This window comes from Furipterus horrens, unplaced genomic scaffold, assembly GCF_987537825.1.
Source record: "Furipterus horrens unplaced genomic scaffold, mFurHor1.1.pri manual_scaffold_9, whole genome shotgun sequence".
Taxonomy (NCBI): Eukaryota; Metazoa; Chordata; class Mammalia; order Chiroptera; family Furipteridae; genus Furipterus; species Furipterus horrens.
Genome location: NW_028327179.1, coordinates 32304983 through 32372262, shown reverse-complemented (window position 1 = coordinate 32372262; position 67280 = coordinate 32304983). Strand labels below are relative to the sequence as shown.

The window sequence follows — 67280 nt, the reverse complement described above, 5'->3', positions numbered from 1 at the left end:
TGCTCATTTACACTTGGAACAACTTATTTAACCTTTCTGACCTTCAGTGTCTTTGCCTATTAAATGGGTTTGCTAATCATTCAGAAAGATGTTGTGAAAGTAGTATAAAGAAAGGCAACAAAGAGTTTTACCTTCGCAAGATAGGCAGCTGTAATGGAGGTTGCTGGTCTTTGTCAGAAGACATGAAACTTAACCTGAGGTTGGCGACAAACTATCTGTGTGACCTTGGGCAACACACTCAAGCCCCTGGGCCTTAAGGTCCTTGACAGTAAAAGAGATGATTAGACTGGATGTTTTGTGTAGCTGCTGCAGCTTGAAAATCCTCCAGTCCAGTCCAGCACTCTGTGTCTGGCACCATCATTACACAGCTGTTTTTATAAATCCCCTAAACAAGAGGGAGGCCACAGGGTGGGACTCTGATGTCAGCAACCCTGAAAAGGGTCTGCATTTCCAATGTGAATGATTATTGGGGTCTCTCTAACCCAACCATGTGGATTTTCAAGGCAACAGAAATGAGAACTTCTAGAACAATACTTGGAAAATTTACTAGTGTTTTCATTAGAAATGGGGAGAGAGGAGCCAGATTTTAATTATTTTGGCTGAATTAAAGTAATCAACCCTTATTAATAAAATGTGATAAATTACAATAGTGCACATAGAACCAGGATACTCAAGATTAGAAATTTTGGGTGATCACAGCAATTCTTCAAAGATATGAAGCATCACCTAGGGAGATGTGACATGACTGTAAACCACTGAAAACACCTGTGGGGCCAGCCTTCTGTCAGGCAGTGGGAAGAGGAGGGTCAAAGGCAGTAAGCGGTGAATCAGAGGGGCTCCAGAGATATTCAAAGTCCCCAGAGCTGCTGAGCCACAGGCATCATTAAAATGTATGTAGAGGAACAGACTGATACCACTACATTCCTATTTTTAACCACATTCTTCTGGTTGCTTAGTCCAAAGCCTAGCCATCAAATTTGACTCCTGTCTCTTTTCCAGACCCTATATTCACTCCACCACTAGTGGGGCCACCTTCCTGTTACCTGGTCTACTGCAACAGCCTGTTACCTTATCTCCCTGCTTCTATCCTTGCCCTTCCCCCTCCTCCACACAGCGAAGTGATTTTGTCAAGATTCTCCAAATGTCCCATTTTCTGCAGAGTAAGAGCCAAGTCACTTGCATGGTTTACAAGGCCTTACCTAATCTTGCCCTCCTTGACCACTGATTCTCCTCGTCCCTCTCCTTGCTTCCTCTGCTGCAGCCACACTGGCCTCCTGGCTGTTCCTCAAACAGACTGAGCACGTCCACACCTCTGAGCCTTTGCACTTGCAGTTCCCTCTGCTAAAATGTTTTTTGTCTACACGTCTGCATGGCTCTCTTCCTCACTTCCTCCAGAGCTTGCTCAGAAGTCTTTAGAGGGATGTTCTCTAATCACCCTACATGATGCTTCCACTCTGGTCTCTATTCGTCTTACTTCACTTGTTCTTTCTTAGCAGTTATCACCATCTGACACATTATAGGTTTATTTGTTTAGTGTCAGTTTCCACCCCACCTCCTGAATGTAACTTATAGAAGATCAGGACCTTTGCTTTATATTCTCCTGTATTACTAAAACAATCAGTTGGCATATCTGGGTACTGAATAAGTATTTGCAGAATGAACGAATAGTGAGCTCTCCTCCTATTACCTCCCAGGCTTACCACTAGCCCGTCTTCGGCTGGATGACAGTTTATTGACTAAGAATAACAATCTATAATATATGTATCTTTGTGAAATCCTTTTAAATTTAGGTATCTTACATCCAACCAATATTCTGTCTGGGGACTTCAGCTGAGATTGTTCACAGAGTGTTACTCAAGGATGGACAGGTTTATACACCATAGATAAAGGATCTAAAATGATCAAGACTATAATTCAGTATATTCAATTAATTGAAATTATCTCTTACACTTGAATGTGTGTGTAACAGATGTGAGTTTTATTTTAAATATTTGTCTCTCATCATATAAAGAGTGGGAAGCAATTTGGAAGTCAGAGGTGGCCAGATTCATGTTTTAATCCATTACGTTTCTTTCCTACCATTTTACTTCATCAGATTCTTGTGTGCCTAGTGATAGCCAGTGAGGGGTTGCATAGTGCTTGAGAGTAGGGGCTCTGGAGCCAGGTTATGGTAGTTAAAATCCAGGCCCTGTCACATGTTAGCTTGTGTTCTTGGGTAAGTTACATAACTTTTGTGGACCTCAGTTTCTCTATCTGGGCTGAGACTCTGTGCCTCTAGGATTGTCCTGAAGATTTAATAAGTTAATCCATACAAAGCACAGGATTGGCACATAGAAAGTACATGTTAGCTATGATTATTATTAATATTCCTCCTGATAAAACAGCTGTCACTTCTTAGAGTTTTACTGTCCTTGTTCCTGGGCACCTGGCCCAGGATTTACTACATAATACTGTGTTCAATTGTTATAAACACCACACCCTTGGAGTCCTTTTTACTAGTGTTATATGCTCAGTATCCCCCCCACCAACTTACTTCCTTTTCTCCTTCTCATAAATTCTGCCTTTCTTTACCTTCTACTGTATTTCCTCTCTTATACACTAGACAGTCTGTTCTGCATTAGCTCTCTCTCTGTCTTCTACTGCATTCTTCTGCATTCTTCTGCTGTTTCTTCCTGCTCTAATTCACAGAATAAGATTTCTAGAGGAAAAGGACCTGTCATATCACCAGGAAGAGTCCCCTGAAGCAAATCTTTCAGAGCTCTCACTTCCTGGGTAGAACTTTGTTCATTCAAGCACCCTCTGTTTTAGAGATCAGAGGTGCTTTATCAAAGACTGTTCACTGCTGGAGTTGATCAGAAATGCCATCTCAGCACTTTAATCCCCTGTGTGAGTTATACCAGTAGCATCCAGTGCTCTAGAAAAGCACTTATCAACAGTCATGGGCTAACCAAAAAATTGACCACAACCTTTTGTATTGGCTCATTGTTCCTAGGGGGCATCGATGAAATTATGTGGTTGCTTTGGTGCCTAATAAAGTACAGTTCCAGTAATAATGAAAAGGAGTGAAAGATATGTTCACCAGAAACATTTTTTTCCTTTCTCCTATTAGATTAGGAACTCCTTGAGTGAAGGGACCATTCCTGCAGTATTTATTTTTAGTGTACCCGACTAGTGTCCACCTTAGTCCCTTACAATACGTGATCAGTAAATAAACATTCCCTGAATTTTTGCTTTCCAAGAATTAGATAAATGTGCCCTGGCTGGTTGGAGCATTGTGCCATACACCAGAAAGGTTGCGGGTTCATCCCTGGTCGGGGCACATACCTAGGTTGAGGATTTAATCCCGTCGGGCATGTACAGGAGGCAACTGATCGATGTTTCTCTCACATCAATATTTCTCTGCTTCTCTCTCTCCCTCTTTTTCTCTCTCCCTTCCCAACTCCCTAAAATAATAAACATATCCTCAGGTGATTATTAAACAAAAGAAGAAAGAATTAGATAAATATGGTAAAAAAACTGAGAAGACAAAGACTAAAAATATAAATCCATGAACAAGGACAGTGCTTTATGTGATTGTCATTCAGGTAGCTTTGTAAAACATAAAATTCTGAGCACTAAATTATCACACTGCTAAAAAAAAAAAAAAACTACCACAAATCTCTATAGTCCTATGAATTTTATAGCATCTCTTCTGTGGCAATTATTAGTATAAATTATAGTGATATGGAAATATATCTTAATTATCTCTGTTACTTGTAAAACTCCTTGGGGAACTAGTTCTTAACTGTTGTACCATACACATCATATACATTCAATACCAATTTGCAGAATAAATGAAGGAATAATTATTAAATGGGTAACATTATATTTTCATTCACACAAAATGTTTGAAAATATTTTACACAATTGAATGGCCTTAGTAAGTAACATTAGAATATAAAATTAATTAAATCAAAATTAAATTAATGTTATTTTTATGATTCTGGTCAAGATGGTGGAGTGGCTTTATTGAGTTGTTATTGACAAAAAAATTGCATATTTTATGGTAAAACAAAACAAAATAAAAGGCACTTCAAGATCTTTAATTTACAAAATTAGGAGAAACCAACTGGTCCCCTAAAAATATATCTTCATCTATTGTTTTTTTTCTACCAGTACTTTACCATGCCTTTAAAATAAATATTCTTTTTCAAGTTGTCCAGTTGTATGAATTCTGAATAAAAGGCAATTTTATATTTTGGTTGGAACATTTAAAAAGTACCTCAAAAAGACTATATAATACTGAACCAAAGTGATTAAAATTATTATATTTTAATATTTCTTTAATACTTTTGTATCTTGACATATAACATTTCTAGACCAAACTGGTTTCTACATCTCTGTTGTTTGAGCAGGAGGAAATCATTATAATGAAAAGAGTTATTGAAAATGGTCCATGTTGTGTAATTCCCAGGATAAATGGGCTGAGTAGCAAATATTTCTGTTCTGAACTGTTTTATACCAAAATGTGCATTATTAAACCCATTTGTTGAACACATTGAAAGATCGAATATCTTCCTAACCCGACACTGGAAAATGTTTATTTGCCATTCCTCTCTTCCCTTTGCTCAGATCCTGTTAGATATTGTTTCTAGGTTTTCTGGAATCCATCCCCATTAGAGGGGAAAAAATCATAGATGAAGAAAACAGAAAAACAGAATTTATAATTTATAAACACATTTTAAACAAGGTTGTAAGAAATTTAAAATAATGTGCATAATAGAAACAGCATGTGGAAAGCATATAGAATGACATGGCGGGCAACTTTTTTACACTATCATGAAGATCCTACTCATTTGAAGAACACGAAAAAGCACAGTAGTCATTATGCTATGAGAACTTGAGTGTAGTGAAAAGAATGGTCATGATCAGGATGGTTTAAGGGTGATGTTATATCCCTTTGATTTCATAAGCATGTTACTTTATGTATATTGTGTATTATTATACATTTAACTATTGTCCTTTAAAACACTGTGTGTGCAATCAAGCTGTTTTATTTCACTTGGAGCAATTATATGTGAATGCAATTACCCATGTTCCAATTACCACCAAAAATAAATAAATAGTTAAAGCCTTTGCTGAAACATCAGTGAAACACCCAAACACTAGAGTTGAAGGTAGTATCAACATTGGAGTGGAAGGAACAGAAAGCAGTCCCCCTCTTTGAGGATCCTTTCCTTTCTTCTCCAGCAATATTATTTATCTAGAATTGAATTGAAAGTAGGACCTCCAGGTGTCAATTATTCTTTCACTCATTCATTCAATAAATACCTATTGAATGCCTACCAGCTTGGCACTAAGCATGAGAGCATAAGAAGTTCTCAATGTGGTATTGCAACTTCTGTAGAGATCTAAAAATTAAAAATATAGAATTCGAAGTCATAAGTAAAGGTAAAAGTGCCTATGAAGCAGAAATTGAGGGAAGTGGAGAGACAGGTGTCATGTTGAGATATGGAGGGATTATGAGACCAGTTATATTCAACTGCTTCAGGAAGTCTTGCCATGAATGATACAGGAAACGTTCAAGAGGTTTGAGGTATAAGGTGAGAATTATGTGTGTAGAGCTGTTGGGGAGAATATTCCCATCAATGAATGTTGTTGGCATTCCCAACACAGTGCAGGCTGGCATAAGTGTGTTAGAGTAGCCAGAGTGCTCTCAGGTTTTCTCCAGAAAAACTGGGCAGTGTGTATGTTGTGGGTTTGCCCACTGACATGGTGGATCACAAGAACGTGAAGGGAGCCTTGGTCTTGGAGAGGGCAATGATGGCTGAGAATAGTTCATAAACAGATTAGACTATGAAAGATTTAGTGTTTATTGAACTTGGTTAGCAAAAAGAAGTGAAGGGGATGAAGGGGAGGGTGGGTAGATGTTGGTGTTGTGTAATAATAAACAAACATTCCAAGTGCCTATAATGGTTAAATTCAGGGAGAGATCTTGCTGGTGCATGGCTGAAGTAGGGCGGAGTTGGAGGATTGTAGTTAACAAGATCATGGGACTCTACTGTTGAGGTAACTGATGGGTCCCTAGCACAAGTTTTGAAATTGTCAGAAGTGATGATGAGGAATGAGGTTGTGGAAGAAAATTATAAGCCAGGTGTTATATTCATCTAGAAAGGTGGAAGTGGGTCTCATAGTAGTTTAGTAAACAACACCTGCAGTATCTTTATAATAGTGGAACAGAGAACTGGTGTCTGTTGCAGGAACACAGATCTCTGGGTAGGGGCATTTCATGCTCCTATGTCCAGGTGTTCTGTGACTCGGGAGATGAGCTGATCTTGTCTCCGCCTGCGGCTTCAGGCTGTTCAGGCCACTGGGTCATGGAATCCTGAGAACAAAGAGGTCTGTTGAGTACTCTATCTGCCTCCTTGTTAATAAAGTCTTAAGTTGGAGCTGGCCTTGAGGATTAGTGAGTCTGCTTTGTATCTCTGATAGGTGCTATCTAAACCATAAGTTACCCTGGCTGTATTTTACACATTAACGATACATTGTAAGAATTCTTTCACTTGTGAAAATTCTTTTATTGTTGGCTGTAAAGCTCACACCGCCTGTTCTATTTTTAATAACTTTGGAAATGCTAATAAAAGGACGGTGAGGCTTCTTGCTCTTTGCTGACTGCCAGAGCGTGCTACGGCCCCGTGATCGTTCTTTCCATTCTGCTTGCTGGAATTATCTCCGCGTCTCTGATCATAATCAACACTTCAGGTGTCAGTTTTAAATGAGGAGGAAAAAGAAGTGGACAGTTGAAGAGTCCACAAGTTTAAAGTCTGGACTAAAGTAAGACCATGTTATTTTTCAGAGTAATTCACTGTATTTTAAAGGAAGACAATATATTATTTCTATTTTTCTCATTAATGCCATAATTTATTTAATCTTACTTATATAATCATAGTCTTGGATAGTTTTTGAAACCACCCTTATATCACATGTATAAAATAAAACTGATAGAATTATTGAAATGTGTGCTTTTGCATTAGAATAGAGAAAACAAATTTTTATGAGTTTTCTGGCATATGAAAAATGGTCTGTAGAATATACAGTAGAATATTTGTAGATACTCTGATTATTACAAAGTCAGTTTCTTGCATGAATAGCTACCTAATTTATTTAAAAAGCACAGTAATTCCTGGCTGGTGTGGCTCGGTGGATTGAGCACCAGCCTGCAAACGAAAGGGTCACTGGTTCGATTCTCAGTCAGGGCACATGCCTGGGTTGCAGGCAGGTCGAGGCAACCACACATTGATGTGTCTCTCCCTTTCTCCCTTCCTTCCCCTCTCTCTAAAAACAAATAAATAAAATCTTTAAAAAACAATTTAAAAAACACAGTAAATTCTATTTAAATCACAATATAATAAATCTCTTCCAAGAAAATTTATTCATTAGTAGGGGCAGTATATTGTTGTAGTAAAGGTTGACATTGATAAACGTCTGTCCTTTACAGTTACATGCTAAAAGGTAGGTATTCTTACATTTATGATGCTTACATTTATTATCACTACTATAATACTTGCCTGATAATTTGAAAGATTTCATAGTGATAGTACTATTTGTGCTTTATCACTAAGACCAAACAGACTCCATGCATTGGGATGAATTTATTATTCTTCAATCCTTATTTAAGTATACCAAGTTCATGGAATTCCAAAGTAAAACATTACCACTTTCCTACTTTCCTTCCTGTAGTATTAATTCTCCTATGGAAGACAGTCATGTTGTCTGCTGAATCCTTCTCTTAGTGTGACTGTTTGATAGGAGATCAAAGGACTTTCATTTTCTGTATCAATTAGGCTGTCTTGTCTCAATGAGATTAAGTAGCTTCTGGAGACCCTTCAGAGGGTCCATGAGCTGATGGTTAGCATGCCACATGGCTGTATTAATTCCTTCTAAGTGATAGTTTGTCTAATCTGATATCTTTCTTTTATGATTGTGTTCCTGGTTTATGTGTTTGAAGCGACCATACAGCACACCCCAGACCTGATAATCAGTGGTCAGAGTTTCTGAAAAGGCTGAAGAGCACATGGATTCTCTCCTAGGGTTAACATGTTTCCCACACTAAGGAAAGCTCCAGCTTTTTTGTTGTTGTTTCTTTGACTTTATTTTTATTTTTATTTATTTATTTTTTGGTAGAATATGAAGTGCCAGGATATTTTACTTCAAATAAGGTCTAAATTCTATACCCAGAATTTACCCCAAAGTGGCTTAAAGGAAGAGTTATCAAAAGCATTTGTTGAGCCCCAAGCAAAGCTATGTAAGCTTGGTATTAGTCCTGCTATAATGTAGCCTCAAGCCCTGGCTGGTTTAGCTCAGTGGATTGAGCGTCGGCCTGCGAGCTAAGTGTCGCTGGTTCGATCTTCCAGTCAGGGTGCATCAGAGAAGGAAAACTCTGACTCCAAAAAACCTCCGCTGCCTTGCGGCATACCTCTTCAGGGGAAAGGCTAAGGGAGTAAACCCCGACAGAAAATCCGGAGCCGGAGTCCCTAAGGCGGTTCGACGTTGTAGTCAACACCGGCAACTCCTGCGGCGCACCTGAACCCAAGCTGTATTGACTCCGTCTTTCCCTTGGATCCTTCAGCTGCGAAGAGAGGGGGGGTCTGCTGCATGGGCAACAGCTGGCCCTCCATATCACCCTGCCCAGGCTCTGTAGCTTCAGCGTCATCGCAAGATGTCGATTCAACATAGGAGGAGACAGATACCATGTCACTCCCGAGTCGGACTGCACAGCCATTCTCGGCCGTGCAGATAGACTCTTAAGAAGCTACACCACCGTCTCTCGAGACGGACGGCTGCCGACGACGACAACGACGAATGTAGCCTCTTCTGTATCTACAAGTTTATAGCCTGAATTTTCCACTGTCATATTTAACCATGTTTCTTGAGATAAGACTTCAATGATCTCACCAGAGAAGGTGAAGCAAGGTTTTTAAAAGAGCAAACAAGATACTGGTATTTATTAACAACATTCTCTCTCAGCATATTCAGCCTCACTTCACTTTCAGAGGTTTTCTAGCCATACGCTTCATCAAGAAAAAAGAGGTTGTCAGGCATGAACTGAGTTTGCTTTCCTTACTATCTTCAGACTTCGCTAGGCTTCAACCTATTCTTTCCTTCTTCCCTTTCATCCCAGAAGAAAAATTTCTACCCTTTTCTAAGACTCAGGCTTCAATCTGTGCCCCAAAGATCTGGCTTCCTCAGTGTCTCCCCTGAGATATCTCTGTTTTTCACCCATCTTTTCTCTTCTGGGCACACATGTGGTCAAGACTCCACCAGATGTTAAAGAAATAAAACACAGCGATGCAAACAACCATTCCTTCCTTAGCTCAACTTCCTTTTTTTTCTGGGCTAATGCCTTACATTTCACCTTTTCTTCATCATTAACTTCTTAAGAAAGAAGATGACATGGGTTATTCTGTCCATTAGCTCCTATTCTCTTTTCAATCTAATGCCACCTCATTTCTGTCCCCTCCTCACTGCTCTCACCAAGGCAGATAAGAACACTCAGTCCCCAGTTAACGGACACTGCTCAGTTCTCCTACTTGCCTGTCTTCTCCATTTGCCACTAACAACTGGTCTCCTCAGCAGGAGAGCCTCTCCCCTACTGAGTTCAGTCTCACTTGTTTCTCTTGGTCCCCCTAGTATAAGCTTTTAAGTATTCTGCCTCTTCCCTCATTTCCTGTTCCTCTGCCCATCCCTTTGAAGTTGGACTTCCCTAGGGTTCCTTTTACACCCTTCTGTCCTCTTTCCTCTCACTTTCTCCCCACTCCTAGGCGATCTTACGTTGGCCTGACTTCTCTTGCAGTGATAGATCTGCATGTCCAACTACTGATAGGAATTTTCCTTGAGGCATCTCAAAATTCAACGTGCCTGAATGATTGACACGGCACCCTCCCTTGATGGCTCATTCACACAAATTCCTCTTCCCATTCTCCCTAGCTCAGCCAGGGCCCCATTATTGTCCAGGTTCCCAAAAGTGAATCATGACCCTCCATCCTACCTCCTCACTCCCTCTCAGTTCTGCCTCCTGAGAGGCCTTCTTCTGTGTCTTCATTCTTCATTCCATTGCTTCAGTCTAGATCATAGTTTATCACCTCACACCTGGAAGGTTGCATCCAGGCTTTTCCTTAGTCATATTTCTACTTGTCACTACCAGGAGTAAGGACTTTCTTCAATTTCCAGCTGCCTGCAGGGTCTATTCTAGTCTGCACTCCTTAGGGTGGCATGTGATCCCATTCAGAATATGTCCAAGTCTAGTTTTCTAATTACTTTCTGTTCTCCCACACTCCTGTGCCTTCACATACACCAGACTGCTCCCCATCTGTGCCTTCAGTGTAGAATCAAGGTGCTCCTTTTTTATGATATGTTCATTTTTCTCCTCTTCTCTTCTCTGCCTAGCAAACCTTGATTTCTCCTTTTATATGGAGTTCCAGTGCACAAATGTTCACTGACCACAGCCCTCACCCCATTCCCACAACATCCAAAAAGTTAATTGTTCTGCCTTTGGTGTTCCCACAGCATTTTGTGCATACTACCACTTAAAGTTCTTGTCTTGCTGTCTTACAGCTATTTGTCTGTTGATCTGTCTCCCCAGCAGACCACCAGCTCCTCTAAAGCCATGTTCACCTTTTCCCCTATGCCAAAGATACTTCCCAAGCTCTGACTGTGTCTTCAAGATGAAATAGGGAGCCTTAGCTGACTGCTTCAGGCAGCATTAATATTCCTCTGTCTTCCTACAATTTTCTATTCATGTTCTTGATTAAAGCAATTATTATATTGAAATTACATGTTTACTTTTCCACCTTTTCCCACTAACCTGAGAGTATCTAAAGAGCAGGGATATTATCTTATTCATCATTGCCATCCAGGTGGTTAGCACAGTGCCCAAAACACAGTAGGTGCCAAATACCCTTAAGCCTTTATTATTTGCATTTGAGTTGTTTTTCAATGTCAAATGGTGTTTTTGTTTGCTTTGGTTTTTTGGTGCTTTTGTTTTGAACAGCTGTATAGGATACATTTTATTACGTGCTTATTAATTTATGGTGAACTTCCACATACATGACTACTTCCTGCATAGATAATTGAAATCTCAATTGCCAGAGAAGGATCATATTAAACTGGTAGAAAACAGTCTTGATTTGTGGAAACTGAGCCTTGAGAGAGCACTGAATTAAAAGGAAAGGAGTGAACCCATAAAGTGATATATAGTGCTTTCTCATGGCACAGGAATGCCAATAAATGTGTAATGTCCCATAGCCTAGAGTTATTTTTATTAATAATTATTAATCCTATCTATTAGAAAAGTGAGAATCAAAAAGGTGGCTGAAGTTACTTAACAAATTTATGCTAAAAACCAAGGTAAAAACTACACTAAAAATCTCATTAGTTCCCAGAATCTTAGTCTTTATAGTGTCTTCCTACTGGCATTCTTCTCATAATCAACAAGTTATGGAACAGAAGAAAACATAATTACATTTTTGATTAGCTGAGGTGAGTTTAAGGGTGAACTGGGGAGGAGTTATGGGGAAGAGAAGATTCAGCTCTATTCTCTTCCCCCACATTTCCCTACCCATATAAATTTGCACAGATAAATCATATTCACCATATAAAAATCAGTCAACATAGATAAGTCCCCTGGGCTATAAGTTGGGAAGCTGGACTGAGTGAGTCTAGTGACAGAGTCCCCATCTTCTATGTGCTGAAAAACTGCGAGTTATTTTGTGACCTCTCCGTTGTCTATTTACTTTAGGTGATTTAAATCCCTAGTAATACAATTCAGTAATTATATTAAATAACTCCATATATTTTATCATGGTGAGTCCTTTCAAAATATGGCGGTTTGAGCCAATACAATACATCAAATGTCAGTGTATTTTCCCTTAACTTTTGTGTGTGTGTGAACATAATATCTTTTACTATTTTTTAATCATTGACACTATTATAGTGTCTTTGCCTCCCTCTACCCAGCTTGCCTCCCCCACAACCCCTGCCTTTTTCTTTCTTTTTTCCCTTGAGTCATGTTGTACTGTGTTATGGGTATTTCCCATTACCAACACATGTACCTACATTTTCACTTAGCTCATGTCCTGCTTCCTACACTTTTCTAATCTTTATTTGTGAATCACTCAAAATTTTACCTATTCCAGAAATTGCACACTTACTCTTCAGTATATAGTAGCCATTCTGACTCTCTTATTTGAAATATTTTTAGCATTCCTCCTAAATGAACTCACCATTGCTCACCCTAATTTGCATAATTATAGTTGGCTCTTATGAGTAATTATCAAGACTTTTTTTTCTTTTTCCCTTGCTCATCTTTTTTATGTTTTGTAGAGGGTGGGGGAGTTGGGAGTTGTTCTGTCATAGGGAGAAGGCACATGGCTGTCAGGACACTTCTATTTAACATTAATTATCTATTGGGCATTGGCTGATTTAGAGTGTGAGGCAGGTTGGGATCTGTGATGGGAAGAACTGAGTGGAAAGCAATTTGTCTGTATTAGAAAAGTATTAACATGGAGAGTCCCAGGCTCAGAGATACCACCTAGGCCTGCCAGAGGATTTTGGATTTTGGAGTTTTTAACTTGAAGGATGTAGAGAAAGCACTCCTGTTATACTGGAATTAGGAAGCAGCACTTCAAGTTTAAAAGGAGTAATTTCAGCTTTACACAATGAGATAGAAATTTGGGAATTTCTGTAAAGAGGTAGTTTAGTTTTAAATTAAAGATGCTTCCTGGGAATGAAAACATAATCGACTATTGAGGGTAGATGGGATGTTTAATAGCTCATAATCGTCCTTTTCTTTTTTTTTTCCAGATTTAATGTGTTTTATTGATTAAAATATTACATTTGTGCCAATTTCCCTTCCCTCTGCTCCCCTCCACCTGGTGGCCCCCCTCCCTCCAGTTGTCCCCCCCTTTTAGATTATGTCCATTAGTTGTGCATACAGTTCCTCCCAACCTCTCTCCGTCTATTCCATTCCCTCCTACCATGATCCCCAATTCCTATATCATCTCCCTCCCTCTCCCCACTCCCCCTCCCTGTTGACCTCCCCCCAATATGCTTCCCGTACCCACAGTTCCTTTTCCACTCTCGTTGCCTGTTTAGTTTGCCTTTGTTTCATCTCCCTAGCTTCTGTTTTTTAAACCAGTCCCTTTAACTTCTCATATAACAGTGGTTTGGATCTAATGAACTCTTTCAGTTTTATTTTGTCCTGGAAACACTTTCTCTGTCCTTCTATTCTGAAAGACAATTTCGCTGGATAGAGTATTCGTGGTTGTAGGTTTTGGATTTTCATTACTTTGAATATTTCTTGCCAGTCCCTTCTTGCTTGTAGGGTCTCCCTTGAGAAGTCAGCTGATAGTCTAATTGGGACCCCTTTGTACATAATTCTTTTCTTCTCTCTTGCTGCTTTTAAGATTCTCTCTTTATCTTTAATTTTTGACATTTTGATTATAATGTGTCTTGGGGTGGTTCTCCCTGGGTCCAGTCTCTTGGGAACTCTCCTTGCTTCCTGGACCTGCAAGTCTATTCCCTTCCCCAAGTCTGGGAAGTTCTCCTTTATTATATTTTCACTCAATTTTTCAAGTTCTAGTTCATCTTCCTCACTCTCTGGCAAACCAATGATTCTTATGTTGGGCCTTTTATAGCTGTCCCAGAGGTTTCTGATCCTCTCATTGTTGCTTCCCATTTCCTCTCGCTGCATTGGTTGACTGCTTGTTCCTTCTCCATATTCCAGTTTGTTGAAATGAACTCTGGATTTTTTTTCCTCACCATCTGTCTCGTATGTGGTTTTGTTCCTTTCGTTATGAATGTTTTTCGCTTCTTTCTTATCTTTTTCCTGCTCTTTTGTGAATTCTGTAAGCCACCTGATAACAATGGCCCAGAACTGAGCCTCTGACAGGTTTCTTATCTGTTCATCTGTCAGGTTCTCTATCTGTTGCCTGGTGAGTTGTGTCACCGGGATTTCTATAGTTGTCTGCCTCATTTTGACAGATGCGTTTTGTTTTCTTGGGCTGGCTATAGGGGGCAGTGCCTGCGTACGCGTCACAAGTCAGCGACCGGCGCCTGTCTGCGACCTATTTCGCAGCCCTGTGGTGCTTTCTTTGGGGGCGGGAGTCCAAGATGGATTCACACAGTTATTCAGCTAGGAGACCGGGATCCGTCCTCCCGCCCCCCTGGGCCTCACTGTTCAAGGCGATGCGGTGGCTGCTTTCCCTAGTGCTGGGGTCGCGCACTGCCAGGGGCTTGACTGCCGCCGGGATTTTTCGCTGCCCCGCCGCTGTCTCAGGTGCGACCGCAAACAGCACTGCCCTCTTTAACTCTTACCTGCCCAAATGGCACCGCTGGTTTATAACTTCATATGTTGGGCTTCCGTGTAGTTTTATTTTCTGGAATTTCTAGTTATCCTTTGTTTTGAAGTAGTTGTATTCCTCTCTAGTTGTAGAGGGAGACCTAGCGTGTCCGTCTAAGCCTCCATCTTGGCCAGAAGTCCCATAATTGTCCTTTTCAACATATAATAAGTATAAATAAGTATATGTACAATAAAGAATATTTATATAGGTAATTTAATTATGGCTTAAAATTTCAAATAGAGACTTCTGGCCAAGACGGAGGCCTAGGCAGGCATGCTGCATCTCCCTCCACAATTAAGAAGGCATACAATTACCTCAGAACTGGAGACACCAGAAGTTCCAGAAAACCGAGCTGCGTGGAAGTCCAACGAACAAAGATATAAAGAAGAAATACTCATCAAGACAGGTAAAAGGGGCAGAACCCAGGCAGAGAGGAAGCAGTGTGGTGGTGGCAGCAGCAGGCCAGTGGACAGTGCAGTCACACATTTTAAATAGTAGGGAGGGACACCTGGGGAGCACTCCCAGCACCAGACCAGACCACATAGCTCACAGTACTGACTCCAGGGAAAATAAAGCCTCATTGTTTCTGACTGTGAAAACCAGTGGGTGTCAGGGTGGAGGAAGAAACTGCTGATCTCTCAGCAGAGTTCACTTATTTAGAGGTCCCCGTAGTATTAGAACATCTGCAGATCCACCCCTCTGGGAACAACGGGCAGGAAAACATCTAGAGAGGCACCAGTCCCATACAGGAAGCAGGAGAAGTGCCTGGAAAAGGGGCAAGTGCTGAGCAAGTGATATTGTTCCCCCTCAGGCCTCTCCCTCACATATAGCGCCACAACATGGTGAAATGGGTTGCTTTGTACTGACGAATACCGAAGGCTCCACCCCTTACAACATAACAGGTGCAACAACTCTACTTAAGATAAAGAGGCAAACAAACACAGGAGCCTGTCAAGATGAAGAGACAGAGAAGTTTGGCCCAAAAGAGGGAATGCATCAGGTTCCAGTGGGAGAACTAAGCGACGAGGAGATAGCCAACCTAACAGACACAGAATTCAGAACATTGGTGATAAAGATGCTCATAGACTTGACAGATATGCTTGAGTATGGCAGACGCATTAGGGAAGAAGTGAAGGCTATGCTAAGTGAAACAAAGGAAAATCCACAGAAAACCAATGGTGAGGGGAAGGAAACCGGGGTTCAAATCAATGATTTGGAACATAAGGAAGAAAAAAACAGTCAACCAGTATGGAATGAAGAAGCAAGATTTTAAAAAATGAGGAGAGGCTTAATAACCTCTGGGACAACTTTAAACGTGCCAACACCGAAATCATAGGGGTGACAGGAGAAGAGGGTGAGCAAAAAATTGAAAACTTATGTGAGAAAATAATGAAGGAAAATTTCCCAAATTTGGTGAAGAAAATAGACATACAAGTCTGGGAAGCACAAATTTCCCAAATTTGGTGAAGAAAATAGACATACAAGTCCGAGAGTCCCAAAGAGGACCACACCAAGACATATCATAATTAAAATGCCAAAAGTGAAAGATAAAGAGAGAATCTTAAAAGCAGCAAGAGAAAAGAAGAGAGTTACATACGAAGGGGTGCCTATAAGACTATCAGCTGATTTTTCAAAAGAAACTTGGCAGGCAAGAAGGGACTGGCAAGAAGTATTCAATGTGATGAAAAACAAGGACTCACAACCAAGCTTACTCTATCCAGCAAAGCTATTATTTAGAATAGAAGGGCAGATAAAATGCTTCCCAGACAAGGTAAAGCTAAAGGAGCTCATCATCACTAAGCCATTACTATACGAAGTGTTAAAGGGACTTATTTAAGAAAAAGAAGATCAAAACTATGAACATTAAAATGACAACAAACTCACAACTATCAACAACTGAATCTAAAAATATAAAAACAAAATCCAACGAAGCAAACCAGGATAGAAACAGAATCATAGGTATGGGGATCATTTGGAGGATTATCAGCTGGGAGGGAGAAGGGGGAGAAATGAGGAAATGGTGCAGGGATTAAGAAACATAATTGGTTGGTACAAAATAGACAGGGGGGAGTTAAGAATAATATAGGAAAGGGTGAAGCCAAAGAACCTATATGCATGACCCATGGACATGAACTAAGGGGGGTGGGATTGCTGGAGGGAAGGGGGATACTGGGCAAAGGGGGGCAAAGGGAAAATGAATTGGGACAACTGGAACAACATAATCAATAAACTATACTTAAAAAATTCAAATAATGAAAAGTTAAGTCTTCTTGCTTCCCTTCCTTGTTCATAGTCTCCCTTCTCATCTTCCCCCTCCTTCTAGCTCCTCTTGCTGGACAAAACCACTGTTGTCTAGTTGTTACTTATCCATTAATATTCTGTGAATTTGCAAACATATGTGTGTGAGTTATTCTTTTTTTCATCACACAGATGATAGTATACTATATATTGTACATGGTCTTCACCTTACTTTTCCCTCCTATCAGTGTGTATTAGTGGTCTTCCCATATGAATCCATAGAGAGCTACCTTATGCTTTATATAACCACTGCAAATTTAATTAACCATACCTTCTGATGGACATTTAGGTTGTTTACATTCTTCTGTTGTTACAAAACTATACTACATCATGTGTGAGCAGAAAGAACATGAAAACCTCCTGATGGGAGAGTTGGTGGCAGGATTGGAAACAACGAACTGTTACTCTCTTGGGAGCCACACATCTGGAGGTTCCAGTTCTCTGTGTGCCTCACTGTCATGCAGAAGTCAGGGGAAAACATGGGCGCTCCCTGAGAGGCCACTTACTGTTGTTCCCCTATTAGGTTAGGCTTTTCTATTATGTGGAGGTATTATGTAAAGTATCCCAAGTCTTATATAGCAGTGGGGGTACATGTTAGGAATATACTTGAGTTATTTGAGGAGGAAGCTACAATGTTGTGAAAGAGCATTGGGTTTGGATCACAAGAACTTGGTTTGAGCCTCAGCTCTGCCTTTTATTGGTGTGATCATTAGAAGCCATTTTTTGCTTTCTGGAGCCTTATCTTCTTCTTCTGTAAAATTGGGAATAATAGTACCACACTCGTGTTTTGAGGATCTAATGAGATAATACTTATGAAGTGATTATGTAAGCTGATGGTGCTCAAATTTTTTTTTTGTTTTTTTGTATATTATTTTATTTTATTGTTGTTCAGTTACAGTTGTTCCAATTTTTCTCCCATTGCTCTCCCCAGCCCCATCCACCTCCCCCCTCTCCCACAGTCAATCCCCACTCTACTGTCTGTGTCCATGGGTCCTTTATACCTGTCCCTTGACTAGATTCTTCCTTTTCTTTCCCTCGTTATCCCCCTACCCCTCCCTTCTGGTCACTGTCAAACTTTAGAGAGTTTTTGATTAATAAGATCTGGAGTGCAGCTTGAGATTTTACATTGTATTTCTAATAAATTCACATGTGATGCTGATACTGCTGGTCTGGGGGCCAGAATTTGAGGGACAGTGGTATAAGCCATAAAGCACTGATAGGTGGGGTTATTGTTTTTGTTGTTTTGGCTATTCTCCAAGAAAGAAAACTACCTTTGCCTATGTCCTTAGGGAAATGAAAGAGGCAATGGTGATCACTTGTGAATTAAAGTAAAAACTCTGGCCACTGATCAACTACAATGAAAATCACAAAAATGCCTAAAGATACTGAATTGGGGGGGGTATTAATCACATAATTATGCATACTTTGAGTTTATTTAAATTTTCATGCACCTCTGAATTTGCTGGTTAACAGCACTTGACAGGAAGTGGAAGTACAAAAATGAACAAGAAAGTCTCATCTCGTGGCACTGCTGCCTTAACTGAACACAGGAAGTCCAGGAAATCTTGCTAGACTGTCTGTTCCTTTGTGATGTCTAGCCTGATTGTAAGACTCCAAAGTATTTTATGTTTGTCTTAGACAGGGTTCTCCAGAGAAGCAGAACCAACTGGAATCTATCTATCTATCTATCTATCTATCTATCTATCTATCTCCAAATATATTTATTATAAGGAATTAGCTCATGCAACTCTGGAGGCTAAGAAGTCTAGACCCAGGAGAACCTATGGTATAGTTCCAGTCTGAGTCTGAGAACCAGGAAAGCCAATGGTGTAAGTTACATTCCGAGTTTGAAATAAAAACAGGGAAAGACCCATGTTTCAGCTCAAAGACAGTCAGGCAAGGAGAGGAAGTTCTTTCTTACTCAGATTTTTATTCTATCAGATCTTCAATGGATTGGATCAGGTCCACCCACATCGGGGAGGGCAATCTGTTTTACTCAGTCTACTGATTCAAATGTTAGTCTCAGTCAGAAACACCTTCACAGACATACTCAGAAATAATGCTTAAGCTAATATCTGAACACCATGTGGTCCATACAAGTTGACACATGACATTAACTGTCACAATGTTGTTAATGAATATCTGAAATAAGCTACTTTTAGTTTGCTTATCATTGGCTTCCCAGTCTATAATGCTGCTTCAAAACACATGAAGTTTCAAGGGCACAGACTTCAACTGTGGCTATGTGTATAGTCGATTTCATATTCTAGTTGTCACATATGTTAAAGTAAAATATTTAATAGCCAGTGGCTGTCATCAACCATCACATTATATTTATTACAAGAAAGGTGATGCCAACAGATCTATCAGACAATATATAAAATACTATTCATTATTTAAATAGGTTTATAGTTGTAACACAAATGACTAATACAATAATTAATAAATAATAATACAAGAATAAACTCTTTCGCATACTCACAACTGTAAACCTACATTTGGCTATCCCTGTACATGCTAAGAATAATTCAGAGTCACTTCTCTGTTTGTTGTCACAAATGTGTAGGAGTCTAGACATTCAGCTTTTAGCACTGAAGTATTATCTTCTGAAAATTGCCATAGACATCCCCTTATTCTCATCCCAGCTAATAAACGCAGCCTGTGGAATGATAGGTGTAGCATAATACATTCCTGGGATCCCAAGAGATATCTTAAAATACAATATTAAGACAGTCACAAAAGTTTCATGTTCAATTAGCAGAGTGATGAAGCAAAATTCCCTACCTTGGCACAGTAAGAAGGAAATGTTGAGGAAACCTTTTTTGAATATGGCATCTTCTTGTGGTGCTTTCCATCTCACCGATTCCCTTCTTGACAATGTACAGCTATTTCCTTTGTAATACAGAAACTCTCCCTTACAGAATCTTTTCCCACAGCTGGCTTTCATCACTTCTTGATAGGTACCTAAATATTTCAGTTTCTTTCACTTTATTTTCCTCTAACAATAACTGCTGCCCAATCAAATCATTCATTTTGTCCCCTGTATAAGTATTTGCAGTATTAAATGAGTGCTTATCAAGCATCATTTAGAATCTCTTATTTTCTTTTGTTTGGCATTTTCATAGACTCTTGGTCTCAATTACATTTAGAAGTTCAAGTGCCCTTAACCATTTAAAAAGTTGGAGTTCAAAATTCATTGTGAATTTTTTTCTTCTCGTCTTGCCCTATAGAGTCTTTTGGATGTAAATAAAAGATTAACCTTAAAATCTAAGACTTATTGAAGGACAGAGCTCCCGACCCCCACAAGGTGCCACGCCCGGAATGCCCACGGAGAAAGAGCTGCTGCCGCCTGCATCTTCTTTTGTCCCTAGCAGCTCCTCACTCCGGTGGCCAGTGGGCAGATCTGACCATGAGATACTCAGGCTACCCACTGCCTGCAGGTGGCTAGCCCCCATTTGCACCAGCTGTTGGTGCCTAGGGAGGTGCTGGCTACCCCCTGCCCAACATGCTTCCTATTGGGCTGGATAAGGTGGCTAATTAAGCAGGGCAGTTCAACCAGGACTATCGCTCCAGAATGAATGGCAGCCAATATGTCAGGGGACCTCCGGAGGAGCCAACATGCCAAACATATACGTTGGGGCCCCTGGGAGCAGTTAACCTTCCATCCCCACCTGGGGATTTTGGGCAACCTTCTACCGTCCAGCAGCCAGTGCCTCCATATGGAATGTACTTGCCCCTGGAGGAAACCTGCCATGTGGGATGCCTTCATACTTGCCAAGCATGGGAGCCCCTGTGCCAGGCCAGCAACCTCCAGGGCCCTACCCTGGGAAGCCTCCAATGACCTACTTTGGGCAATTGCCAATGCCACCTCCTAGGCAGCAGCAGCAGCCAGTGCCAACCTACCCATGATGGCAAGGGTCCAGGGATATCACCCCTCTCATGCCCTCAGCCCAACTTGGAAAGCAAAACACCATCACAGATGTTCCTGACTTCCACCTTTTGCGAGACACTGAGGTCCTGCGAAAGGCTGGGTATGAAAGGCTTAGGGACTGAGGAGAGGCCATCATCAACTGCCTGAGGAATTGCTGCAACATGCAGTGGCAGCAGATCCTCCTGTCCTTCAAGACAGCTCATGGGAAGGATTTGATCGAACATCTGCAAACGAAACTGTCAGGAACCTTTGAGAAGACCATGCTGGCTATGATGAAGACCCAGTCCTCTTTGAAATGTGTGAAATAAAGGAAGCCATCTAAGGGGATGACACTGAGGAAACCTGCCTAACTGACATCCTCACTTCCCACAGCAACAGGCACATCTAGGAAGTGAGCAGATACTGCCAAACAGAATTCAAAGAGGCCCTGGATGAGGCCATTTGCAGCGACGCCTCAGGGCACTTCCAGTGGCTCCTCAGCTCTCTCTCTCTCGGGGAAATGAAGATGGAGGCACAAATGTGGACATGTTGCTCGCTTCAGAGAGTTGTCCAGATGCTGTACACAGCTGGGGAGAACCGCCTGGAGACAGATGAGTCTAAGTTCAATGCAACCCTGTGCTCCTGAAGCCAGGTCCACCTGGTGGCAGTTTTCAATGAATATGAGTGAATGATAGGTGGAGACAGTGAGAAGAGCATCTGCCTGAAGAAGTCTGGGGACCTGGAGCAGGGCATGCCGGCTGTGGAGAAATGTCTCAGGAATCCCCTGCCTTCTTTGCTGAAACGCTCAATGCAGCCAAGAGGGGAGCAGGCAGCAAGATCAACCCCTGGACATCTGAAGGGTGTATAAGCGGTTGTATGGCAAGTCACTGTACCACAATGTCCCAGGAGACACCTTGAGGGATTATGGGAAGATTCTGCTGAAGACCTGTTATGGTAATGACAGCAATGGTGGGTGGCTCACTTCTGTCCACCTGCCAGCAACAGAGATGCCAAAAAAAAAAAAAAAAAAAAGGCCAAAAGAACATCTGTCTGTTTCTATCAAATGCACAAAATAACCCCCCAGGTATCCCAGTGCCGACAACCCATAGAGCCTTGGCCCCTGTCCTCCACTCAGCCCTCCTGATTGTGTATCATTCTTCCTGAAGGGCCTGGATTGGTCTGGAACACTCTCAGGATGCCTTTCCTACCAGCCCCACATAGCCTTCTGCTGCTCAGGTAGCTATTTTGTTTCCTGACTCATGCAAACATTCCCTTTTGCTTGTAGCTGAGACACTCAGCTACAGTTTAGTCACGCAACTTTAATATTCATTTGAAGGCATTTTTTAATAGTCATTTCCAGACAGGTGCATACAAACCTCTCTGCTGTCACACACACTTCAGGTGAGAGAGGTCAGGTTGGGAGCCCCCTGCCTCACTGAGGAGTAAAAGAGAAGACCTTAAAGTGTAATCTTTGAATCTGGTGAGAATGTGTCATGAGCTTTGTTATTGCCAAACTCACTGACTTTCAGAAGGAAAAAAGAAAGGCCAGAAAGTCATCTGTTCCTTCTTTCATGTAAAACCACGAAAACAAAGCCAGCTCGCTGCCAGTGACAGGGCTTCTTATAATTGAGAATGTGCCTTAAACCTGAATTCTGAGAGCCAAAAGCTATAACACTATAGCTGGCTAAATTAAAGTCAGCTAGCTCTGGGGAGGGTGGGGAATCTAATGCTTATTTTGTAACTTTTATACTATGATACAAATAGTATTCAGACATGTGGTACAGAAAAAAATATTATGTTTTAAAATGTCCACAAATGATAGTAACAACTAATGTTTATTTACTGTTTAGCAGGTGCATAACTACTTTTTATTATGTGCATTAATTTATTTTGTCTTTCCACCAACCCTAGAAATTAGGAATTTTATTAAGTGCTTTATTGCCTTTGGTGTACATGGGAACTCTTAGAATGATTACAATAGTTTATGTTGAATTTCAGGTATTTGTAACCCAAGGAGTATTTATTTATGGAAGCATGATACATGTTATTATGTTTGTATGTGTCTTTGTGGGTGTATAAAACAGAATATATCTTGCATAAGGGGACATCGGGTAGAAAAGTCATGTGCTCTCTCTGTCCCCTACTCATTTACACTGACTGAATTTACAAATCTCCAGAAAAACTCCTGGGGGTGGGGAAGTATAAGGATTGGGGCCAGAAAGCTAACTTGCAAGCTAACTTGCAAGGATTTCTTTCACTTGCCTGGCGCCATGGAAAAGACTTGACCTTAAGAGAAGAAAACCTGAAGATCTGAATAGGTGTAACATAAATATGGTTTAAAAGTGAAATAATATAAAAAGATATTCAGTAAAAAGTCTCCCTACTGTCCTTGTCCTCCAGCTGACCAGTTCTCACATTCTCACCCAGTCCCTCCTATTGGTAACACTGTCCTTAATTTCCTTTGTAAATTTCCATAGCTTCTTCCTATACAAGCAAAAACAAAGACAGATTCTTATTTATCTTCATTTGTTTACAAAGGTAGCATGTTTTACATACCATTCTGCACCTTGGTTTTTTGCTTTTTTTAAATCTTGGGCTTCTTTTTCTATTGTTATAAAGACAACTTTTTCATTCTTTTTTCACAGTTGCCTAATGTTTTATGATCTAGATATATCATCATTCATTTAACCAGTTTCTTTTGATGGGCATTTGAATTGTTTCTAATTTTTGGCTATTACAACCAATGCTACAATGAAAAACCTTTGCTCTAAAGTCATTTTTTACTTGTGCATGAATAGCTGCATGATAAATTTCTCCCTAAGTAATTTTGAGTCTTTAGTGGCTTTTGTTATTTGAAAGTGGACACCTCCCTACTCTCTCTATGGAAATGCATCCTGTTAGAAGAAAGGATGTATATGTATAAAGCTAAAAAGAGCTATAACACCTTAGCCCCTAAACCTCTGTTATGGGAACCACCTTAGAGAGTGCAACCCAGGAAGAAGAGCCATATTTCTCTTCCTTTTCAGAGGGAGGATGAGTATGGGTCTTAAAAGTTGCTGAACAGGTACTGTTAGAGTGGAGAGAGCGGCCTGAGGGAAGGGCGGGCCTATTGTTCAAAAGTGAAGACAGGGCTGTGCTGTGGTCTGCTGAGGCTTGAGCAGAACCTTGCAAATATTAGTGACCCTCCCTAGCAGAGCAGGTGGCCCTGGGGCAAAGGGTAGCACAAGAGCAACTCTTTCCCACATTCTCGCATTTTCTCACATGGTACTAACGGACTAACAAACGCTACAGTACTGTGAAACCTGGCGATATTTGGGTAGTACATGCTTAGAAAGGGCTTGAGGAACAGGAAGATGTTAACAAAGGTTTTCTCTAGGAGTTCAGGATAAGCGTGTTGTTAATAAATGTTAATCAACTCTGTTTCGAGTTGATGTGTATACTTACTGATTTTTGTTTTCATGTAGGTACATATACTTACCAACATAAATACTTTTTATTATGTAAAATAATTTATCCTCCATATGCATATTATTTTGTAATTATCTGGTTTTATTTTAAATATATATTTTGGAGATGTTTCCAAGTTACTATATAAAGAGTTATTTCAGTCTTTTAAATGGTGCATAGAAGTCGACCAAAATTTATCTGACCGTTCCTGACTTTGGACTATTACAGACAATGCTATGGTAAATACTTTTGTACTTGTCCAGGCATATGTGTGAGTGCTTCTCAAGGACTAATACCTAGAAGTAGAAATCCTGGATTGAAAGGTATGCACATCTAAAATTTTGATGGATACCATTTATTATCTTATTTAAAAAGACTTTATTAGTTTACTGTCTTGCCAACAGTAAAAAAAAGAGACTGTTTACATTCTTACTAATATTGAGTTTATCAGATCTTATAAATTTTGCCAATTATATTTCAAAATCATATTGTATTGTTGTTTTAACTTACCCTTCCTAGATTACTAATGATGTTGAACTCTTTCATAGGCTTCATTTGTATTATTTCTATAAACCGCCTATTTATTTCTTTGGCGTATTTTTCTATAGGGTAGATGTCTTAATTAATTTGAAGAAATACTTTATGTTCTTTAAACTTATGTTTGTAGCAAGTATTTTCTCATTGTCATTTAACTTTGAACTTGGTTGTACCTATCTAAGACTCTTAGTTGTGTCTTATTTCATTCATCTGCTATAACAAAATAATACAGATTAGGTAGTTTATAAACAACAGAGATTGATTTTTTAAAGTCCTGGAAGCTGGAAAGTCTAAGGTCAAGGTGCAAGCATGATCAGGTCAGGAACCCCTTTCTGGTTCATAGCTGGCACCCTTACGCACTGGCCTCACATGGAGGAAGGGACAAAGGATCTTTCTGGAGCCTCTTTTGTAAGGGCATTAACTATGTTCATGAGGGCTCTGACTCTATGATTTAATCACCTCCCAAAGGCCCAACCTCCTAATACTATCATTTGGAGGGGGTAGGATTTCCAAATAAGAATATGGGAGGCGGGGGCACAAGCATTCAGACCACAGCATTCCAACTCTGGCTCCCCAAAATTCATTTCCATCTCAGATGCAGAATACATTCATTCCATCCCAACAATCCCAAGAGTCTTAACTTGTTCCAGCATCAACTCAAAAGTCTAAGTCTAAAGTCCCATCTAAATCAGATACGGTGAGACATTCATCCTTGCGCAAACTGCTCTCCAGGTTTGAACCAGTATAATCAAACAAGTTATACACTTCCAAAATACAGGGGAGGCTCAGGCATAGGATAGACGGTCTTATTAGGGAGAAGTAGAAAAGAAGAGAGGAGTAATATTGTCTGAGCAAGTCCAAAACCTTAAGGCCCACTGGAGCAGAGGTACCACCTACTGGACACATTAGGGTGGGATTTGGGTCTCCAAGGCTTTGGTGACCCTGCCCTCACAGCTTTGCTGGGTGCAGCTTACACAGCAAGCTCTCACAGGTTGGGGTCCCGTGCCTGTCCCTCTCTGGGACTGGACCCTGCCCCCACAATTCCTATGGTCATTGCCTTCATGCAGACCCTGCAGTAGCCCCTCTGCCTCCTGAAGCTGCTGTCCTGGAAGCCTCCATCCTTCCAAATGTAAGTGGAGATACCCATGCTCCCAGGGCTCGGGCACTCTGAGTTCTGCAGGGGTTCCACCACGGTTCCTGACTGTGCGCTGCAGAGGGGCAGCTGCCTTCTTCCTCTCCCTCAGCACCTGGAAGCTGAGGAGCACAGCAGGGGCATTTGGGAAGCAAAACCTGCAATGAATGGGAGGTAGCCAAAAACCCCTCTTTTGAAATCATCTGCTTCCCAGGTCCTTGAACTCTGAACCTGTGATGGTAGGGCCAGTCTGAAATGCCTTCAGGGCCATTCTGTCATTATCTTGAATTACAGGTCCCAGCTTCTTGTTTTGATGGCCAACCAATCTCTCCATTACCTTGAGAATAGTTTCCTGTCTTCTGCTGAGATGGTCAATCCATATTAATTTCCTTAACAAACTCAGCCACTCTATGTGCTCTCTCCCAACAAACTTTCTTGTTTCTTTCAGAATGGATAGGCTGGGAATTTCCCAAATTTTACAATTCTGCTTTCTTTTTAATGAACAATTCTACCTTTAAATCATGCTTCTCTTTCTGGATTTTACTATAAGCATCGAAGAGAAACCAGTCCTCTCCTTCAACACTGTGCCTGGAAATTTCTTCAAAGCCAAATATCCACTTTTCATGACCTACAAGCTCTTCCTTCCACAAAACATTACGGCAGGTACACAACTCAGCTAAGCTCTTAGCCACTCTATAACTAAGATTGCCTTTCCTCCAGTTTCCAAAAATATTATTTCCATGTGAGACCTCAACAGAATGACCTTTATCATCCACATTTATTCCAACATTCTGTTAACAACCATTAGGTAGTCTCTATGACGCCCGAGGCTTTCACTGCAGCTTTTGAGTAAGCTCTCACAAGAATCGCCCTTTGTGAGTCCATTCACAGAAATGTAGGCTTTTTCTTGCATGCACCTTACAACTCTTCCAAGCCTCTATCCATTAGTTCCTAAGCCACTTCCACATTTTTAGGTGTTTGTTACAGCAGCAACTCTACTCTGGGTACCAATTATCTGTTTTACTTTATTGGGGTTGCTCTAACAAAATACCATGGACTGAGTAGCTTATACACAACAGAAATCCATTGCTCACACTTCCAGAGGCTGGAAGTCTGAGAACTGGGTGCCAGCATGGTTAGGTGAGGGCTCTTTTCTGGGTCGCAAACTTCTTGTTGTATCCCATGTGAGGATAACCCTGCGAGTGGAGGGGGCTTCCGAGCTCTGTGGAATCTCTTTTAACTAATTAATTAATTATTTTATTATTAATTTTTATTTATAACGTCAGATTACACACAGTTGAGGTAAATAATAAAGAACAAGAAGGTAGGTAGGGGAAAAATCTGAAATGGAGTAAAAAGAATGGAATATAAAAAATATTGGAATCTTAGATATAGGAGGCAGAGTGAAAATGTCTTAACTTCTGGAAGGAGACTAGAAAGAAGATGGGGTGAAGCAATAGGTAAGAAAAAATGGCTGAAAATGTTCAAAACCAATGACAGTTATTCAAGAAAGCTCTCAGAATGACAGCAGGATAAATACTTAGAAAACTATACCTAGGTACATCTCAGTAAAACTGCTGAAAATAAAAAAACAACTTAAAAATGTTTAGCAATCAGAGGTGGGGAAAGTACATATCACTTTTAAAGGAACAAAAATTATAATGTCAGCTGTTTCTCAACAGAAACAGGGGATCACAGAAAAAGTATGGAATGATATTTTCAAAAGTGTTGGAGAGAAAAATACTAGTCTAGAATTCCACGCTTAGTGAAATATCCTTTAAAAATAAAAGTGAAATAAACCATTTTCAGGCAAAAATTGAGAGAACTTACCACCAGCTGCCCTACATTAAAGAGAGAAATAATAATAGCAGATGCAGAAAAACAAAGAACAATGGGGAAGAATAAATGCAAGGGGAAACAAACTAATATTAGCTGTATAAAACGTCAATGATAAAGAGGGTGCCAGGGGGCTCCACCTTCCTGATCTAATCACATCCCAAAGACCTCACTTAACTATCACCTTTGGGCGTTAAGATTTCAACTTATGCATTTTAGGGAAACACAAACATACAGAACATAGCCAAGTTGCAAATTACAGAAAAGTTTATTCCAACTGGTTTAAATAAAAATGGAGACTTATTGGTTTATATATCTAAAAAGCCCAGTGATGGACTTGTGGCAACTGGAATCAGAATTTAAATTATATAATCTAAGACTGAACTTCTTTCTCTCTCCATTCATTCACTCAACAAGTACTTAAGTGCCTATTATATACCAAGCAATGTTATAGGAACTAAAAATTCATAAGTGAGTGAACCAGGCAGACAAAAGTTCCTGTTTTTACAGAGTTTGCATTTTGTCTTTAATTGGGACAGCTTCACTCTCAGCTTTGACTCTGCAGTCCCCAGCTCACATCATTCCAACACCAAGACCAGTGGAAGAGAGAGAATCCACTTCAACAAGTCAGCAATTGAATTTGACTTTGATAATTTCTGACTTGAATTTTCTGCCCACTTCTGAAACAATCACTGTCAGGTAGTGCATTGCTTTTATTACCTGGGCCCAGATCATCCGATCTTCCTGGAACTCGAGGTGGAATCAAGAGCACTGGAGCCACACTGAGAGTGGGGGAGGGGCGGATGGCCAAGTAGGAATCAGCTGTTGCTTAAAGGAGGGTAATTAGATTCCAGGCAGCCGAATCCACCCAGTGTTTACTGATCGGTACGTTTTATTAGAATTTACTTTTTTTTTTTCTGTAGTTATATGTGTCTATCCTTTCCTTTATCGCGTCTGCAATTTGTGCCTCATTTAATGTTAAATTTACAAATATATTTTCCCATATTATCTCTGAGATATATATTTAAAATATCCAGCTCTTAATTCATCTTTAATTTTTGAGACTGTAAGAATGGCATCTTTTAAAAAATGTGTGCACTAAGATGTTTATCACATCGCTGCATAGAGAGGTGATTCAGAGCACAGGCACAGGAGGCAGGTGGACCAGTGATCATACTCTGCCACTAGTTAGCTGTGTGCCTTGAGCAAGTCTCTGGCCTCAGTTCCTTTCCCTATAAAATGGTGATAACATCACCTCCTCATTGGATTGTTGTGATAATTAGGCAACCTTTGTAAAAGATATGAGATAGTTCTTTGCATATAGTAAACATGAATAAAAAATAGTATATTTAACAGCAAAAAAGAGGAATGCTGTTTAATAATAGGAAATTGTTTAAATAAATTATGATACATCCATATAATGGAATATTATGTAGACATTAAAAATCTTATTTTTTATTTTTAATTTATTAAAAATTGTATTTTTGAAGAATGTTTAATGACATGAAAAATGTTCACTATAATTTCTTTAAAAAGCAGGATACAAGAGTATATAAAGTTTGATTCTAATGTTGAATATATATAAAATTTCTTATACCATTAGAAAAAAAGACTAGAAAGAAAGCTTCCAAAATGTTTGAGGAAGATGTATCTGGGCTCTGTATTTATAAATTTTTACATTTATCTTTGTACTTTTTTACTTTAAACCTTTTCTGTAACAAGAATTATTTTTATAACTAGGGAACATTATAAAATGTAATACAACTTGTGCTACAATATAGTACCTACAGGTATGTGCAAAGGGAGGAGAAAGACATGAAAGCCGCTAGAGTAGGTGGGAGGAACCAGTTTTGGAGTTTGGGGAGACAGGCCAGTAAAAAACTTCTATCTACCCCATGGACTTTGGCACCAACTGAGAGAAGCAAATGGAGATCAAAAAAATCATTTTATTACTAATAAAAATTAGAGGACATGCCTTTTGGTTGTTAGCTAAGCAGGTGTGCTAACAGAACTGTAAGTCTGTCAGTGACAGCCTCTGAACTACTTTACGGCAGGCAAGGACAGGCATGGAAGGATGTGTGTGCTCATGCAAGGAAGAGGTGAGGAAACACTCTTCCTCCGTGTTCTTTTATTATAATTTATTTAAACCATCTCCTGTTATTGAGGAAGCAAACTCTGCTCCTTCTCCCAAACTCATAAAACAGAAAATTTACTCCTTTCCTGTGCAGTGCAAAGAAAGTACCCTAGTGGCCTTTTCTTCACATAAAAACTTAAAGCCAGAAAAAAAAAAAAAAAGGAAGTACCCTTCCAACACTAGGGAGTGTTCAACCAGGTCAAATACCATAGACAGATTAACAAGGAAGAGGGCCAGAATCACTTTTACAGAATGGTGAGAAAGAAATTAAACTTGAAGAATTTATTGAAAGCTCAATACAGATAATCTGCATAGATTACCATTTTAAGAAGTGAGCCAGTTAAAAAACGAGAGGACTGCATAGAAGAAACAAGGTTTACTTTTTGTTTTATTTCTATGTATTTATTTTAAAAGTTTTAGAATCTGAGAAACTTAAGCCTGTTTGCAACCTGAAGGGAGAGAACAAAGAGGGAGAATTTGAAGAAAGAAGAGAGAATAACTGATAATATGGAGTCTAGGGTGGATTGGGGACATGGGACAATACTTCGTTCCACCATCTGTTCAGTCGAAAGAGAAGTTGTGGAGCTGACTAAAGACAACAGGATCATATTTGTGTGACATCCCCAACAAATTTGTGTTGAACCCATTAATACAGTTATTTAATTTAATTTTTCTAGAAGCGCAGAAAGATTTTGGTACATTTGGTTTTATGAATCAGCAAGGCAGAAATGGCTTTTAAGGACTGAGCAAAACAAAGCAAAACAAAATAAAACAAAAAAAACCCAAACCAATAAAATTTGACAGATCAAGAATTTTTTCTTCTTTTTCTGAAAAGAAACTTGCTCTAGAGAATAAAAGTCAAAAAGAATTTTCAGAAACATAAGTTTTAGGGTAGGGTAAGCTGGAAAAATAAAGATTCCTTTTATTGAGCCACCCTTGAAGTTATGCTTTATGTTATTATCATGTCCAGTTCCATTGAAAACAAGTGCATCTAATAAAGTAAGCCAATATGTAAAATATATTAGAAAACTTCAAGTGATGTAAATGTTGTAAATGATCTACTGAACTGAGAATGTATGCCTGTAGCAGTTCCTGATTTGGATTACATATGCAGATTTGGACATGTTCAATGAAACAAAGCAGGCAAACATACGTAAGCTTTGGTTTTATCTTGTTACTATGATCGTTAAATCCTCTGCTCTCATGGAACTTCAAAACTGGCAAAAGAACAAAGTTAGAACTTAACAGTGCTGCTATTTTTAATCAGTCATGTGTTCCAAATACATTAATTGCATACCAACTCTTTAAAATAAGTGTGCTTGGCTAAGAGACAGGACATTGTGTTTTAGAAAGAAAGCATTTCCCCAAATGCCTACTTTCCATATATATAATTTATGTGAAGATTTTACTGCAGATTGATCACGAATGTGATACTGACTACAATACAAAGTGAGGAAAAAGCAATACTTAGTATTTGACCTTCTCCCTATTTGATCCTTTTGGCACTGATAGGCTCTTTCATTGGAAGACTGTTTTATGTGTGTGGAGGGGCTCATCCCTCTCTCCTAAATCAAGTAACAAAGAAAGTAACAGAGATTCAGGGTCCAGTCACCATGTTTGAATAAAAATATGAAGGGGAGGATATAGGAAAGATGAAGAGCAGAAGCAGGTTGCCATGTTTAAATTAGAACCTAGAAAACAAAGCCAGGTTTGCCAAGTCAAAGTCAGGAGCATGCAGTATTTAGTAAAGTAAGAGAAAATAGGGGAACCATTGCAACAAAGGATAGGGAGATTCCTGGTAGAGAGGGTTTTAAGTAGTGTAATAATTTTTCTATTTCCTGACTGATCTCACCTATCAGGTAAGCGCCTATTTCGTCAACCCATGTGTTTCTCTGAATATACATAATAGTATGTCCATGAAAACAAGTCATCTTCCACAGGTAAACAGGAGGTTTCTGAACCACCATATGAGGGTATATTTCTTGAATGATTGTATCAGTAGTGATGATGAATTTAAGAGGATCAAAATACCACTTGGCATAGCTTTGTGATCATCTGCATGAAAAAGCTGACAGGAATTAGTGATTTGTGTACAAGGTCATTGTATAGAATAAAATGTCAGCAACTGGTTAAGGGTCAAAGTCTTTACTTTGGCTTCACTAGCATCATTCTCTAACTCACTGAACCAACTTCCATTGACAGATGGTGATCAAAGTTGTGCATACAGAACCAAGTGAAAGGGAATTTTCTGGCTCTTCATTTTTAAAATGCATATTTGAAATACTATGTTAGGTCTTCTCTTTTTAGACATGGCAAAAATAAAAAAGGAGGGGGTTGAGGGATATGAATAAAGGAGAACATCCTTTATTTTCAGCACATGTTTCTTAATAATGTGTAATGAGTGCTAAGGTTCCCTTGGGAAGAATCAAATTTTGTACCTTATAATAAGGTATCTATTCTTTGAATACAAAGCAGGTTCATTTAATCTCTTTCAAGTTGTCATTTTTATTTTCTAAATTAGAGGTTGTCACTCCTTCTCTGTAGAGGTCCAGAGAGTAAATATTTTTGTTTTTGTGGATCATACCATTGCTGTGGCTACTATTCAACTCTGCAGAGTGAATGTAGCCATAGACAATACGTAAATGATTGGGCATGGCTATGTGCCAATAAAGCTTTATTTACAAGAACAGGTGACAAACTAGTTGACTTTGTTTGCTGACCCCTGCTCTAAATCCATGGAAAATTCTTAAAGTTTATTGTATTTAGAAAATTGAAAACATCAATCTGCTTTGAACGATAATAATAATAGCTAGCTTTCATGGGTTACTTACTATGTGTCAGATACTCTTTTCAAGTCTGTATTAATTCATTTAATCTCTATAATCATTTTCTTTCTATAGGTTGATTAACCTGTCTAAAATCTCATATCCTCAACAAATGGTGAAGCAGGAATTTGCACCTTAACAGTTTAACCTCAGAGTCTAACTTTTTACGATGAAAAGTATGTATCACCCAGAAGATAGTTCACCCATTTGCACCTGGGAAATACTGGCAGGTGGGTGTCCCTCATAGTACCTGAGTTGTCCACCTGCCTGCTTTTCTATTGCTTCAGGACTGGTTGGCCCACTTTCACCAGGCTGCAGCTTCCACGTGTGGATAGCTGCAGGAAAGAGGATGTAGGCCAGACCCTGGCTCTTTATCCTCACAGCGCACCACAGGAGCTTGTAGAGGTGCATTCAAATTGTCAGGGAGTTTTGGTGTGCGTAATGGGATTTCTGACTTTTAAGGGGCAATATGTGGAACTGTACACCATATGGGTGTGTTCCCACAGCCCAAGGGAAAGCCCCCAGAAGGACAAACCTTTTACCCAGGAGCCCTCAGTAGAAACATTGCTGTTTCTAATCTTCCTTCCTAAATTTGAGGCTCCTCTCCTCTTCACGGAGCTTCTTTCTGAGTCTGAATCTTTATTTACCTTTTTGAGAACACAGACTGTGGGCTGGAGCTTGGTTCTGTCTCCCTTCTTCACACTCCAGGCACTGTGTGGCATTCAATAACCTGTAAGAATTCGTTCAATAGCTTCTGTCTTCTGAGAGTCCTGGAGAGGGAGGTCAGGATGTGTATTCCCTGGCTCACGTCAGTCACATTAGCTGAGATGGTCAGTTTTATGCATCAACTTGGCTAAACTATAGTTCCCAGTTATTCACTCAAACACTAATCCTGGTATTGCTGTGAAAGAATTTTGTAGATGTGATTAAAGCCCATAATTAATTGACTGTAAATAAGAGAGTATCTTAGGTAATCTGGGTGAGCCTGACTCAATCAGTTCAAATGCCTTAAGAGCAGAACTGAGGTTTCCCAGGAGAACAAATTCTCTCTGTGGACAGGAGCTTGATCCTGTGACTGGAAGTTCTTCCTGATGGCTTGCTGTACAGATGCTGCCCGGGCCTTGCCAGGATCCACAATTACATAAGCCAATGCCTTGCACTAAATCTCTTAATGTTCATCTTCTACTAGTTCTGTTTCTCTTGTTGAACCCTGACTGTGTCTCTTCTCTAAAGGCCAATGCTCTCTCAGGCAGCTGACTCTACGTGATTCTCTCCTTCCTGTTTGGTAACTGCTTCTGGCCTAAAGGTGGTGACATCCTAAGTTACTATGTCATTACTAGTGGTTTTTCTATATTTCATACTTGTACATAATCCCTTTGTAAGTCACCTGTCCCTGAATTGTCCTATGTTGAGTGTGCTGTTTCCTCCTGGGACCTAAATGATACAACCACTGTAAGAACATTTCAAATAAAAAACAATCATCAAATACATCAATTCATTTATTCACAATTCTATTGAATGTCTATTATGAGCTGGTCAAGTGCAAGGTTCAAGGGATATGACTGTTAATAAAAACCACATGGTCCATGTCTTCATGAACTTACAGTCTGGTGGGGAAGGTAAACAAATAAACAAAATTATTGGTTTTGTAGGAAATTCTACAACAGGGAAAGGTCAGCATGCTGTGAGAGTACAGAGCAAGGGCTCCTAACCCAATACTGGGTTGAAGGATCTGGGAAAACTTCCTGGAGGAAGAGATATCCAAGCTGAGACCTGAAGTAGGAGGGAAAAATGTGCCAAGCAAAGGGAGGGGTGGGACAGATGGGGTGTGTGTGTCAGGAGGAGTGTTTCAGAAAAGGGAGTCCTAAGGGAGAGTGGCTTCTTCAAGACCCTGATAGTCAGGTATAGAGAGGAGACAGCATAGGCTGTGGACACAGGCAGGGGCCAGATCATGTGGACCTTGCCATCGTGGTGATGAGTTTGGGTTGGGGAAACCATTAAAGAGTTTCAGGCCTGGGGATGTTGTCATCAGGTTTGAGTTTTAGAAAGATCACTCTGCAGAGTGAAGAAAACACTGAAGGGGTGAGGCTGGGGTTCCAGTTATAAAGACAAGGGATGACAGTGACTTGCATAAGCCCAGAAAAAGAGAAAAGGTTTCTAGAGATATTTGACTGATCTCAAGGAAAAATGTTATATTGGGTCTGGGGGTTGTGGAAGGTGAACGAAAAAGAAGAGATAAAGTGTCCCTTAGATTTTGGCTTCAGCTGGATGGAAGATGGTGCAGAGTCTGAGAGAGCAAACACAGGTTTTAGGAGAAAGAAATGAGTTTAGTTATGAGCATATTTGAGGGACCTGTGGAATATGTGGGGGAGGATGAGTAGCAGGATATATAGGTCTGAAGGCCAGAAAAGGGTTTGGGGCAAAAAAATAAAAATCTGAGTTTCATTAGCAAATAGATGGCAATTGATATGATAGGACTGGATGAGGAATTTGAGGGAAAGAATACAAAGTGAGAAAGAGTAGGGTCTGAGACCACACCAAGGAATGCCATACTTGAAGGGATGGTGAAGAAAGGATTCTATGAGAAGTCAGAAAAGCAGGAGAGGTAAGAGAGAAACCAGGACAGGGGGTACTCCTGAAGTCTGAAAGAGAGTAATTCAAGCAGTTTTTATGTAAAAGTGGAGCAATGAAGGTCTGGAAATTTCACTGGGGAATGAAGAAGATATTGGTCCCTCCTTTTAACCCAGATGGACTTGGGAAAATGAACAGCATCTACCTAAGAGTTGTAGCCTCCTCAAGGGAGAACCATGTCTTAATTTAAGGCAAATTGTTATACATTCAGAGAAGAGTCCGAGAAAAGAGTGGATGTTCCTTTATTACCTTTGAGAGGATTTAGCTGTAAGTTTGAAGAAAATGCCCAGAGAAGCCTGGTGATATGTTTATAGGACAGTGGCATGTCTGGAGTGGCCCTGTCCCTCACTCCTTCCACCGCCTTGGTGTTCCTAACATACCAGCAAGATAAAAGCACCATCTCTCTGCATGATAATAATATCCAGACACATACACAGGGTCGGGCAAAAGTGGGTTTACAGTTATGAGTATGTAAAACACAGAGTTTATTCTTGTATTATTGTTTATATGAAGGCCGGCAATCTGAGCACTTACGAGATTGCCCCTAAGTGTACTGTGACACTGTAGCATTTTTTGAGTAGATAAAGCTATCGTAATAATCATAACGTGCATCTCTTTTCCCATATGAACAACTGTAAGCCTACTTTTGCCAACCCCTATATGTTAATCATCCAGATACACAGGACCCCATAACAGAGACCAATGGGGCCAATGAAAAAGAAAGGACAATCTTTTGCAAAATAAAACATATCTGAAATATTCTGGGTTAATTTGATAAGCTCCATGTGCTGCTGTATACATCAGTAATTCCAAAATGACAGACCAAGAAGTTTTCTCTCATGCAAGGCAAAGTGACAAAAAGGCAAATAATGTATTAAATTTTTTATACGTCTAAATATATTCAATTTCAATAATTGCCCTTTACTTTTAAGTTATATTATTCCTTCACTTCATTTGGTTGTTAAATGTTTTTCTTTTATGAAACCATGGTAATAATAAATGATGGTTTATTTTAATGATCTTTCTTGGCAAGATAAAATAGTAGCAACCTATTGATTTTACTGGTCTTTGAAATCTCACACTTGGGAATATTTTTTTCAGTATGACATAATTTGTTCATACCAATTAGGAATTAGGAAGGTAGGACTTAAATATTACTTGATGTAATAATCTTTCTGTCAGTTGCTAAGTAACATGAACTAGCCTCCCCTCTGGAACACAGTTTGGGGAAGCTAGTAAATGTACCATAACTCTAAGAACAATAGATTCTGCATTCAATTACATCTGGTAAACCCTGCATACCAAATCCCCCTTCTGGGTTTAATGCTTATATCACATGAAAGACTGAGAAGCCTTAGAGTCAAGAAGTCAATTAAATTTTGTTTAATGGGTAAACAAATTTGTTTGCTGAAGAAAAAGTAATTCTGGTGCACCTAATTAATATCTCCAGGAATAATCTGTTAAGACCAGTTTGAGAAGTGTTTGAACAGTTGCTCTTGAACAATAATCAAATATGTTCCCCAATGTTATAATACTATAGCCAGATATCCAATCAAAGCTGAAGCCTATTTAAGTGCAATTTGATTTCTTTTTAATTTTATCATAACTTGTTTTTTAGATACCTCAGTCTGTTGGCCATGCTCAAAAATAACAATAGTGAATACTTATGTGGCATTTTCCAGGCACTATTCTATGCACTTTGAGATGTATTAACTCATTCATTCCTCAAAATTAACTATGAAGTAAGTATTATTATTATCCCCATTTTATAAATGAAGGTATTAAGGTACAGAGAAGTTATGTCACTTACCCGAGATTATACCATTGGGTCCAGACCTCTAGCCATTGGTATCTCTGCTGTGCAGCTCTCTGATGGGTTCTTCTATAGCTAGCAATTTCCCACTGCACAGTGGGACTGGCCACCTATAAACTTGCTGAAAAGATGAATGATGGATCAAAGGGCTCTGAAACTATTCAGGAAGGGTATACCTGATCTGGATTGACTGCTTCTCAGGTATGGTCCCATCACAAGACTTCATGAATTTTCCACAGACTTTGGAATTAGTAGCAGCTGGGATAAACCTTCTGTGGCAGTAATCACCAAAGTAGGAACTGACCACACTTCTAAGGAGCCATGGACTCAGAGGAAGAGTCTACCTCTGGCCTCTCTGGAAGGATTTGGCCAGGATGGACCAACTTCTTGATCTGTATTTATTCTGGGAGAGGCTCAGGTTTCAAAGACTCCAGGGAAATGGTTAAACTAACGCAGCTGGCCAGTATCTCAGGCTTTGGGGGCAGGGGCAGAGGTTTCCTGATCCCTAATTGGGCCTCCATCCTGATTCTCTGTTCAATTCAATTGTAATCATATACAAATTAACCTTTCATTTGAGAAGAATTAACATTCTTCTTTCATGCCTGCTAGGAAATTGTTCACATAAAACCAATGACTCAGCTGGGCTCCAGTGAAACAATTGCTATATGTCACTAGTAGAAGGCCTATAAACTTTCAGTACTAATTTAAGTCCAAAGATTGTTAAGCTCCCATTTTGTTGGAAAGTTATTTGGGAAAAACACTTTCAAGAACCTCTGGATACCTTCAAAGTTTATCCTGCATTTCAATGATACATAGGTATTTTTAAAAAATTATTTTATTTTATTTCTTTTATCATACCAAAACCAATTCTCTGGAAAGTGAGGTGGAGAAGATTGAAACATGTAATTTAAAAGAATTAGGAAATCTGTTTGGATAATTTTGAGTGTAGCCAGGCACAGGAGGCGAGAAAGGGAGTCTGTACAAGGGAAGAGAGCTGTTCTGTGAAAGGGTAGTTTCTTATTTTTTTCTAAAATAAAAGTTTTCTTCCTGTTATCATGGTTTTGCTCCTTTCCCACTAAACTGACAAAAGACATTTCAATTTTATCACAATAGGAGATGGTCAACCTGAAAATCAAATGGTGAGGTGTCTTTGTAATTGCTTGACTAATCATTCTGAGATAAGAGCACTCTGCCCACTCAGAGACAGAGTAAAATATTTGGGGGCCAAAACTGGTTTACAGGCCATTTGCTGATAAGCTCCTATTTCAGAGGAATTCAATCTTTTGAAAATTCCCATCCTAATATTCTTTTGGGTTGCTAGTTTGTTTTTATGAGTAATTACACATTCTACCTACACTTTGTTTAATCTAAGACCATAGATGACCAAAGACAGAATATCAAGGGAAGTTGTGGAAAATCCTTCTAAACTATTTTAAGAAAAGAAAAAAAATTAAACCAGGAGTAATTAAACCCATCCAGGCCTAAAGTTGAGATGCACAGAGTGTCTATTGGAGTCGCTTCTAACCATGTTGTTTGACAGAGCAAAATAAAACAGAAAAAAAATCTCAACTATTAGCAGATAAATTAGGGTCGATAATAGATTCTTTTTAAAATTATCTGTGTTTTTATCCAAAATGCAGGATAAGGAATGCCTGTAAATGTTATAAGCCACATATTCATGTCTGTTATCCTCTGAATAGCTTTATAGCATATTTAGTGCCTTTTTGGTATTTATTTGTTTGGTCTTTAGATAAGAGCAGAATATAAACACTGGCTTAATAACAAGAATTTTATATGCATGGCAAAATTGCCTAGAGGGCATTGCAGGCATTTTCCATTCATTCTCCAAGACCCAGCTGGGAGATCACCTACACAGGAAGTTGTCTCAGCTTTACTCAAGCAAAATCAGTTGTTCCCTCTTCTGCTCCTACAGGACTTAGTCCAGACCTCTGCTACAGCATTTATCTATTACTTAACTGTAGTTATTTGCTTCCCTTCAAGCTGGGGACCTCTCAGAAGCAGAGAACGTACCTTACTCATTGTTATGTCTCCAGCCCTTATCACAGTGTGTAGCATGCAGTAGGCACACAATCATTACTATTAACCAACAATCTTTTCATTGGGTAGTGAATATAGAAACTATGTTTGGCTTGCAGATACAGCTGCAATTCAGAGGCTGAAACTCTTTGAGACTTCTGTTTTGCCCTCTAGCTTGTCTACTGCTTCTGTCCAAAAAGTGAGTTCATTCCTGACTTTAACACATCACCTTGTTCAGTCTTTTAGTCTTTCAAAACTCCCAGAAAATGGTCCAAAGCTTTGGTTATACTGAATTGTATTATATTGAATTCAATATGAGGTTAGGATGCTGTAGGAGAAAAGTTCAGGCTTGATGTAGGAGTTAATCAGTTTCTATATGTCCAGTTTTGCTCAGTGGATTGAGCGTCGGCCTGCGAGCTAAGTGTCGCTGGTTCGATCCTCCAGTCAGGGCACATCAGAGAAGGAAAACTCTGACTCCAAAAAACCTCCGCTGCCTTGCGGCATACCTCTTCAGGGGAAAGGCTAAGGGAGTAAACCCCGACAGAAAATCCGGAGCCGGAGTCCCTAAGGCGGTTTGACGTTGTAGTCAACACCGGCAACTCCTGCAGCGCACTTGAAGCCAAGCTGTATTGACTCCGTCTTTCCCTTGGACCCTTCAGCTGTGAAGAGAGGGGGGGTCTGCTGCATGGGCAACAGCAGACCCTCCATATCACCCTTCCCAGGCTCTGTAGCTTCAGCTTCACTGGAGAGGACACTCCAGCATCATCACAAGATGTCGATTCAACACTGGAGGAGACAGATACCGTGTCACTCCCGAGTTGGACTGCACAGCCATTCTCGGCGGTGCAGATGGACTCTTGGGAAGCTACGCCATCGTCTCTCGAGACGGACGGCTGCCGACGACGACGATATGTCCAGTAGTTATCCCATTCCATGCACTGTAGGGCTAAGGCTGGGCAGTCTTTCTGCCACTTAGTCTTTAACTTAATCGTATTATCTTTTAAAAAATAACAACTTTATGAGATATAATTCATATCCATACATGTTACCTATTTTAAGTGTATAATTCGATGTTTCTTAGTACTATATTCATAGAGATGTGCAACCAACACTACTAATTCTGGAACATTTTCGATACCCTCCCCCCCAAAAAACTTTGTACCCATTACTATTTACAGTATTCCCTCACTTATCGCGGGTATTACATTCTAGACCCCACCCCCCGCGATAGGTGAAAATCCATGAAGTAGGAACATTAAATTTATTTTAGTATTTATATATATTTTAAGGCTTTATAAACCCTTCCCACACACTTATAAACCGTTCCCAGTCCTTTACTAACCTTTCCCTCTCCCTTATTAACCTTTTCCACACTTTTATAAACACTACTTATGTTCTTAAACATATTCTACACTCAAACCTACGTAACTTTAACAACATACATATACAGTACAGCAAAATCCTGTGATAAAGCGGAAAATCCATGATAAATAATTAAAGAAAATATATTTTAAAATCCCGCGATACAGTGAGGCCGAGATAAGTGAACCGCGATGTGTAGAGGGACAACTGTATTCCCAATTTCTTCCAAACCCTTATCACCTGCCCAGCCCTAGGCAATTACAAATTTACTTTCTGCTTCTACAAATATGCCTATTTTGGACATTTCATATAAATGTAATCATATGGTATTATGTCCTTAATGTGACAGGCTTCTTTTATTTAGAATGTTTTCTAAGGTGGTTTATGTTGTACATGCATCAGTACTTTATTCCTTTTTGTTGCTAAATAATATTCCATTGTATGAATATACTGCTTTTTATTTACAATTCATTAATTGATGGATATTTGGGTTGTTTCTGTTATAGAACCCCTGGGCTGCTCCAATTGAAAACAAACCCACAGACTCTTCAATTAGGGGTCCGATTGCCTGCCTCCAGAATTACAACTCTTAATACTTCAGTTGAGTGAAAAGAAAATTGTTTATTTAATAGTACACATATCCTTGCCTCCCCCCTACCAAACCTAGCCAGTTTTAGGAAGGTCAGAAACAGCATTTCCCTACTTCCCAAACACAGTTCAGCTTTACCAGCGGCTGTCAATCACTCAGTTCTGATTGGAGAGGTCCTTTCTGTGCTGTGGTGCCCTCCAGCTCTCAATACAAAACCGCCAGGATTCTCTGCCTCCTTGCAAACTGTCTTTTTTCTGTAAACCACGTGGATCTCCTCTCCTTCTCCAGAGCACCCCTGCGAACACCCGCCAGCGAGGAAGACAGCCCCAGAGCACGACCCCCTAAAGTGTTCGCAGCTGCCTATATATCCCTGACTGTGTCCTCTGATGCATGGGTGTTGCCAACAGTTCTGACCATTCACAGAACCCCACGTAGGCTTTGTGTGCTTTCCATACCGTCCCCTGGTTCAAGACTCCTTCCATCCACCTGAGGCCTTGGAAGCATCCAAGCAATTTTGCATAATGAAAGACACCAGCCATCAGCCTCAGGCGTGTGGAGGCATTCTGAAAGCTGCTTCCTTCTCCCCATCCCCCAGCTGCAAACTCTGGGAATTTTTTGGACTCCCCTGTTTCTGTAACATTTCCACTTGTTGGCTATTATGAATACTGATGTTGTGTATACTCCTGTACAAGTTTTTTGGTGGACACATGTTTTCATTTCTCTTTGGTATATAGCTAGGAGTGGCATTTTGGATTGCACGGTAACTCTTGTTTAACTTTTTGAGAAACTGACATTCTGTTTTCTAAAATGACTACACTGTTTTACATTGCTACTAGCAGTATAAAACTTCCAATTTTTCATATCCTTACCAATACTTATTATTGTCTTTTTTATTATAGCCAATCTAGTGGATGTAAAGTGGTAGCTTATTGTGGTTTTGATTTTTATTTATCATGGCTGGTGATACTGAGAATTTTTCATGTGTTCATTTGCCATTTGTATATTTTCTTTTGAGAAATGTCTATTCAGATCTTTTGTCCATTTTAAAATTAGGTTATCTATCTTTTAATTATTGAGCTATAAGGGTTATTTTATATATTTAGGTCTCTTATCAGGTGTGTGATTTGCAAATGTTTCCTCTTTTTTTTTTTTTTTTTTTTAAAGATTTTAGTTCTTTATTTTTAGAGAGAAGGGGGGAAGCGAGAAAGAGAGGGAAACATCAACGTGTGGTTGCCTCTCACACGCCCCCAACTGGTGACCTGGCCAGCAACTCAGGCATGTGCCCTGAATGGGAATTAAACCAGTGACCCTTTGGTTCACCAGCCGGTGCTCAATCCACTGAGCCACACCAGCCAGGGCAAATGTTTCCTCTTATTTTGTGGTTTTCTTTTTATTTTTTGATAGTATCATTTACAGCACAAAGTTTTTCATTTTGATGTAATCTAATTTATCTAATTTTATCTTTTTTTGCCTATGCTTTTGGTGTCATATCGAAGAAACCATTGCCTTATCTAAGATCATAAAAATTTACACTTTATTTGAAAAGAGTTTTATAGTTTTAGCTCTTATATTTAGGTCTTTGATCCATTTTGAATTAATTTTTTCTATATGCTGTGAGGCAAATGTCCAACTTCATTACTTTACATGTGGATATCCAGTTGTCCCAACATTTGTTAAGAAGATTATTCTTTCCACACTGAATGGTACTGACATTCTTGTTGAAAATTAATTGACTCTAAATACAGGTTTTATTTCTGTACTCCGAAGTCTATTTCATTGATCTATATATCTATCTTTATGCCAGTTCCATCTCATTTTATTATTGTAGTTTTGTAGTAAGTTTTGAAGTTGGCAAGTGTGAGTCCTCTAACTCTTTTCTTCAATTTCAAGGAATTTTTTTTTTTTTTTTTTGGCCTATTCTGGATCCCTAAAATTTCCATATGAATTTTAGGATCAGTTTGTAAAAATTTTTTAAAGAAGCCACTTGGGATTTTGATAGGAATCTAGTTGAATTTGTAAATCAGCTTTGGGAGTATTGCCCATGAAGATGGGTGTAACCATAGTATACAATACATGAAAATGAGCTGTCTTTTTATTTATTTAGGTTGTCTTTCATTTCTTTCAACAATGTTTCATGGTTTACATGAATATAAGTTTTGTACTTCCTTTGTTAAATTTATTTCTAAGTATTGTATTTTTTGATGGAATTGTTTTCTCAATTCTATTTTGGATTGTTCACTATAAGGGTATAGAAACACAATTGATTTCTGTGTATTGATTTTGTGTTCTCAGCTTTGCAGAACTCATTCATTAGTTTTAGTAGCTTTTACAGTAGATTCCTTAGGATTTTCTGTACATAAGATCATGTCATCTGTAAACAGAGGTGGTTATACTTCTTCCTTTTAAATAGGCATGCCTTTTTTCACCTCTCCCCCAACATACAACCCAAATTGGATCACCTAGAACCTCCAGTAGCAGACATTCTTATTTTGTTGCTGATCTTAGGAGAAAACATTGTATTTTACCATTAGGTATGATAGTGTTAGTTGTTATGTTTTTTAGAGAGGTAAATTTATCAGGTTGAGGAGATTTTCTTTTATTCTTAGTTTTTCAGTGTTTTTTAAAATCATAAAAAGGTGAGATTTTGTGAAATTTGTTTTCTGCATATATTGAGGTTATCACATGAACTTTTGTCCTTTATTCTATTGATACAATATAAATCATTAATTTATTTTTGACTGTTAAACCAACCTTCCATTTCTAGTCTGTTTTCCATTTTTTTACCTGCTTGACTTGGTTTTATCTCTCGACAAATATTATGTAAATGCTGTATCCTGGCCATGTTGCTGTCCTTCACTTAAAATGGACTTCTAATTGCATACATAAACATGGATGACTCTCAAAAAATATTGTTGGGCAAAAGAAGCAAAATCCAAATAAAAAAACAAGAACAAAAATGTAAATTATGGCCCCATTTAAACAAAGTTCAAAAGAGGCAAAACTGAACTACAATATGTAGAGATGCATACATAGATGGTAAAACAATAAAGAAAAGCAAGAAAATAAATAATTATTCCAAATGTTAGGATAGTGGTTACCCTGGATGGAAGGTGAAGGGTATTAGATTGGGAAGGTGGATTCAGGAACTCCTGGGATGTTGTTGACCTTAGCCTTTTTGACCTTGATGGTAATGACATGTTAACCTTAACATAAGTGTCTTATGTTTTGTGTCTATATGCCACTAAGGAACTTTTTGAATCCTGGAAGTCTTATGTTTCTCTTTTCCCCCTAGATATGGAGAAGCCTGTGTCCAGCAGTAGATGAGTGGATAAAACAACCATGGAACATTTACACAGTGGAATACTACTTGGCTGTAAAAAAGAAGAAAGTTTAGCCTTTGTGACAGTGTGGCTAGACCTGGAGAACATTATGCTAAGAGAAATAAGTCAGTCAGAGAAAGACAAATACCATATGATTTCACTCATATGCAGAATCTACTGAACAAACTGAACTAGCAAGCAAAATAGAGACAGACACATAGAGAGCAGGCTGACAGCTATGAGGGGGGGCGGTTAGGGAGTGGAGCGAGTGAGCAAAGAGGAAAAAGAACCCATGGACATGGACAACAGTGTGATGACTAGAGAGAGAGGGGGCATAAGGGGGATAAATGGTAATGAAAAAATATAATAAAAAATTTATGAAAAAAAAAAAACACAAAGGGAAGGAACACATATAGACTTGGGAGGAGCTGTTGTAAATGAAGAGGTCATTGGAGGAAACCAAAGTTTGTAGTGAGTTTTCATTGGCAGAGTTATGGCAGTCTCCCATTGGCTGAGCTGTTACCAGGCAAGAAGGAATCTTTTCTTCCTCTTGCTGAGAATGTAATGTAGTATCTCTTACGGTTGGGGTCAGTATGTGCATTGAGTGACACATGCATGAGAGTTTTCTTTTCCAGCCTCCTGACTCCATTTTATTTATTTATTTTTAAAGAATTTATTTATTTTTTCTTAGAGGGAAAATAAGTGAGAAAACGAGGGAGAGAAACATCAGTGTGAGAGAGAAACAGTGATCAGTTGCCTCAACCCAGGCATGTGCCCTGACCAGGAATCGAAGTGGCAACCTTTTGCTTTGTGGGATGATGCCCAACCAACTAAATCACACCAGCCAGGGCATCCTGACTCCATTTTATTTTTATTTATTTATTTATTTATTTTTTTCCATAACCCTAACCCTAACCCTAATTTACTCCATTTTAAATGAGATTTCTGTTTATTAATGTTCACACATTGCAAAATAATTACCACCATATTAGCTGCTACCTCCATCCCATCACATGTCGTGCTTGCACACATTTTGCTTAATCATTTTGTAAATTAAATATCCATATGATTATTATACTTTTCTATTCTTTGTATTTGACTTAAAATCATCAAAAGTAAATTAGATTTCTAAATCTTTATGAATTATTCTCTGCCTACAAAATAATGTTCAGACGCTTTAGCCTGAACTTTCAAATTCTTTCAAACACCGACTATCTCAGGCTTTGTAATCCCATCTCCCACTACTGCTTTCAGTGGAAACCATAAAAGCCCCAAACAACAAAACAAAACAACAAAAAAAGCCCCAACAGATACTAATTTTACTAAATTTCCTTAACCAAGAAAAATAAAATAAAATAAAATTTGACCTTTCTTCTTACTCTTTATTTGAAAGTAAATGGGGGAGGATTTGGAACTGCCTACCACATGTTTTTCTCAGATGAATCAGAGCAGGACAAAATGCCTGCTTAGTCTCTGGCCATAATGAATATGTGTCTATGAGACAATTCTCAAAAAGGACACATTTCTCTCAAGTCATTCTCTAGCAGACATTGTGGGTTTAAGAATTTTCTTTCAGTTTAAACAAGTTAAAAAAACGTTTGTTAAAGGTAAGTATATGTCATGTTAGATGTTAGTTTGTGCCCACCAAAACAGAGTGAAAAATAAATGACAGAAATTGAACACAGACTATCAGTTTCACACTTAGTCATAGTCAACTTCACACATAGATGTTACTGAGAGAAGCAGGGCCAAATGTTCCTGAAAAATGGGATCTCTTAGGTTCACAGACATTTGCTGCAAATACCTGAGTTCCATGCTTTGGGTGGTGAGCTCAATGAGAAGATTGATGGGCAGCTTCCAGGGGAAAAAATGAGGGAGGGGCAGGATGTGGTCTTGGTGATTCAGACTTGGCCTCCCTTCTCCGCCACCAATCTGAGTCAGCATGCAGCCACATGGCCCCACGTGATGCAGTCATGGCTCAGAATGAGCTGTCATACCCAGTCCTCTCTGTTGCCTTCATTAAAGCACTTGGTGATTTCAGAAGTCCAGTGTGAGTATTATTAGTGTCAATCTGTTTTCTAAATTAGTCAAGCAACAAATTGTTGAAGCTTTCTGATTTACATGATATGGTGGCCTGAAGTGTTGTTGGGCATTTTAATACTTGCTTGTCTCATCTGGTCCTTAAAATGGTAAAGTAGCATCATGTGTTTGAATTCAGTCTAGCATAGTGGTTGAACCCCCATGGTATTGGGGGCTAACCCAGATTTTATTATTTATTTATATCCTCACCCAAGAACATTTTTTCATTGCTTTTACACACACACACACAGAGAGAGAGAGAGAGAGAGAGAGAGAGAGAGAGAGAGAGAGAGACATTGATGTGAGAAACATCAATTGGTTGCCTCTGGTATGCATCCAGACCAAGGATAGTACATGCTGGGACTGGGGATCCAACCCGCAACCTAGGTATGAGCCCCAACCAGGAATTAAACCTGCAACCTTTCTGTGTACAAGATGACACTACAACCGAGCCACATTGACTTGGGATTTTAGAAATGTGCATACATCATTGTTTTTTGCCCCATGTCATGAATCATGAGCTCTAAATGATTGGTGCTGTGGGACTGAGAGTCATCCTTGAAGGTGCAACAGTGACAGAGGTTGCAGCAAGCTCCAGCAGAGCAGTGGCAGTTCAGCTGGTGGCCATGTCTGATTTCCAGGGCTGGCAGAGTGGTAGAATGGGTCACATTCTCCAATGCTGGGCATTAACTTTCTAAGACCTGATTTGGGATATTGTTTGTGACTGCAGAGTCCTCAACCTGGCCATGCTGGCAATGAGAGTTATACAATGATCTTTTAATACATTCTTTTTTTGCTTCTACCAAACTCTTGGTTTCTTTTAAATGTAACAAAGGATAGTGACTGATACAATGACCTTGGGACAATTTATTGTTTTCTTAACCTATTTTCTAATATGTAAAATAGGTAATTATACCTATCTTTTAGGGTTGGTGGGAGACTTAGATATATTGATAAATGCAAGCACTCAGTAAGTGCTGATGTATAGTAAGGGACACTAAAATATTAGCTAATATTATGAACAGTTTGTCAGGCACAGGTAGAACACTGGACTGTCTGCAGTAAGAGTGAATCTTGGTATGAGGAAGTCCTCACCAGTTATCTTCGAGTTAGAAATGATAGCTTGGAGTCTTAGAAATTGGAGGTCATTTTGTTAGTTCCAAAACTTATGTATAATGACTCCATCTGAATGCTTATGCAGGAGAAATAATTCCCTCTTTATTTACAATGATAGAATTAAAAATAACCTAGGAGTTTTTATGGCTCATGTCTTTAATTTATGGTTGATTGATTTATGAAATTTACCCTGGCTGGTTTGGCTCAGTGGATTGAGCGTCGGCCTGCGAGCTAAGTGTCGCTGGTTCGATCTTCCAGTCAGGGCACATCAGAGAAGGAAAACTCTGACTCCAAAAAACCTCCGCTGCCTTGCGGCATACCTCTTCAGGGGAAAGGCTAAGGGTGTAAACCCCGACAGAAAATCCGGAGCCGGAGTCCCTAAGGCGGTTTGACGTTGTAGTCAACACCGGCAACTCCTGCGGCGCACCTGAAGCCAAGCTGTATTGACTCTGTCTTTCCCTTGGACCCTTCAGCTGCGAAGAGAGGGGGGGTCTGCTGCATGGGCAACAGCAGACCCTCCATATCACCCTGCCCAGGCTCTGTAGCTTCAGCTTCACTGGAGAGGACACTCCAGCGTCATCGCAAGATGTCGATTCAACACGGGAGGAGACAGATACTGTGTCACTCCCGAGTCGGACTGCACAGCCATTCTCGGCGGTGCAGATAGACTCTTAAGAAGCTACACCATCGTCTCTCGAGACGGACGGCTGCCGACGACGATTTATGAAATTATCTATCTTTTGTTTTACTTAATTTAAATTTAACATATGAACTGAAAAGGGCACAAATCTTAGGTCTATAGCTTGATTACCACACAAAACAAGGTAATGAACATTACCAACACTACAGAGGCCTACTATGTGCTTTCATTTTCCAAAGGTAACCACTACACAGATTTCTCTTACCATAAATAAATGTTGCCTGCTTCTGAACCTTACTTAAATAAGATTATGTAGTATGTACTCTTTTTATTGCTAAATGTTATGTTTTTCAGATTCATCCATGTTGTTGCACATAGAAATAGTCTTCTTTATTGTGGTATAGCATTCCATTATGCATATATACCACACTTTATCCATTCTATTGTTAATGGACATTTGGATTGCTTCTAGTTCGGTGTTAAGAATAATGTAGTAAGAATATTCTTGTAACTAACTTCGTGTGTGCACATATGTATGCATTTCTTTCAGATTTACATCTAGGGGTTGAATTGCTGAGTCACAGGTTGGATATGTGCTTAACTTTATTGGCAACAAAATTTCCAGTAGTTATACCAACTTAAACTCCCACCACATTGTATGAGTTTCAGGCAGCTCTACATCCTCATAACACTTAGTACTGTCAATCTTTTTATTGTAATTTTAGCCATTCTGGGAACTAGGCAGAACCAAAGTAGAACTAGCATCAGGTACATTCCAATGCGCACACAAACTCTCCCTCTCTCCACCTTTCTCTCTCATTTAGAAGATTTTCAACAATAAGAAAACTACCCCACCACACACACTGCCTACTGTCTTAAAGAATAACTTATTCATTCCCTTCCAGTGTTTGTCCAAAACTCACTCCTCACTGAGGTCAACCAACCCTCACTTGATTCGATACCAAAGCCACTCCCTTGGATCCCAGCACTACTGATCCTTTCACCACGCTCTACTTTAAAATTTTCCTACTTACTACTTTCTAACATACTATAGAATTTTCTTATTTATGTTTTTAGTTTATTATCACTTTCTGTTACAATTAGTTCCAGAAGAGCAGAGCTCTTGTATATTTTGTTCACTGATATATTCTAGGAACATCGAACAGGGTATCTAGAGATCCTACATGGTAAGTGCTCAATAAATACTGCTGAGTGAATAAAATGGAATTTATTACCTCACATAAGAAGTCATGAGTAGGGTGGTGCCAGGATCGTTGGTTCTGTGGCTCCATGAGAACCATGTTCTCTTCATGCTCCAGTCTGCCATCCTCAGTATGCTGGCGTGTTCTTAGCCTAACTCCATTCATGCCTGCAAGGCGGCTGCTGCCGTTCCAGCATTGCATGCATCGCAGGTCAGCAAGGCACAGCCAGCAGCAGCAGAAGGAAATAAGTGCATCTGCTATCTGCTTCTCACTTATTTCCTTTAATCAATGAGGGGTCATATATTTTTAAAAACTACGCTTGCATATATAGCAGTTGAAATGAAAATAAATGCATATCATTGTATTAGTTTCTAAGCTAATACAGACAAGAATACATATTCTAAATATAAATTACTTGATTGAAACAATGTTAGATTTGAAAGAAATATGTCAATGTAACTTTCTGAAATATTAAGAAGGCATTTCTGGGTATAGTGAGTATAATAATTTGACATTGCTTTTGAAAAGTTTAATATTAGCTGGAAAATGATTTTTAAAATCCATATTGTTATTTATTTTCATAAGTTTTTTTAGAGAGAAATAAGTAAATCTGCCATGAGGATGATTAAAGGATTGATTTGACTATATTAAAGTAAGACAAGATATCTTTAAAAACTGTAAAAATGTATTTTAAAATACAAAATTTCCATAAAGCATGATACAACCAAAACACATGAGAGACAACTTATAGTTTTTTTTGCTTTGATCAACTGAATGCATATTTTATTTAACTTAAGTTATAGGTCAAATGGATTAAGGAAAATTCACTTTTACTAAGAAAATGAGATAGTGGTCAAGGACCTGTGGAACCCATTTAATATTAACTGTTTCGAAGAAATAAAGAATATTTAATGTGACAATATAAATTAAAACATGGGCTATACTGGTTGCAATATTGCTTAGCATATTTGTAAGTCTCATGCTTATAACATCTGAAGAGAAAATAACTACAAATCACAGTTAATCCGTTGGGCATTTTTAACTGAATTAAGTTTGTCCTTGTTAAAGAAATTATCTTTGTTTTCCCTCTCTCAGGAATGCATGTAAAACAGTTCCTGTCTCAATGTATGCCTAAGGCAAAAAGTTCAGTGCTCAATTACCTGCCGTCTGAAGTCTCATATTTTGCAGTGAGCAAGTGAAATAGCATTTTAGTCAGAAGTCTTGACCTATGCTCTTCTTTTTCCCTTCCCAGCCCTGCAAGCTATTTGGCATATGAAGGTCCTGACCTGAGAAAACCATCTTGGATAACCACGGCAAGGAGAAGGAAAAATGCAACACCTAGGAGATTTCAGTAAACAGTAGAATCATGCCAACCTAATCTGTGTTAAAATGCTTGGAATGTGGGAGCCGCTGATGATGCCTGTTGTCTGTGTGTCTGACTGAATCCTTTCTTTTTGCAGAGCAGCAAAGCAAAGCCTGGGAACCAGGCCAAATGCCTGCCACTTACCTTAAATTGATCAGCCACTTTGAGATTAAAACCCCTGAAAGCTGCCACACCGTGAAAACAAGGCCTCCTTCACATTAAAGGCAAATTGCGACTTTGGGTTTGCTGTGATCTTTTTTCCATTTTATGCAGTTTTTCACAGTGCACACTTTTTTCCCCCCTTTCCATTTATGCTCCAACGTAGAAGCCAATAGTTACAGCATCTTGGCCAAGCATTCATTAAGGTTTATAAGAACAAAATTTATGGTTATTTAGGAGTTGGCACAAAGACAGACTGTTGCTAGAAAAAGAAAAAGAAATACAGGTGGGAAATATAAGCCTCAACAAAGGCACATACTATACAGTAGTGTGCTAGGCTCTCAGCAGTGGTCTAGGAGGAAAATTATATCGTATTTAAACCAGCTATTCCTCTACTCTGGATCCTTCCCATTTTATGGCTCTGTAGGTAATTGAAACAAATGTACTGGTCATTCCAAGAGATTTTTCTGTCTTGTGCTACCATTTACAGAAGGAGCAGGTATAGAGATCTGTGTTTACCTAAGTGATAATCTGTCAGTCTGGCTAATGGACAAAGTGCATTGAAAAAAAAAGGAATTAAGAATCAGAATATGGGCTTTCCCATGAAGAGAAGAGTCATGTTATCCTTCTCAGTAGACCTTACATAATGGCAGGGCTTGTGCTCCCAAAAATGTAGGGTGTGGGTAAAACACACCCTTAATCTTTGAATTTGGGTAGTAATGTAGAATTCTGGCATAGCCTGGAAGTCTATATTCTCCCTCAGGAAATATTGCTAATGATTAAAAAAACTTTCTGGTTTTCTGCTCTAGGAAAATAAGAAGGCTCCTTGTCCTGTCATTTGCAATATTTGTGAAGCAAGCATTTTAAGAATATATTTTAGTTTCTACTCATTGTTGTCCAACAAGTACCTAGGAATACTTGGATGTATTTTTAAAAAATATACAGCTTCAGTGTTTCATAATGTAAACTGTTTTCAAAATATCACTTGTTTTAGCTGTGACAGCAACTCATTGTGTGATATAGGGAAAGCTAATTTAAATGCTCAACCATCTCCTATTATCAAATGGGAATATTAATACCAATAATAATATACTCTACCAAATATACTGAGATAAGGTGTTGCTTCCACTTCCATGACCTTGCACACACTGGAATGTTTTCAGCGTTCTTCTCTGTGAAATTAAACTCATCTTTCTTACTAGACTTATTTTGGAAAATTGAAAAAAAAATTTTTTGTATTTTTTTCATTACCACTTACCCTCCTTATATCCTCTCCCACCTCCACCCACCCTCCCCTCCCCTCTGCAATCACCAGTCTCTTGTCCATGTCCATGAGTCCTTTTTCTTTCTGCTTGGTCCCTCCGTCCTCTAACCCCTTACCCTCACCCCCTGCAGAGCTGTCAGCCTGCTCTCTGTCTATGAGTCTGTCTCTATTTTGCTTGTTAGTTCAGTTTGTTCATTAGATTCCACACCTGGGTGAAATCACATGGTATTTGTCTTTCTCTGACCGGCTTAATTATTCCTTTTATTTCTTTTTATTAGTATCATTTCAACATGGAAATAAATGTACAGAGTGTTATATGAACTTGCATTTGTCCACATGTTGCTCTCCGAAGGATCTGTTTACTTGTGCACAGATACGAGTATTTTCCTTAATTACACACGGGGCAGGAGTCAGGACCTTCTTGATATCTCTCCACCAACAAGATCCTCATTAACTTTGGAAAACTGAATATGCACACAATCTTTTGCATCACTTCATAAATGCTAAATAAAAGACTGGCTGCATGAACACCCAATGTGATCATCATTTGCAGATAACACTGTTTCTGAGCACGGGCAAAGCTCTTTGTTAAGTAGTGATAAGAAGTCACTTCCCTTGTTTTGCGGAGTGTCAGAAAGCTAGCACCATCATAGAAGGAACAGTAAAGCTATGGCTCAGTCTGGTGCTGATTTCCACCTCTGCATCTTTTTAAATGGTTTGCCTTAAAACTTGGTCACTTAAATTTTCTATCATGCCTGTAGACTTTCATCTTGACTACTGATTTCATCATAACTTCTAACTCTTCATACTTTGCATTGCTTATTCGTTGTAATTTGTGTTCAATGTTAGGCTAAGGGTAATTGGAAAATACCTATATAACAGGAAGTAGTTGATAAAAAAATAAAAAGCAAGCAAACTGCCTGTAGTGATTTGCTTTGCATTTTGTTGCAAAGGGTAACAATTTGAGGACAATTCAAGAGAATGCACAATAGAGTCATATTTCATAATGAAGCAGCCAATATGGCAGTTCAGAAAGTGTGCACCGAAGCAATCACAGAATGTACAGGACTTGAACAGGACCTAGAGGGATGATGGAGAAAGGAAGGAAGTCTCTCTAAGAGAGGGGAAGGCATAAACAAAGACATAGAGGTGGGAATGAACTTGATGAACTCACAAACCAGCCAAGACATGCTTTGGGTGGAGAGATGAGGGTATGGCTAAGAGTGTGTTGGGAAATAGGACTGAGAGACCAGAGCCAACAATTAACAGGCCTTGAAAGTCAAACAGAGGAGTTACAATTGTCTTGGGAAAGACGGGACCACCCTTCTGGTTTTGAGTTGAGAATGAAAGATTTAAGATAACTATCAATGCTTTTTGATCCAAAGAGCCCTAGGTTTGGAATCAGAATACCCAGGCGTTGGTCTCAGTTTCACTATTTTCAAAATGTACAATCCTGAGCTAGTTAGTGAATCTGTCTGAGTCTTAGTTCTTATTCATAAAACAGGAACGATAATACGTGTTTTGCCAGTCTGGTTCAGCACACCACTGACCACCACTGCAGCCACACGGGTGTGAGGGAACTCGGATGTGGAGGGCAGTGGCTGTAGAAATTGAGTGGAGGAAACAAATCACAGAGATGCTGCAGATGCTGACACTATCATATAGGTGACTCTGGTCCTCTGGTCTCCAGATAAAATAATACTTCCAATCAACTTCTTTCCCTAAAACTCTGTTTCCTCGGCTACTCTATGAACCCTGACATTTTGCTACTTTCTCTTTCCTTGTTTCTTTTCAGAAAGAGTTCTTTCGTCCCTACTTACACCACCTAAGAAAGCTCAGATCCTCTCTGGGAAGTCACTAACAGATTCCCAAAAGGCCTATGTCTACTGACTTTCTCCTCTATCCATCATATATATTCCCTCTGTTACATTATGTCTTAGTACCATGCCTCCTTATTTTCTGTAAGTCTCCAGAGTTTCTGCTGAGTCTGATTCTAAGTGATTTTTTACTTCCTACCTAAAAGAACTCACTTGCCCCCATTTTTTCAAATCTCCCACTGATTGCTCTCCTCCTGCGGGACATCTCGCCCTTCTGATTAATTATTACCAACACACCTCCACTTCCTCCCGTTCTCTCATCTTATTCTTCAACCTTTCTGCATCTGAAAGAATGTCAAGTCCTGGCGAGGATATGGGGGATGAAAACTTACATAGTGCTGATGAAAGTGTAATTTGGTACTACCAGATAGCACAAGTGTCTCCTCTTCCGGTCCCTTTGGTCTCGGCGGCAGCAGCGAGATGACGAAGGGGGCGTCCTCGTTCGGCAAGCGCCGCGACACGACGCACGCGCTGTGCCGCCGCTGCGGCTCCAAGGCCTACCACCGGCAGAAGTCCACGTGCGGCACGTGCGGCTGCCCGGCCGAGCGGAAGAGGAAGTATAACTGCAGTGCCAAGGCCAAACGACGAAACACCACCGGGACCGGTCGCATGCGGCACCTGAAAATCGTGTCCCGCAGATTCAGGCATGGATTCCGTGAAGGAACAACACCCAAACCCAAGAGGGCGGCTGTCGCAGCGTCCAGTTCATCTTAAGGATCGCGCCAATGAGTGGCACAAGAAACGTCTGGTCTAAAAAAAAAAAAAAAAAATTTGGTACTACCAACTGGAAATCAATTTGGCAATACTTAACAAAGTCAAAGATGCTCACAGACCTTCCTAAGTGTCCGCCACAATAACAACTGCTGTCATAGACTGAGTGCTTACTTTGTGTAAGACTTTTCTCACTTTATTCACTTAAAGGGGATGCTATTACTATTCTGGTTTTACTGAAGAGGAAACTGAGGCACAGGTAAATTAAATAACACACCCACGATCACATTGTTGCGACTTTGTGGTGGAGCTTGGATTTGGAATGGGCAATTGGGCTTCAGGGCTGTCAACCAAACACTACCTAGAGAAGTTCATGCCCCAGGAGCCATGTTTGTGAATGTTCACTGCAGCACTGCTTAGAACAGCAGAAAGTGAGATGGATGAACACCCCCTCCAAAGGGCAATGGACTACCATACAAGAGAAAAAAAATGAACTGGATTCACAAATATCAACATGGTTAAGTTTCAAAATTAGACTCTCACATGAAAAGCAATATATACACAATACTACCAGACATGTAAATTTTTAAAATACACAAAACAATAATATACAAATATAGTCTACAGATAATTATATATGTAGTAGTCAAAAACCTGAGGTGTAAATGAACTAGATCAACTGGAAAAGCTTATAGTGTGGGACAAGGGAGAGAAGAAATGGGATGATTTTCTCTGCATTTCTAACATTTAAATACAAAAGAGAGCATTAATGAAAGTATGGCAAAATATTAATATTTGTTTAACCCAAGTACTGGGTAAATAGGCATCATATTAGTTTTTGGTTCTTTTCTGTGTGTTGGAAGCATTTTATATACACAATTCAAAAAACATTAAAAAAATAAGAGATTAGCCCCAATGTTGGAAGGGTGGTACATAAATACAATGGAACACTACTCAGCCGTAAGAAAAGATGAAATACTGACATTTGTGACAGCATGGGTGGACTGTGAGAATACCATGCTAACTAGTGGGCCCCAACCTCCAGGCCATGGACCTGTACAGGTCTAGGCCTGTTAGGAACCAGCACAGCAGGAGATGAGCTTGAATGTAATGCGTTTGAATCATCCTGAAACCATCCTGAAACGTTCCACCCCAACCTGGTTTGTGGAAAAATTGTCTTCCACAAAACCAGTCCCTAGTGCCAGAAAGACTGGGGATTGCTGTGATAAGCAAAATAAGTCAGAAAAAGTTAAGAACTATATGTTTCTCATAGGTGGGATAGAAAACTAAAGTTAACAAATGAACCAATAAGACAAACAAAAACTCAAAGACAGCATGGTGGTTACCCGAGGGAAGGGGGTGGGGGAGCAGAAAAGGGAAAAGGGGGGTCAAATATATGATGACAGAAGAACCTATATAATCTTATTAACCAATGTCACCCCAATAAATTTAATTAAAAAAAACCCAAGTAATTTTTGAGCACAGATTAAGTGTTCACTATTGTGAGGGAATATAAAAGAAGGAAGAGACACGTTTTAGGAGCCTAGAGATTGTTACGGAGACAGAGCCAGACCCATACAATAATTAGGAGCAATATATAGAGATAAGTAATTATGCAGCACAATGTACCACTGCTGAGGAATTTCACCTGAGAGGTTTTAGCAGCTAGGCTGTAGTCAGTGTTATAGGGAAGGAATATTGTACTGGGCTAGCTTTTTTTTTTGTAACTAAAAATAATTTCTATTGTGGTAACATTGGTTTATAACATTATATATGCTTCAGGTGTATATCATAATTCAGCATCTAGATACTGGTCACCATAAAGTTGATCCCTTCTACCTATTTAGCCCTCTCCCATTCCCTTACCTTTGAAACTACCAATCTGTTGTTTGCATATATGAATATGTCTCATAGATGAGCTAGTCTTTGAGCTTTGCCTAGCCCTTTCAGTATGAACCCTGGTGTGAGTGATAGCTGAGGCTTTGCTCCTAAGGATAGGGGATAGGAGACATCTTGGCCACCCAACCACATCAACAGCTTGTTGCCACTAAAGAGCAGCCAAAACATAATTTTATTATTTTGTAGTCAGCTATTTATATATCTCATGTTCATAGATTCAGTGTAATTAGAGCCTAGACATAATTCCTAAGGTATTTATTGAACACATTCATGTTGACTGTACAATATTTGTTATTTACTTAACTCTTTAAAGGTACACGATACTTGACAAATATGTAGAAAGACAAGTTTCCTGCCCTGGGGAGTTTATGTTCCAATGTGGACAAACAGAACAGAAGGGATAGGATCTTAACTTTGGGAAGACTTGTGAGATAGGAAGACGCTGCCTAGAAATCTCTGGAAAAGTGAAAATGAGAATGTGGTGGGAATGAGGACTTTTAAAGAAATCCATTAAAAGTAAACATGATGTTCAGTCAGTATAATGCCCTTGAAAAAACTTTTCTGAGAGCAGGAGCAAAGGTTAAGAAAAACAAATCTGTGACAACACAGTCATATGTTGCTTAATGACTGGGATACACTCTGAGAAATGCATTGTTAGGTGTCAGTAAGTGAGTGGTGAGTGAATGAGAAGGCCTAGGACATCACTGTCCACTACAGCTGCTGTTATAACACTGTCCCACCAACCCCCTCCTTCTGACATGGTTAGAATAGAACATTGAAAGCTCCCAGTGCTGTTCCATGAACAGGGATATGGGCTGCACTGATTGAAAATATCACGGAGAAACTGGCTGGATAAGGCACAGATCACCATGATAGTGACTGTCAGAGGAGAGCGAAAGGTGGTCTGAGGGTTGTAGGAAAAAAAATCAAGACGGAGAGATAAAGAAACACAAGAGATTGTTATGGCGAAGTGGTTTTGTCTAATGCATGTTGGAGCAGTAGTCAGATTAAGGAACTTCATGGCATTCATAAAAACAGAGGGTGCTTAACATGGAGAAGGTACAGAACTACGAACTCAGTATTTTGACTTCGGAAATTTGATTTTGGTTCCATGGACCCTATCTGACACAAGGAGTTCTCTCTGGCATTGAATTGATGGAAGAAATAAAATTACCAAGGCTTTACATCATTACAACCTGAAAATATTTCCAATGTACAGGGACAGGCTGGCTCCACATGACCACAGAAAGCTTTTACTACAGTGGCAGTGACACTTGGTGCTTGTTGAGGCAGCTCCTGTGGATCTGTGTCCTTGTACAGAACCTTAGGTCATTAACAAAGAATTTCCAGTAATGATCTGAGGGCCATCACGCTAGATCTGGGAGGACAGTAGAGCCTTCTGAGTATGTAGTGCTTGGGGTACAGACTCCTCTGTGCTAAAACAAGTCAGTGGCTGACTGATTGGGATGTAATCTGTGCACTCAAAATTGAGGTGGTGAGTGAGAAGGAATCTATTGCCATGCCCCACAGATATTGCTCCCATCAGGGATAAGAAAAATTCCTCCTCAACCACATATCCTTCCATTTCTTAGAGGAAATTCAGCTCCATTATAACCTTATGGACCACTGTCGTAGATGCAGTCTGTCCTTGACCAAAATGTTATGCATACATGACTAAAAAGATGAGTAGGGAAGAACCATTTAGTACTTTAGCAGCAGCTACAATATACTGAAGCTACCACAGGCCAGATGATGTGCTAGACTCCTTGCATGTATTATTTGACCAGTTCTGGATGGCTGTTTTTAGTGTCATCACTTTATATTAAGTGGAAACTGAGGCTCAGAGAGGTTAGGTAATTTGCTCAAGGTGACACAGCTAGTAAGTGGATAAGCATGAATTCAAAGTCAGATTAGACTCCAAAGTCCATGCTTTTTACTCTCTTCTTACCCCCAACACAAAGAGAACATCAAAGAATGAAAAACAGAAAGAAGGGTTAGATTATACTCAGGCTAATTGTACACCTTCGAAACAATAACCTTGGGCAACAATACAATGCTACCACCTCAGCATTTAAGGGAATAGATTTTCTCATGCAGGAAAAGGTAGAATCACTTCTGGTAAGTTAAGTGACTAACCTGAATTGTATTTATCACTAGTAAATAAAGAACAAAAAAATCCGTTGACTTATGCTTATGTCCTGAGAAGAACAATCAGAGAGTAAGAATATATGGTATGACCACGGAGAAAAGAGCAATGAGGAAAGACAAGCAGAATAAGCTTTAAACGTCCTCAAGGAATGGACATGTAAGAGCTCTGGATTTGAAAGTGATAATTGTACCTTTCTTCTTCAGTCTTAGATCAGGATTCATTTTGGCTGCCTGCCTCTTTTTCCCCTCAACTGCATAAGACTCCATTGGCATGAAAATCTGTCTGTCTCTCTATCTATTTTATCATCTCCCATCTCTTTTTCCAGAAGGATTTAAAGCAATTTTAACAAAATATATTTATCTGGGACTCCTAGGGGACCACGAGGAGGACCGGGAGTCCACACTCCCTATTCCCCATTCCCCTTGCTCCCACAGGCCCTTGAGTTGGTCCGGGGGAGCTGCCTCTCCCCTCCTCCCCACTTCCCCCTTTTCCCCTCAATGAATCCATTGCCTACTCCCACAGTGGTCTCCGAGTGATTTCTCAGAGCAAGGCTGCCCTGACATTTTGGTGCCGAAACCCAGGAGGGGCTCCGAGAGCGGTCAACAGCAGCTTGCGGGCAGGGGAGCAGTGGGCTGCAGCAGCACGTCTCAGGCCTACCCCCTGACTCGCCTGTTGGAACCCTCTCGCCCCCTCCTCCCGCACCTTGCTCAGAGATCTGCTCTCCTGACGACCTCCGCATCTGGATCCTTTGCGTGACTTGCCCTCCACCCACGCTGGACACCAACTAGTCGAGTTTCATCTCGTTGGCATCCCGTGAAGCTGAGGTGTGAGCGCAGGAAGAAAAGCCATTGTTTGAAAGGCACCACTGCAGGCACATGGATACCTTTGCTCCAATTCCTCTGTGAGGTGTCCCCTTCCCTTTTGTGCCCAGAGCCCACAGAGCTTGCCAGAAAGAACTGGAAGAGGCTTGGGGTCTGATTTCTTTTCTGAAAAACCACCTGGATAGACTTCTGAATAGGGGCAGCTTTGTCAACATTTATTTCATGGTCCCCCTGGTGAGCTGTGCAAAGCAGCACCTGCTGGAGCCCACCAGCCCTGCCAGGTCCTCATCGAAGATGCTGCTCCTGCCATGACCACATTTGCTTCCCTGGCTCCTGTGACTGAGAGCCCGGTACCTGTGGCCTCAGCCCTGTAACCAGGCCCAACTGCCTCGTCAGTTTCTCTTCATTCAATGTCACCTCTGAGTGCCTCTCAGCCACCAGAGCACTTCCTTTCCTTGGATGGCCTTTCACCCCGGCCACTCGCACTTTCCCATTCCCCCTTGAGTCCCTCTGATTCAGAGGCTCACCCGCCACCCCCAAGAGCCTCCCCTACCCCTCTCCCACCAGAGTCCACTCGGACTCTTCCCCAGTGTGACTCAGTGGCAGTGCCACTGGACACCGTCCCACAGAGCTCATCTCCACATGCCCTTCAGTCAGCTTCTCCCATCTTAGCCACCTTAGGTCCTGGCCCTTCAGACTGGCCAGTCTCGGCCCTGTCTTGGTGTCCAGCGGCTGCCAAAGTCGTGAGCTTCCCAACCTCATCCCAGCATGAGTCCCAGCAAGAGCACCTGTCCCACCACCGACCTGAGGTCTTGCTCTTGGGAGACCCCACTGACTGACAGTTAGAGGCTGGTAGCTCCTTATTGGATAACCCTGATGTTCAGATGAGGATATGGAGGGAAAAAGAGAAAAAGGAAGGGTTTAGCTCTTGCTTGAATTCTGAGCAGGACACTGTGAGTCATCAACCCTCTGGCCCATCCCTTGCTTTACCCTGAGGCCCCACCACAACTCCTTTTTTCTTTTTGGTTCCATTTTTGAGAGTGAATAAAATGGATGATTTTTGAAAATGAAAAAAAAAATACATATTTACTCAATAGTGTTAATGAAAGTAAAATATTGATAATTAGAAATTTAACTGCAATGCTCTTTCCCAGCCCCTCACGCCAGTCAACCATCATCCATTAAACTCAATCTCATACTTGAGATCCAACTCAAAATTCCTAATCAATCTGACCATTCTATCCTGTACTACTACTATTCTGTGGTCATAATTTTACTATAGCATTTATCATATTGTCCTACTGTTAGTTGTTTCATATAAGTTTTCTCATTAGACTATGAGGCTTTTGAATGGGGGAACCAACTCGTGTTCATCTTTGTATACACTGTACTCAGCAAAGTGTCTGACCCAAGAAGTTACTGAATAAGTGAATGATAAAATAAAAATCAGAATCAAGGCAAAAAGGAGAAAGCACATATTGTAAACATATAGATTTATACATATGAATGTATGCGTATTTTGTTGTTGAGCACCAGATTTGGCTCTGGAAGCTAGGGCAAAAAGAGAAACAGAAAAATCATATTATCGTTACCAAAATGGAGAGGCAAATGTTCTCAGGGAAGCCTGCAATTTATACCTAATTACATTGCCTTCTCCTTATCTGTAGGGAATACGTTCCAAGACCCCAGTGGATGTCTGAAACCACAGACAGCACTGAACTCTATGTATAACCGGCTTTTTCCTATACATACATATGTATGATAGAGTTTAATTTTTAAATTAGGCACAGTAAAAGGTTAACAACAATAAAAATAGAACTTTAAAAAAAGTAACAGCAATGTGAATGTGTTCTCTTTCTTTGTCTCTCTCTCTCAAAATATCTTATTGTACTATACTTGCCCTTCTTCCTCTTGAGATAATATGAGAAGATAAAATGTCCACGTGAAGAGACGAAGTGATGTGAATGACAGTCATTGTGACACAGTGTTAGGCTGCATTGATTTTCAGGCAATACGTCAGTAGAGCATCAACACTGGCACAATTTTCTTTTTCCTCTTCACAATTTCATGGATAGAAGATTCATTCTTATTATAGATCTTAGCAACCTTAGCATACTTTTTTTTTCTTTCTTTAATAAGTCAAGAACTTTCACCTTTTCACTTAAGGAATCATTGTATGGCTTCTTATACCCAAATTGCCAGCCTCCCTACTCTTGAGCTTTGGGGCCATTAGTAAGCAAAATAAGAGGTATTTGAACTCAAGTGTTGCATTACTGAAATGGTCAATCTGATAACCAAGACACCACTATAATATGTCCTATATATTTTAGGAGTGAACACCTTTTAGGCTATTCCCCTGAGGCATGTTGCCTTTGACTGTTCTGCTCATTGTTGCCAAAACAATCATTATCAGGATGTTGCTGTATGTTGCAACAGGGGAGCTGGAGTTTTTTGCCTATCAGAAGCCTTCTTGCTTCCAGTGGTACTATTTTTCCCTGGCATCTATCATACACATCCTGCTGGAGCAGACACTAGAATTTTCTAAGATCTATGCTGTGCTTTTTAAATCTCCACATCCTCCATCCAGTTCTTTCTATACAAATGACCAGGACAATCTTCCTCAAACTCTGAGATCAGAGTTGAATCATGCCTTTCAAAAATTAAAAAAACAAAAAAAGATGTGCTAACTTGTCAGATTATGTGTCCATTTATATCAGTATTTTGTTTCCAAATCAAGGAAATTTTTATGGAGTGTCTCTACAGGTTATGAAAATACCTTAGTCATCTTTAACAACTTCCTAATAACCTATTATCTACATGTCTAGCAGTTCTTTGTTTTCCTCAGGTTTCTTGATATAATGACATACTGTGTGGTAGAGAGAGCCCCAAAGGAGAAAGGATATGGGTCCTTTTTTCAGTTTAATTTCAAGCTTTTTGCAGAGAATGGGTAGCAGTCACCTAAGACATGTAAGATAGAGGTGCGTGAATGTGGTGGCAACTGGGACCATGTATTTATTTCAAAAAAGAAGTGGAAAGAAAAATGCTAATATCTGCGGATTTTTGCTTCTCCCAGAAAATGGGACTTCAGAAGAAAAAGCAAGGGGATATTGAGGCCCACATAGAAAAAAATGACAAAGCTCTGTTTAAGAGGAAGGACAGTAATAACTATGTTAAGTGGCACCATTAACTTAGAACTTTCTGTTCCTAAGTTTCATTCCCTTTTTTGAATCCTGATTTGTGTGCATCCAATACTGACTCAGTATTTAGGTGCTGAATTCTATAGCTTCCTATTTATTTCCTATATAGTTAAACTACTCAGCTTTCCATCGATCACAAATATTTCTTCATTGACTACTGCAAGAAAGCACCGTGACCAGGCATTATAGCACAAATAAAGTAGCATGTGATGGCATTTGTAGGATAGTTGGATATTTTTGGCTACTGTGTGTTCAAGCTCCTCGCAACTTGCAGGAATGCCCTAGTGTGTGGTACTGATGGGATGGAAAGAGAATGGGGAAGATGTCCCTTTTTCCTATCCCTCTTGTATCTAGGTTATGGACATACAATACAGGCTGAGATCATTCCTCCCCTTGGTGCTTTTATCCTGAAAGCAGTGAGACAAAGACACAGGGGTCATTTAGAAATTATTTATGGTAGCCAAAAGAGTCCAGCTGCAGTGGTGTCCATCAAGGCATGGGGTGTGACCAGCAGGAGTATCTTAGCCAGATAGTTCCCATGGCCTGAACTTGACTGTAATTCTTATTGCTGAGTCTCTGATTCCTGCCTACTTTCTGAATCTGCCTCTCCAGACTCCCTTTCTATTTTTCCTGAATTAGTCAGAGATTTCTGTTCCTTATCAGGTAAGTATAATGAAATATAAATACAGCTCCTTTCTCTACCCATGCTTTCTCAGGGATTCAGTCTTCCTCCCTCTTGATGCTCCACTATTTACACATGGCTTCCATGTTTGCTGCAGCAAAAAAACAATGGGAGAACTTGCACTTATTCTTACATGCTTTAGCCCAGAAGCACACAAGGCACTTTCTCTCATGACCATTAGCCAGCACAAGTCATATGACCCCACCTGACTACAAGGAGGCAAGAAGCACCAGCTTTCTGTGTGTCTAGTAGGGAGAGGAGATTCACACACGTTGTAGGCACTAGAAGTCTGTGCCATAAAGAGTACAGACTAAGTGCTAAAGGTTCACTAAAGGTGGCAAGGGATAGAGGTTTAGAGAGTCAGAGAAAGTGTATCCAAAACAGCTTGAGTGCTTCCTCGGAGTTACTCTGTACCATCTCAGCTGCACAGTCCAAGGGTTTTAGTGCCTGGTGCTGACCAGACCCTGGGAGGGCTGGGCTCCTGTCTCTTCTGGACTTGATGAAATGCAGCACAGCAGGGTGTGGAACGTGGCTTTCCAAGAAGATACCAAAGGGGCTGAATATGGCAACCTGGAAGGGCTGGGAAGCTAACTGCCTGTGGGTCCAACTTTGACGAAGGGAAAACAGGAGTCAGGAGGTAAGAAGGCAGATACATTCTATGTTCTTTCTCCTTCCCTTGAGATACAGTTTCTCCATAAGGTCAGTCAGGAGACCTGCTGAGTCTTGCCCATTATAAAGAACAGGCCAGCAGGGATCTTCCTGCATGGATCTTGATCTTTCACCTTGTATGGTTTATCTTCTTTTCCAGCTTCAGTTTCTTTTTTCTCTTACTTTTGCTGGCTTGGGGTGGTATTTCTAAATAAAACATTATAAGAAAAGTAAGAAAACCCTATTTCCTGCTCTGTTGCTTTACTCTCTCCACTACTGCGACACTCATACTTCTGGCCACCAAATATGTGATATTTTTTTCTACACATGAAATATGTCTCCGATTCTCAGTGGACATCTACAATTCAATTCAGTTCTGACACAATCTACCTCAAGTTGTTGTCAGATATTACAAGGTAAGGGTTCATTTTCACATGACTATCCCCATTTAAGAGGCCAGCTCAAAGTCCCAGGTTGTCTCCTGTACTTCTGACCAACTAGCAGTAATTCCGGGCTCCCATGACCCCCTTTTTAATTTCAATAATTTGCCAGAACAGCTCACAGAAATCAGGGAAACACTTACATTTACTGGTTTATTATAATAAGGGCTATGATAAAGGACAGATAAACAGCCAGATGAAGAGATAAATAAGGCAAGATCTGGGAGGTTCTTGAGAGCAGGGGCTTCTGTCTCCATGGAGTTGGGATGTGTCACCTTTCCAGTGCACAGGTGTGGTCACCAACTGAGAAGCTCTCTGAGCTCCATAGATTAGGGATTTTTTGGATGCTTCCTTACATAGGTATAATTGGTTATTAACTCGATCTCCAAACCCTCTCTGCGCCACAGAGGATGGAGGATTGGGTTGAAAGTTCCAAGCTTCCAAACATGGCTTGGTCTTCCTGGTGACTAACATCCATTCTGAAGCTATCCAGAAGCCCACCAAGAGTCACCTAATTTAAATAAAAGATTCTCCTATCACCCAGGAAATTCCAATGAATTCAGGATCTTTGTGTCAAGAACTGGGGTCAAAGACCAAATGTCAGAAAAAAAGATACTCCTAGTAACTTTATCTGTTGGGAAATTACAAAGGTTTTAGAAGCTCTGTCCAGAAGCCAGGGATAAAGACCAAAATATATATATCTTATTATATCACAATATCACAATCATCAACACATTAGGTATTCCTCCCTGAAGCTCTGCTTTCTAGACAACCCAGACTAAAAGGAAGCTTTATGCAAAATGAATTAATATTATACAATATATTTAAGGTTCAAAAATACTAATTATATGTGAGATTTACATTAAAAAACTCAAAGAATAACAATTTAATTAAGAGTTAATTGTGTATATTCAGAAAAGATACCTTTTTGTATATACCAATCTTTTACTTTTTTCCAAAATTAAAATGGCAAACCTTTTATCATCATATATATCTGGATACCTAGATATATAGAAATAGATATATTTTGCATTTAAAAAAACAATTTTTTATTTTTCAATTACACTTGACATACAACTTAGTTTCAGGCATAAAACACAGTGATTAGACATTTCTATAACTTAAAAAGTGATCACCCCAATAAATCTTGTACCCATCTGATACCGTAAATAGTTATTACAATATCATTGACTATATTCCCTATGCTGTACTTTATATACAGAGCGTCATCGCAAGATGTCGATTCAACACGGGAGGAGACAGATACCGTGTCACTCCCGAGTCGGACTGCATAACCATTCTCGGCGGTGCAGATAGACTCTTAAGAAGCTACACCATCGTCTCTCGAGACGGACGGCTGCCGACGACGACTTTATATCCCCATGACTATTCTGTCACTATCAACTTCTACTTTTTGTCCCTTCACCTTTTTCACCCATCCCCCCAATCCCTACCCAGTTGGCAACCATTAGTCTGTTCTCTGTATCTATGAGTCTGTTTACCTGCTTGTTTCTTTATTCTGTTTTATAGCTTCCACATATAGGTGAAATTACATGCTATTTGTCTTTCTCAGTCTAGCTTATTTCACTAAGCACAATACCACCTAGGTCCAAAATTTCATTATTTTTTATGGTTTTATTATATATATGTATTACTTCTTCTTTATTCATTTTTCTGTTGATGGACACTTAGTTTGCTCCATATCTTGACTATTTTAAACGATGATGCAATGAACATATGGATGTATAGGTCTTCTGGTATTTTAGTTTCTTCAGATAAATACCCAGAAGTGGAATTGCTGGATTATTCTTTTCTCTTATTATAGCCTTTGTTTTTAAGTATATTTGTCTGGTAAAATAAGTATTGCTACACTATCTTTTGTTTGTTTGTTTCCATTTTCATGAAATAACTTTTCCATCCCTTTACTTTCAGTCTGTGTGTGTCTTTTGATCTGAAGTGAGTTTTTTATAGACAGCATATGTAAGGGTCTTGTTTCTCTATCAATTCAGCCACTGTAGTATGTGTTTTGATTGAAGCACTGACTCCATTTACACTTATAGTAATAGTTGATAGGTATATATTTATTGTCACTTTATTATTCATATTTTTATCTTTTTTTCTTTTCATCTTAAAGGAAACCCTTTAACATTTCTTATAATTCTGGTTTGGTGGTGATGAATAACTTCAGCTATTTCTTGTCTAGGAAGCTCTTTATATGTCCTTTAATTCTAAATGATAGCATTGCTAGGTTGAGTAATCTTGATTACAGGTCCTCTTTCATCATTTTGAATATTTCTTGCCAATTCCTTCTGGCCTGTGAATTTTCTGTGAGAAATCAGCTGACAGTCTTGTGGGAGCTTCCTTGTAGATAACTTAACTGCTTTTTTCTTGCTGCTTTTAAGATTCTCCCTTTGTATTTAACCTTTGGCATTTTAATTATGATGTGTGTTAGCATGGGCCTCTTTGGGACTATCTGAGCTTTTTGGATTTGTATGTCAATTTATTTCACCAGGTTAGGAAAGTTTTCCATCATGATTTTTCAAATATGTTTTCAATTCCTTGCTCCCTTTGTTCTCCTTCAGGGCCCCCCCATGATGTGAATGTTGTGTCCCCTGAAGTTGTCCTAGAGGCTCCTTGAACTATGCTTAGTTTTTTTTTTTTTTTTTTTAATTCTTTTTGCTGTTCTGATTGGGTGTTTTCTGCTTCCTAATCTTCCAAATCACTTATTTCATCTCCTGTTACATCTACTTTACTGTTGATTCCCTGTACTGTATTCGTCATTGT

At 39.6% G+C, this 67280-nt stretch overlaps 1 protein-coding gene and 1 pseudogene across 1 annotated transcript; both read left to right on the top strand.

Moving 5' to 3' along the window:
• Window positions 1-20085: 20085 nt before the first annotated feature.
• LOC150001539 (annexin A11 pseudogene) lies at window positions 20086-44253 on the top strand (annotated as a pseudogene).
• A 10101-nt stretch (window positions 44254-54354) lies between these two features.
• LOC150001538 (large ribosomal subunit protein eL37) lies at window positions 54355-54706 on the top strand. Its single transcript, XM_090287854.1, has one exon. The coding sequence runs from the start codon at window positions 54370-54372 to the stop codon at window positions 54661-54663; it is 294 nt and encodes a 97-aa protein (XP_090143980.1). The 5' UTR covers window positions 54355-54369; the 3' UTR covers window positions 54664-54706.
• The last annotated feature ends 12574 nt before the right edge of the window (window positions 54707-67280 follow it).

What these genes read in the sequence shown, in the direction of transcription:
- LOC150001538 (XM_090287854.1), top strand. Translation starts at nt 54,370, where the DNA reads ATGACGAAGGGGGCGTCCTCGTTCGGCAAGCGCCGCGACACGACGCAC.